Source organism: Buteo buteo, chromosome 16 (genome assembly GCF_964188355.1).
Source record: "Buteo buteo chromosome 16, bButBut1.hap1.1, whole genome shotgun sequence".
NCBI lineage: Eukaryota > Metazoa > Chordata > Aves > Accipitriformes > Accipitridae > Buteo > Buteo buteo.
Window position 1 is genome coordinate 9,896,723 of NC_134186.1, and position 61,242 is coordinate 9,957,964.

General features: G+C 38.9%; 1 protein-coding gene across 10 annotated transcripts; it reads left to right on the top strand.

Annotated features, from left to right (window-relative positions):
- The first annotated feature begins 4,870 nt into the window (after positions 1-4,870).
- On the top strand, positions 4,871-52,721 carry CPT1A (carnitine palmitoyltransferase 1A). Of its 10 annotated transcripts, none has more exons than XM_075047775.1 (22): positions 4,872-5,000; positions 8,967-9,153; positions 11,271-11,391; positions 18,100-18,191; positions 18,318-18,470; positions 19,570-19,709; positions 20,113-20,284; positions 23,575-23,676; positions 24,386-24,523; positions 25,377-25,454; positions 26,119-26,226; positions 27,259-27,346; positions 31,541-31,736; positions 32,865-33,053; positions 34,094-34,199; positions 36,031-36,147; positions 37,013-37,177; positions 38,455-38,589; positions 44,468-44,620; positions 45,725-45,829; positions 48,627-48,719; positions 50,233-52,721. In XM_075047775.1, exons 5-22 carry the CDS (start codon positions 18,330-18,332, stop codon positions 50,317-50,319), a joined length of 2,313 nt encoding a protein of 770 aa, XP_074903876.1. In that variant the 5' UTR covers positions 4,872-5,000; positions 8,967-9,153; positions 11,271-11,391; positions 18,100-18,191; positions 18,318-18,329; the 3' UTR covers positions 50,320-52,721. The 10 variants fall into 10 exon arrangements, with proteins under 10 accessions (XP_074903882.1, XP_074903876.1, XP_074903872.1 ...); XM_075047772.1 differs by lacking the exon at positions 11,271-11,391 and adding an exon at positions 8,320-8,467 and having other exon boundaries at positions 4,880-5,000; XM_075047773.1 differs by lacking the exons at positions 4,872-5,000; positions 11,271-11,391 and adding exons at positions 5,262-5,311; positions 8,320-8,467.
- Positions 52,722-61,242: the final 8,521 nt, after the last annotated feature.

Consider the following 61,242-nt stretch of genomic DNA (forward strand, 5'->3'; position numbering starts at 1 on the left):
TGCAATTCCTTAATCAATTAATTTAAAAACAAAATGCTTGTCCCACTCAAGAAAAATTAATACACTAAAAGTGAATAATCAGTTCTAAAAATGATATTGTTTAGGAGAAGAGGGGCATATTTTATTTTCCCAAAACATCTTTCTGCTGTTGCAATCACAGTTGCACACCATATGTTCTCTGCTAGGTCTGACTGCCACAGGATAGGCTGATAACTGTGTTGACAACTCAGTCAAGTGAGTTTAGTAGTGTCCATTTTATCTGGTTAAAAAAAGCAGGGCAAAACATGGCAACTCACTCTGTTCTGTTTAAATATCTGTTGAATTGCTACCATATCTTCATGAGAAAGTATTTAAGAATGGACAAAGATCAAACCAGATCAAAGTCTGAGACATTACTGTGCTGGCAAAGCTTGGTGTTACTCAGTATAACAACAGTGGCTGAGATGGTTGACTCATAGCAATAAGGGCTTGGGAGACAGGAGTGGTCTGGAACATGTAAGAAAAGGAGGATGTGGCAAGGCATGGGCTTATTCGCAGTATGTGAAAATACTTGGTGATTTTCACTGATCAGTAACGTACACTACACAGTTTTGCAACATTTCGTTCGTGTCAAAAAATCCTATACCCTTTTGGACACTGCATTTGGTAAGGACCTTCACTGTTCCTGCATCTTCTCACAGAATGGTAAATGTGACCATTACATGAGTCTGCGCACGTGTACGTGTGTACACTGTCAGGGCCCTGAGGATATCCTCCCTCTACTCCTCCTGGGCTTTTGGCTGCCAGACCTCTGGGCCTGCTTAGACACAGAGTGCAGGCGTCGGGCCTTGAAATGGGCTGTTGCGGGAAGCTGTGTTGTAAGGCCCCAGTGGGGCTCCCTGCTTTGCTTGGGAGTAGCTTTTAAGCTGAGGCTGTCATCCTCAGTGCCCTCCTGCAGCTGCCTTGCACCTGGCCATGCTCCCTGTTGATCTGGAACCTAATCCCGACTCAGTTTTCCAGCTTGACAACCTTGGACTTGACTCATCACTGAAGACCTGTCTAATGATCTGGCCGACCCTGTTTGCTGTCACAGGACCTGTCCTGCTCACCTTGCTCAGGTGCCATGGGAAGGTGCCCTCATCAGGGAGGGCCCTGCCCTGCCTGCTTTGCTCTCGCCCTCAGTTCCCTGGCATAGAAACATGCATACAATTACCTAGCTACAAAAAGTTACATTTTGGAGCTGTTCTTCAGTTCACATACTACCAATTTGTTTTGCCACTCAGGCCATCAGTGGTAAGTTGCTGTGGGACACTGACTTACCTGTGCCTACATCCTAACTATGAAGTGGAAACCTTCATTTTCAGGTATCATGGAGATAACATGAAGGAAGAGAACAAATGGACTTGGTCCTGTTTAAAATGAAACTGCAGTGGTGTTTTGACTAGCAAGCAAACTGGGAAAACATCTGCTCAAGCAACTGAGACTGCCCCCAATGAATTTGTGCTCTGAAGGTCTTGAATAATTCAATTCCAATAAGCAGAATAATTCTGTTTCAAGACAACAAAGAGAATCACTTGTCTGTATTAAAACTGTTTGAATTAAGCAACTTGAGAAACTGAATGAATTCAAATAAATATGCCAAAACAGAACAACACAAAATTATACTGGAGACAGCCAGGTTTCCAGACCAGATCCAGGTTTAAGGTACAGTGCTCTGCCATCATTAAAATCTGTTAAAAAATAGATGAAAGTAAAAATAATGAAACATAGGTGTACTCAATAAGAAAAGCTGCTACAAATGCCATGTTGCATGTACAGAAGCCAGGAAGTCTTGAAGGGTTGGGGTAAGATAACAAAATGTATTTAATTCAAGAGCTACATATCCATCGTGGTAAGCTGAAATTATTTCAGTCTGCTGAGGCACAGATAAATGTGATGTGTCATTGATTATTTTGATTTCTTTGGATTACAAGGATCAGAATCAATTACAAGGGAGGTCTTATAGCACATGTGGTCTGTGCTGATGATACTCATAATTTTTTAGAATTAAAAATATTTCAATTACATGGAAAAAATTGACTTACCTTTGCTGAGCAGTGAAAAGTTGCTACAGAAGCACAGGCCACACTGTAGGCCTGCAGATGACTACAGTTGCAGCCGTGAGAGGCAAAATCACCTTATGCCCTTAGCTGAAGAAACATGGTTAGCAGAGGGGATAGAGCACTTCAGCAGTGCATGTTACCACAATAAAAGACGCACAATGTTCTGATTAGGACCATCTTACAGAAGTATCTAACGTGGTCCTTGTGAGTTAATGGGTTAGTAGAGCCTGACCTAGGAGTCAGTGTCAGGACCACTGGGAACTACTCACAGGATTATCTGTAAGGTTTACATTTGCCAGCTAAACAGAGCCGAGTCAGGTTTGGCTAAGTCGCAATCCTTGCAGCCTTGTGTAATGCAATACATTTAATGTCTTTACTAAGGTTAGCTGCAGGGGGCTTAGAGTCACATTGAAGTAAGCACTGTATCTTGGTGCTCCCTAATTCATGACAGCTTGCACAATTATTTGGAGAATAAAATAATTAACACCAACATCTGTTCCCAGCTGACTGCTCCCTCCTGATTTCATGCATAGATGAAAATGTTGCCTGGGGACTAAGATGTGTACAAAACTCTTGCTACAATGAGCTAAAGCAGACTTGGTTTATTTTTTTTTTTTAATATTTCAAAGGTCAAAGGCACCTGGAAAATTAAAAAAAAAGACCTAACAAGACAAATTTAGGTTGCCTTTGTGCATAATGAAAAACATACATATGATTTTTTTCTTTTTTAGCTACTAATTACCTTCTTGTAACTGTCCAAATTACATTCCTATCTTCTGTGGCTAAAGATATATAGATATGAATGCTGGTGAATCTGGGGATGTAGCTGGGTTTGCAGTGTTTCATTCTTTTGTTTTCTTTCTCCCCCTGGTAATAGTAATAGATCTAAATCCCTCTTATTTTTCTCCTCCTCCCCTTGATTTCTTCTAGGCTTTATGTCTTCTTCTGAAAGAATAACATCTTCTTAAAATTTCATCATTAGGCACAGAACACTAGAAGCAAAAATTCTGTCCAGAAGTGGTTTTTATTTTCATTGACATTGCATTATCTTAAGGGTAAGGGAGAGGCTTAGTCTGTAGTATCCATGCTTCTGGATTTGGTTGTATGTTTGTGTGCTCTGGAGCCTTCAGCCACAACCTGGAAATTGCAGCTGGCAGGAGTGTGTGGCTGGGTGGGTCTGCCCACCAGGTAAAAATGTATGAATCCCAAATTGTACTAGTTCAAAGCAGACTTCATACTGACACCACTGCAGTCTGACAGGCCATGACCTCCTTTTGGGACCGAGCAGTCTTCCTGCTGTTATCATACTGAAATCAAACAGAGCATCAGGTATTCAAGCTCTGAGCTCTTGAAAGTGACCAACCCATTACAAATTTAAAAAGAACTTATTTCAAATTGAGTGCCATTCTGCCCTGAGACTGACATATAGGCTTTTGTTTGGATTAGGTTCATGATTTTGCATTTTTTAAAGAATTCATTTTCTTTTGCTGAGATGTCTTGAGTGTACTTATTTCCTTCAAATCCCAGTATTTGCTGGAGCAGAGTGGGCTGGCTGGTCCTTCCCAGGGAGGCCATCTTGGGTCCATGGCTGCACCCCAAACCTCCAGCTTAGGGCTCCCAAAAGGAAGGTGCCAGGACAGAGTTGTGTTTCTGGCCCTCACCTTCCCTTTGCAGCCTATTCAGAGGCACAACAGCACTGGGGATCTATGCTTTCACAGAGACCTAACGCTCAAGGCGCTCGTTCTCGGCAGAGCCTCTTTCCAAAATGGCAACTGTCTGGCTCCTTCTCCCACAAGGATGGTGCCAGCCCTGAAAACTGTTGCTGGTCTTCACGTTCCCTGTGCAGCCTATCCACAGGCACAACAGCACTGGGGACGTCTGCTTTCCCAGAGATGCAACATCTCATGGTGCTCGTCCTCGGCAGAGCCTGATTCCGAAAATGCAAACATCCGGCTCCTTCTCCCACAAGGAATGTGCCAGCCCTGAAAGCTCTTGCTGCTCTTCACGTTCCCCGTGCAGCCTATTCACAGGCACAACAGTACTGGGGATGTGTGCTTTCCCAGAGACCTAACATCACTCTCATTTTCTGCACAGCCTGCTTCTGAAATGGCAAACATCCAGCTAGTTCTCCCAAAAGGAAGGTGCTGTTGCTCCCTGAAAGCTGTTGCTGCTCTTCATCTTCCCTTGGAAACCCCTTCACAGCCCCACCAATGGTGCCGTCCTGCACTTGCTCTAACACCTAACCCTCAAGCTTGCCAGAGTCCAGGAACCTAAAGGACAGCCATTGCCTAGGGCTCCCACACAGAAAGGGCTAGGACAGAAAGCTCTTTGTAGATCTCAATTTTCCTTGGCAGTCCCTTCACAGCACCACCAAAGAGGTCACCCACGCGCCTTGCTTCCCCAGGGTGCACCTTTTCCCCCACACTTTTACACCCCTGGGGCCTCTCCTTGCAGCCCCTGGAGCTTCCTTCCCCGGAACGGCTGCGAGACCACGCGCATTGTGTTTCGCTGTGCCTCCGGCAGTCAGCCTACCGCAACCCCAGGCTCCCGCCCAGTTTCCCCATCATGTCCCGCAGGGCCTCCCTTTGGCCCGGCCCCGGCCCACACGCCAATCACACAGCCCAGCCCAGCCCAGCCCAGCCCAGCCCGCCCCGCCCCGCCCCCGCCTATCGGTGCCCACCTCCCTTCCCGCCTCCGCTCCGTCCACACGGAGGTGCCGCGCCCTGCACCTCCTCCCCTGCCCCGTCCCGGTCCCGCCCACCCTGCCGCCGGCAGCCAATGGGGGAGCGGGCGGTGAGCCCGGCTCTCGCAGGGTGTGTGCGGGAGTGGTTGTCCTCTTGCTCGCGCCGCCGCTCGCTCCAGCCCAGCCCAGCGCGGCCTGACCCGCTGGAGCGCCGGTAACCGCCATTCTCTCAGCAGGTGAGGGGACGCGGGGCGGTCGCCGGCAGCGGGCCCTGGGCAGAGGTGGGGCACAGGTCCTCGATCGCCGGCTTTCCCGGCGCGGCTCGGCTTAGCTCTGCTGCCTGCGGGCGGTGGGCTCCGGCGGTCCCAGGGGAAGGGGTGCGGGGCAGCAACGGGCCGTGTTCCCCTGTGCCCGGCGGATTCACTGCGGGCTGGCGCTCCACCCCTCCACCCCTCCCCCTTGCTCCCCAGCAGCGGCGCGTCCGCAGTGCGCCGCCGTCCGCGCCGGGGCTGAGGGAGGACGAGACCGGGGTCAGGCGGGCGGCTCGGTTGGTTTGTTTTTAGCCTAATTATTATTTTCATTAGGGCGAGCACGAAGTTCTGTGGTAAATGTGCGAGTGCGCCGCGTGCTGTTTCTTGAGCGGGGCTTATCCGTGCTGGAGGAAGGGGTGAAAACGCGGGGAGGGCTGTGGGAGCGGGGCTGCTCCTCGGCGGGTGCGGGAGTGCACTGGAAAGGCAAGGTGTCCTTGGCATCCTGCTCGGGTGTTCCCCTGGCGTGGGGCTTAGTGCGTTACTGCCGCAGATAAGGGAGCGGCGGGGGGAGCGGTGTTACGGAGTTACATGGGGAGATTCACGAAATCTACGCCGAGTGAACACAGACGACGTTGGTGACCCTCAGCCTTCCGCGTTAGAGGAGCTGCTTTGACCCGTTAGCAGGACAAGTTTCAGCTCTGTAGAAGTGTGCACGCGGCTTGGTATCAGTGGTGGGGTTTCAAGTGTGCGTAAACTAAATATCGAAGAAGTGTGTGTGAGAGACTCGTCTATATGCTCGTGTGATTGCAGGCTGTGAAACCTGTAAACCGCAGTCACTGCAAACTGCTTTTGAGATACACACAGACAGAAAATGTTGTATTTTGTTCATGGCATGGCAGGTTTACTGGATGAGAATGCCAATTAGACTTGTTGCCAAAGGTAGATTTAAGATTTTTGCAGCATCTTGGAACTCCATTTTCTTACTTCATTTTCACACAACTTTCATATTTTGCACTATCTTTTCTGGTTTAAACTGAAAAATCAACCTAAAATATGACTTCAGTTACAACCCAGTTCTAACAGATCTATACTAGTGTTGATGGAACTGTAACAGGAAGCACCTTTTCTTTCAAAGAGAAGAGTGCAAAGTAGGATCAAGACAAATATCTCATTCTTCCTTTTATCTGGCAATTTTTCAGCACTTAGAGGACAATCATATTTAAACTCTGCAGTCTAGAGGAGACTACTGTACAGAAAACTACCCTCTTCCTTATCACGTTTGTAGGAGTGTAGCACTGAGAAGATCTAATAATGCCTTCATTCTCCTCTCCTTAAATAATTGTGTTTTCCCAAGTGTCTGACCTCTTCAATTTCCAGATCTACAAGCTCTTTTATGTGTTTTCTGACCATTGTGAATGGATGTTATATAAAAAAAAGTATTGTAGTCTTCAGTGGTAATGAGCAGGTTCTTTTCCTGTTATAAGCATAGCAATATACTGATATAAGCTAATAATTACCAGTTTATAATAGCACAGGTGATATTGTAGGTAAGTATGATGTGGAAGTCCATTTGTTCAGGAAATGTAACTTTACATGATTACATAGGTATTGGGCTCTGTCATAGCTGTGACTTTGTTTGAAAGATGAGTTGATCTGAGGGCTCTTTAAAATTTTGGGGCATTACAGCCTTGATTCAAGAGCTTCTTCCAGGAAGAAAACACTATTTTTGGTTAAAGAAAACTAACATCAAGCAACTGAAGCTTTTTAGCACTGAGGACCAGAACAGAAGCTTTGAAGTTGCACAAGGGAAGCACACCCTTTTTTTCTCCAGGCTTTGAGATATACTTTTCTTTCTCCATCGCTTGCCGTCCTTCTCATGGGAAGCTGTTGTCTGCCGTTGGCAGTGCCTTCATGGCCCGCCTGGAAAAGCCTGGAGCGGTTGGGGGTGCCGGTGGCCCGGCGCCGGGCTGCCCCCCCCCCCCCCCCCCCGTTGGCCTGCGCGGCGCTGCGGCGGCGCGACCTTTCACCCACTTCTCGGGAGTGGTCACGTGAGCAGGCGCGGGGCGGGGCGCCTGGGGCGGGGCCGCGCCCCGCAGAGGCCCTCCGCCCCCCCGTCGAGCGGGAGCCGGCCCGCCAACTCCCTGGGTCCGGTGGTGGAAATCGGGGCGAGAGGACCCGGAGCAAATAAAACCAAACACAAGTTCTGGAGCGATCAGTGATTCCCCCCTCGGCTGGGGGGATGTTTCTGTTCGCAGGGGTAGTTGGAATGTTGAATCCTGAACATGACTGGTTTTGGAAAATCTTGGGTAAAAGGTGGCTTAAGTGAATGCTTGTATTTAAAAACGAAACAAAAAACCAAACTGCAAAACAAACACCCCCCCCAACCCCAAAACTGTATATTTTTTTTGATAGTCCAAAACCACTGTCTTTGTCCTGCAGCATGCTATATCATAGTCCTGAACTCCACATGTTCAGAAAAAGAAGATCTAAATGACTGAAAAGCACCCCTCTTTTTCCAATTCTGGATTAACTTTAATAGAATGGTCAATTTAAATATTTGTAAAATGTTTGGAGCTGGTTCTTCAGTCTTTGAGCCTTATACAGGCTGAAAGACCGAACTCGGGTTTTTCAGCCTTGTACAGTAAATGATCATTGAACTACTGTGAAAGCAATCCATTCAAATTTGCCTTTGGTCACCAATCATTGTTGTCCATCTTCCAGGATCTCCGAAGTCCTAAAATGTGACTTCTTACATATCTCGTAAAAGTCCCGCCACTCCAGAAATATTTGTTGTTATAGAGAAGATAATAATTCTTCTTTACTGCATGAGCACAGAAGCTCATTAGTGCAAAGGGAGAGAGAAGGGATAAAACTCATATAATCTAAATGCCAAGGTGTGTCCTTTATAGCAGTATTAAAAAGAAATACCCAGATCTAGAGCCTAGGTTTTGGGGTGGGGTGGGGGAGGTTTCTGCATGGTATAACTGTGCAGTGTTTTAGTTTTGTATGCATATCTCTCACTCTGCAAGTTTATTCTGAATTTCTAGAAGGTCAGGGGAGGTAGCTTGCTGGGATGTGTACAATATAACATGTATTGCAATAGAGACTAGAATAATCTAAAAGGTCTAGGAACAGTATAGTATATCCTACTCCGTATAGGGGACAAAAATGTAAATAATATGACAATTGTAAAAGTTTCTGTTTTGATTACAGTTGTGGAGCATGTCAGTGTTTTGGTTTTGGGTTGGGTTTGTGGTTTTTTTTGTTTTGGTTGAACTGTACAGTTTGGAACTATCTTTTACAGGAGCATGCTATTTGGGAAGAAGAGAGAGGCCATATGATCCAGAAACTGTAGGGATTAATATTCCTTAGTGTTAGCCTAGTAATTGGCATATTGTCTGCTATAGCCAGTCTCTTCTACTTCTTTGCCTGACTGTCTCCGGTTTGATCAGGTGAGAAGACAATTTACTATCTGTGGCTTTTCTCCTGGAAGTGCCAGTGAAAATGGTCTGTTCTGTGAGTGTCTCTCCAAGAAGTCTTGATGGTATCTGTGTTGACTGTAATGGGAGTTTAAAGCCTGCAGGCAAATGCTTGGATATCTTAAACTGAAAGCTGAAACTAACATTGGAGTCTAGCCCCTGAGATCACCTTGCTTATGGCATTAGCTAGTGATCACTAGTTTGAGCCCTCAGAAATGACTGGCTGGGTAGCAGATGAACTTTCTTTCACTCCACAATTCCTCACCATCTCAGACCTTTTAAATGAAGACAGATCGATCAGATAATACATTCATCCAGTGTAATGGAAAACAGTGTTTCTCCTGCTTGTGACTCTTCTCTCCATTTCCATCACTTTTTCTAAAATGGTTCCAGTCTGATTCAGTCCTTCTGAGTGGTTGAAAGCTGTGTGTGAATCAAAGCTCAAACTGTTTTTCTTGACTTCCTATTTCAGAGCTACAACTGACTGTTTGCCATTGCTGTAGTCTAATGTCTATTAGGAGATAGCAGCATTGGGATGAATCTGCCTCTCAGTGTGTCCTAACCTATTCAAGATCTCAGCTGCAGTAAGCTTGCGGGACAGAAGATTTCTGTGTGACAAATAGATCTCAAGTCCACTTTTAAGGAAAACAGCTGTTCAGGTATGTTTACGTTTCATTCATTGGTCTGTTATTATCTCTTCCCTTCCATATATGCCCATTGCTCCAGTTTACCACTTGGGAAGGGAATAAAGAAATTGGCCCAAGATTCCAAAGGAGATGCCTGCAGAAGCTAGCTAATATTCACCCACAGGTGATCTTGGAAAACTGCTGAGGGTGGGACACAACCTGATAGGTTTGTCAGTGGGACAGCAAGTTACTGCAAACTCCTTAGCTGTTCTGATTTCAAACTGTCTGCTGTGGGTAAGGTTTGCAGTAGGTCCCAGCATTGCTGTACCTTGGCAAATAGATGTATTCAGTTCTCCATCTTAGCTTGAACCACAGCATTTGTTCATTTTTTAGATGTGAGAAATCCTTTAAGATATTTGCAATTCCAAGGGGCCACAGCTGTCAGCTGTATGTGAGGTGGAAAGGATTGGAGCCAATCATTAGCAATAACCAAAGATGAGAACTTGAAATTTACATGTCAGATGATGGTGGTTGGAGAAGTCTCTTTCCAAGTCACTTTAGCCACTTCAGTCATGGCATAGTAATTTTACTTTGGAGACCCTATGAGAGAGATCTGCTGCATAAACAGCAGATTCAGCTTTTAGGAGGCTTAAACTGGTTTTAGCATATATCAGTCACAACTAAAGTGGCATGAGAGAACCTGTCAGTTTAACTTTGTTTTTGTCAGATCAAATGATAATTGATTGAATGCTATGTTAATTCAAGTTTTAAAGCAGAGTGATTCTTTGATTTCTGTTTTATTTCTATGCCATAGTCATTAGGTTCACCTGAGAATCCCTGTTGAGTGAATTTAATCCACATGACTATTGCACAGAAATTATTTGGCTTCACTCCTCAGATTTCTTTTAATGATATTGTGTCTATAGAATAAGATTGGTCATTGTAAGGTGGGTGAGTTATTGGTAAGACTTGAGAGCAGCAAGTATCAGTGTCTTTTTATATGCTGAAGCATGGTTAGATATTATTGAAGGCTAGTATGTAAGGAAGCTATTTAGAAATAGATATTCTCAAGTGAGTAACAGTATCTGATTAATCTTTATAGTAAGTTCAGAAGTCAGTGCCTTGTGGAATATCACACAAACTATGAATAAGCTCTCTACTCTTTCTTAGGCTTTGGTATCTTGTTACCTTTTTGCAGAAGCATAGTATACACTGCAAGAAAGTGGTGTTAGCTGATAGAATATCCAATAAACAGATACAAAAGAGACAAGACCATCTCTTTTGTCGTATGTTTAAATGTTTGATCTGTATATTTTATACTGTTTACTGAAGATTTTATAGGTCAAAACCTGAATTTCCTTTGAAAGACATAAACCCCTAGACAACTTTCATCTTTGGATTTCTGTTAAACTACTTTTTGTTTAGTTTTAGTTTTAACTTTGTTCAACTGTTCATCAAAGGAGCACCAGATGCACGTGAGTAAAAGCATTTTTGGCATCCTTCTGGCATTCTCTGGTTTGCTGCCTTACTTGATCGACCCTCTAGCATTAGGGCAGAATTTTCGTATTTATGTCAGATAGTGGCGGGGAGGTAGTCACTCACATAGGAGCAGATGGGACCTTGAGTTACTGAGTCAGCGCTGGATGCTGCTATACAGGATATACTTTAGTGTCTGAAACTACTGCATTTACAGCAAACTCCGTGAAAACACTTTACTGAAGTCACGTGGTTTTTATTATTGATAATACAGGCTTTCTTTACCTGATAGGAACAGTCAATGTTTCCTGTAGATAGGTATATACATGTAACACTAAATTCCAAGGGTTTATTTTTTATTAGAAGTTTGTACTGTTTCCCACTGTATCACTGCAGTATACATGACACTTAAGGTCAGCTCCAGAAATCTACCTGCTGCCTTAAGACTAGCAGACTCTTACTGGACAATATAGTGGTGTTTAAAATACCAACATACATTTAAAAACCTTTTATAATGACACACTGGTGCTTTTTAGTGAGGGCAAAGTTACTGGAATAATGTTGAAAAATTCAGATGAATCATTGTCTTAAAAGTTCATGCAAAATCTCTGTAAAAATTCTACTGCAAAATCCAGCTTCTTTTATCCTCCAAACTAATAGTACATTTTTGTCAGTTGCAGAAAACTCGCTCTTTTTGAATGTTTGACTGTTACTACCAATTTGACTTCCAAGGCTTGCTGTTCCTTTAAAGCAATTGAAGCACAGGATTTCCTGTTCAGGCCTTAGTGTTCTAAAGTAAGTTTATTCTTTGAAGCAGATCTATTATGAACTCCTGCATTAAATTTCTTAAAGCATCTCTGCTAGCTATACAGTTTACACTGTATAAAAAAAATAGGATTGATGCTTCAAGCCCTTAATCCTCTTAGTGGCTCTTCACTGGACTCCCTCCAGTAGTTTCATTTCTCCCTTTCCCTGGGGAGCCCAGAACTGGACATGGTATTCAAGATGGGGCCTCACCAATGCTGAGTGGAAGGGAAGAGTCACTTCCCTCAACCTGGTGGCAACACTCCTCCTCATGCACCCCAGGATTCTGTTAGCTGCCTTTGCTGCAAAGGCACCTTGCTGGCTTGTGTGCAAGTTGCTGCAAAGTTACTTTCCAGCCAGTTGGTCTCCAGCGTGTACTAGTGTATGGAGTTACTCCTCCCTAGGTGCAGGACTTTGCACCTCTCTGTTGAATGTGTTAAGGTTTCAGCCTGCCCACTTCTCCAGCCTGTTGAGGTCCATCTGGATGGCAGTGAAATCCCCTGGTCTATCAGCCACTACTCCCAGTTTCAGTCCCTGTACTTGTAAATCTATATGCAGTTTGGTTCCTTTTTTCCTCTGTGTTTTGCTGTCTTCAATCATTTAAATAGGGTTTGACAGCTACTACTTTTGCATGAAACATCTGGAAGGGTGTCAAACTGATAGACTTCAGAACCTCTGCAGAATTCAGACAGGTGAAGACATACTTGATGAATGTTACAAAGACAACTACACTTACAAAAAATTTTGGGAAGACTCTAGCCCTTTACATTTGTCTAAGAAGAGATCCTGCTGCTTGATACAAGTATTTGATACACTTTTTGGTGTTTGCATGAGTCTTTTCGAACAAAACCAAAAAGCTCAAGCAACCCTGATTATCTGTAGATTGCATCCATTTCTGAGATGGCTGTATAGATTAATGTTGCCATTAAGCTGTAGTTGGTGGCAAAGTGTGGAAGTAAACTAACATGGTAGCAAGTTATTTTAGGATGTTGGCACTAGCTTTGTTGTGCTTCACTACATATCATTTCATTGCAAGCACACTATCTAGGCAAAGTCAGCTACCATAGGGCAGTCTGAATTATGTTGTGTAGGTGGTACTAAAGGCTTGGACTGACAGGAGCATCAATAACAGAAATTGGAAAAGAAATTTGGAATAATGCATGAGGAGACTTGGATGGGCATCTTGGTGTTTGGAATTCTCTTGCTTTTAGTTTAGTATCTGGTATGAAATCAACAGATTTGAGCATAAACAATTATTGATTTGTGTAAAACAAAATGCATTCATAGTTTTGGCTTTCTAGGAGAGCAGAAAATGCAAATTTCTGTAGTAATAGCTTAAACAGGTGAGAGAAAATACTTAATCACTGTCTCAGCACAAACACAGCGCAGGTGTTCTGTGTTTTAATACTGGCTCTGATTTCCTCAAGTTTGTCCTCAGTGATCTATCCTAAAGTGTCAAAATACCTTAACAAATGAACATAGAAATGAAACTTCTTGGATGTCTGTTTTCTTCCAAGGGCTGTAGCAAGCTCATTTCCTGAAGGGAGATCTGATGTTTGGACAATAAAATACTGGATAAAACTTCTTCAATGTTTTCAATATTTAAACAAGTTTCAGAGTTGAAGTCTTTTAAGAGAACTTGTGGGAGCTCCAGAATTTTTTTCCTGTTTTGTGTGGCTGCTTGTAACATTCAAACAGTAACTCTTATTGCTTTGCATGTTGATAGAAATGGAATTCCTTCCTCCTGCCTTTTCTTTTTGAAATAAACTGTTTGGGGGACAAAGACATGGGGGCACTTGCTTGGTTTCCCAAGACCTTCTGAGTTCAAGGTGTCTAGTTTTAAATGGAAATCTTAATATAGTTCTATGTATGTTTCCTAATTAAAATTGGGTATAGTGTACTTTCAATTAATACCTCTCTCCACTTCCCATCTTGAAAACTTCCTTAAACAATGTAATTGTAAATGAATTAGTATCACTCTTTTCTCCTCACCAGTCTCTATTATTCCTATTTGAAACTTAAGTGCTAAGCTAAATTTTGAAGCTGTAAGTTTATTTTAAGAAAGTAGTGAAAAATTCTTCAAGGTCAGGCTTCTGGGTTTGATGTGGTTGGTTTTTTTTTTACTTTTAAGCTTGCTGGTAGGAACTTGGCAGGAGTCAGAAGACACTACCTGTGTGATAAGATGCATCTCATTGTTTTATTGGTAGTACCTTGCATCTGTGTGAAATTATAAGGGCTTCTAGGTGCTTCTGAATTCAGAACTGCCATCATACTTCAAGATGCAGCATATTTTAGCTTTTAGCACAGGGACAATGTAAATCTGCCCACCATCTGTGAACAGCCTGTGGTTTGGGTGCCGAAGATGTCTATGTGATAACAGTATGAAACCTGTGCGGGGTGGTATGTAGCAGTGTTCTTCGAGAAATTGTATGCAGCAGTCACTGCTTTTCTAAGAAAACTGTCAACCTTTGATCATCAAAGTAGAATAATTGGAGATAATTGTTTTGTGAGCTTAGTTTGGTTACTACACAGGTGTATGCCCTGTAACTAAAAGCTAATCTATAAATAAATGTCAAAAATCTGTGAGGAGAGCCTCAAACTAAATTGTTGAAGTAGCTTACAAGTGAGAGTCATAGAATTAAGTCTTTCAGCAAGGTTTTAGCTATTCTGGGTAATGTCTGGGAAGCAAGTAGCTAAGATGAGCTCTGAGGTAACAGGTGACATGGATATCCCCTTAAAGCAGAGGAGTTGCTTTTTTTGAGGTAGAGGTGGTGACTTTACTTTTTTTAGCACTATCATTTTATCCATATAAAGCTTCTGAAATCTACAGAAGCATTTCCAAATATAACTGCTTCAGGAATTAATACCTTGTTTTGTGCAATGTAGTGTAATACATTTAACTTTAGTATCATGGCTTAGTGCTTTTTAAGAGGCACATGGTAATTCTTTCACTGTCTTTTAGACACTGTGTTCTGTGTTAAGTGCTTCATATAGACATTACCAACCACAAGTGACTTCTTGCGTGCATGACTAAATGGAAGCATCCTGCACATGGGATCTCTTTTAGCTTCAGATTTTCCAGAGCTGAGGCTGTTATCTCCTTCTGTGGCTGTAGGAAGGTGTAAGCTGTCATACAGAGTTGACTGTTCAGCATCTGCAACCTGAAGTCATAAGTCTGTGAGTTGAACCTCCATCTTCGTAGTGTAAATATCCTGAAAATGCAAAAAGAATGGTCTGAGGAGGCTTTGTGCATAGTAGGCATAGCAGCATAGACCTGATGGTCTGAAAAACTATCAGAGCTGAGGTCTTCTGGTGTGTTTTCTTGATTTGAAAGTGACATCCAATCTAGCAGTACTTGTTTATAACAATGGAAAAAAAAAACCCTGTGGTTAAGTTTTGATTGGCTTAAGCAGAGATCTGAAAAGGGAAGAGGAGAAACATCTGCAGCTGCTGCAGCATGTTTGAATTGAAGTAAAACCAGAAAAGAGCAAGGAACAGGCAGCTTTCTCCTTTAAAAGGAAAAAAAAAAAAAAAAGAAACCAAGCTTTAAGGGGCAAGTATGTTTTTTAAGATACATTAATATTATGAAAGAACATTGAAAGGAATGAAAATAGCCATTTCAGATTACTTTTAGAAATTATTATGCTTTTTTTTCCCCTTTAACTAAGACCTGGCGAAACCGCTAAGAAAGTCAAAAGCTTTTGTTTATGGCTCTCTGTTGGGAATGAGTTTAATTAGTATATGCTGTACAGAAATATTTTGCTGACCAAAATGCCTGAAGTTAGAAGAAGTTACTGTTTCAGTGTTAGCTGGCCGATTGATGTGGGTGCTGCCTTACTCACATTGGCAAGTCAAGTTTATAAGTCTAACTCGTGCTCCTCTGGCCTGTGCCCTTTTACCTACTTTGCTAGCAAGCACGTGACAGCAGAGGAATGCAAAGGAGAGGAAGTGTACAGCAGCTTATGATTAAATTTTGCTTTAAGGAGGAAAATAAGTGTTCAAAGAAAGGAACTTCAGGAAGTCTTTAGTGTTCAGCTATCATAATTCAGAACAGTCTTAAAGGCTTACATTTTTCTTAACTAAAAGAAAAGGATATGAAAAGAAACAAGCCATTTGATTGTTTCACATCTTAGGGTCAAGTAATACAGTCCAAGAACTAGACTTGTCTTTGTTTTCAGGGCTTGTTTACTTGATTCAGGGTTAATTCTTGCTGAAATAATATTTCTTTGTTTGGCAATAAGGAATATTTTCCTTATTGAAGCTTATTTAATTTTATGATCATGCTAAGTTTTAATTCATTAAAATAGCAGGTTGACTGTTTATGATTAATGCTATTTATAATCTTTTTCTGCCTTGGACAGTAGAAATGCATATGCCTAAAAAGGGAAGGGTTCCCGAAATTCTTCCTCTTCAGAAACAGAGAGGAGGATAGTTACAAATTCCCAGGCTGAGAAGTCACGGGGGAGTTGAGGGGTAATAGAAACTAGTTGATCTGGTACTTAAGGCACTGACATTCCAGAATACAAAGTTCCATGAGTGAACTGGAGAACCTGTTGGCCCTTCTTGAGACAAATCCAGGTGCCTGATTCTCCGTATGGGGGTATGGTTGATTTTGTTGTGGGTTTTTTTCCATCCTAGTCTTAGTAGTACTGCTAAACATATGATGAATTCTTAGAGTACTTTCCCCTTTTGCAAACCATGTTAAGTCCAGGGTATACCATGTATTACTGCTGCCTGTCTTCTTTTATTGCTGTCTTGCAGTGTTGGTCTCAATGTTGAACTGGTGATGCACAATTTAAATGAATGAATGGACAGATGACTTTGGCTTCCTGATACTTGTCTGCAGCAAGGCCCCTATGAATAAGCAGTTGTTAGTGATATAGTCATTAAGTACTACAAATTGCAGTTGTTACTAGGGCATACAGGGCTTGTCTTAAAGGTTTTGAAACTGGTGTTCAAAGCTGATTTGGTTTCTTTGTTGTCCTAATCAGACACAGTACATGCATAGATCAAATTGCATGCCATCTGTGATATTGTGAGCTTCAGCTACCCTTCTGGAAGCGCAGAAGCCTGGTTCACCCAGGACTCAGCCTCTAGAACTTGAGCAGTGGCTGATGGATTTTGAAGATCTGTGAATTACCATCAGCCACTGTAGCAATAGTTGTATTGCAGAGGTTGATCATTGCAGGCTAGTCTGGGGATAGGCCCTTTAAGTATTTCAAACAGCCACTACCTACTGGTCAGCAACCTTACTAAATGCTTCGCAACAGCACTTATCTTGTTCATCTCTGCCTAATGCTCCTTCTCCTCCTATACTGTGTATTTATTTCCTAAGCCTACTATTACTGCAGCATTCCCAATACTTACATTCCCTAGTTGTCTGCTCATATACCTTTGCACTCCTTCTCTGTGCTCCAGATGACTTTGACATAATAGAATATTTACAGACTAGAGGAGGAGCACTAGAGTCATAATAAAATGCTTTTGAAGTGCCCAGCTAAACTGCAGTGGTTAGTTAACCCTCAAAAGCTGTTCAACAGGGCATAAATGTCTACCAGAATTTAATTATAAAGTCTAAGCTTCAGGTTTGCAAAAGAAATGTAAATTTCAGCCTTTTGGGTTCAAAAGTCATGAAGTAGTTGTACTTTCTTTTGGTTTTGCTTAAATAGAAATGCCAGTGCCACTTGCCCTTGAATCCTGACCTACAGGTGGGGTTATGGATTCTTCTGCCTTTTTGCCATGCTTCTAAGAGGATGTTGTTTTTAGGATTATGCACAGAAGTTTTGGTAAGCTAATAAAAGAATGTGGACAAAAGACTTTGGAATCACGATGGTCTCCTCAGGAATATGTAGTTTGCACCATTTCAGTGTTATACCTAGAGCCTGTCTGCAAAAATCTATGTTCTTATTGTAAGTGCTTGAACAACATTAGTGTGAATTAATGATGAGTAGGGGTAATTTCCAGGATATTTATGTAGAAATGCTGGTTACAGAAGGAAAGAAGCTATGAAGATGAGCTGATAAATAAGAGCATACAGTTCAATTTGAATTGGCTTTATCCTCAGACAGAGTTGAGACATAAATATGTAGACAGAATCACAGTTGTATTTCTGTTTTAACCTCCAGTGGTTTTTATTTGAGCCTGTTATGCCTGCCCATTATTATGGTCTTTTGTCAATATTAGCACCGTTGTTGATATTTGTTTGGGTAGTTAAACTGAGCTGCAGTTCAATTAAATTTCCTCTCAATTTCAGATTTGTTTATGTGAAGGTAATTTTTCTGACAGTTGTGATTTGGTTTCCTCAACTCTGCATAGTTTTGATTTTGCCGTTATTTGTCAGCCAGACCTCAGAGCTGCAGGGGCTATAGTGTCTTATTGCTGTGACTAATCAGCTTGAAATTGAGATATGAAAAAAACTTCAGAGGAAGATATGGCCAGAAGCAGCTTTGATTTGCTAGTTGAGGTGAAGGCTTTAAATACCTTTTGTTTTAAAATGATGAAAAAAAAAATTTCTGAATCTCCTTTATCATTACAGCGTTAGATGCTATGTACCCACAATGTGCTTTTTCTAAATATTATGGCTGTAATATTCTGCTCTGCTCTGAATTTTTATATATTGCATGTATTCACGATATTCACCTTGCTGCAATCCTGCCAAAAGGCCTAAGTTACATGAGAGTGTTTTGCTTCCATTTTCAGCTGTTGTGGTTAGAAGAGGTACCTTAATTAACATACTGGACGCTCAGACTGAAGTGCAAGCATAGCCTGTAAAGAAGAGGCAACTACTGTATGTAAGTTTGGCATACTTTGAAATATTTCCCAAAATTACTGTGTAGAAGATATCTTACTAGAAATGGACTAGCTCCTAGTTCCTTTGAACAAAAAGGAAATAATTTTTTAACTTTGCTTTTTGACAGAACTCTCTGAAAATGGCAGAAGCTCATCAAGCAGTAGCTTTTCAATTTACAGTAACTCCAGATGGGATTGACCTGCGAATGAGCCATGAGGCACTCAAACAAATTTACCTATCTGGTGTTCATTCATGGAAGAAAAAGTTCATCAGATTCAAGGTATTTTAAATGTGTCATGTCCACCAAGCTTGAGGGTTATTTAATGTTTTATAGATTTATTGAAGTTTTGTTTAGGCAAAACTTAATTTTTTTGCCTTTGTGCAAATAAAGCTCCTTATTGTGAAAGGCTTGTATGGATTTTAGTTAAGACAAGGGATACTGAGGAAGGTAGCACTGGGTGATGCTGTGAAGACTGGAAGGTACATCTTCTTGATTTATTCTATGGAAGCAAGATGAAACAGATGTAGAAATTAACAATAGCTTTAATTTACTTCATTCTCTTCATAATACATCATGTAATTATGTAATTTTTTAGCACATCAGAAATATAACTAGTTGTACCTCTAAGTAATATGACACTAAAAATTACAAGACTACACTCTTGATTTTACGTATTCTTTGCCAGAATTAAGTTTTCAAATTAAGGACAATGTTTGCTGTTTTCAAAAAGTTACCTGAATACCTATCTTGTACAAGTTATGCTAAGTAGTAATGTTTCTGATGAGGTATTTGTTTATAGATTGTTGTGAATTTATTGTTCATTGGATCATAAATGGTATCTATTTTATTAGTACCAAACTAGATAAGCTACAGGCTATCTTCAACATCTCTTTTAAAAACATTTTTTTAACAGTAGTCTTAATAAAATCTTCTCATAAAGCTATGAGGACAGTTTAAATGATATAAAAAAACCCTTGATTCTGGTTTCCAGTGTCTTGTTCTGTGAAATATTTTTGCCATGTATTCTTTTAGAGAGGCCTAACTCAGTGTAAGTGGAAATTCCTGAAGTGTCATTTGTTCCAAAGTTGTTTTCTCCTTCCAGTATTTTTGTAAGACTTGCAGCAGCATCAGTGTTGTCTACAAAAGAACTTAAAAGTTCCTTTAATTCTTGATATCATTGTGACAATTTTCTGTAGCAGTCAAATTTAAACTAAATCCATTCCCTACTCCTGAGTTGAGCATACATAAGAAAATGTTGGATAATCTTAACTACTTTTTAAAAACTAAATGACTTAAATGTGTTGTTTTTCATTGCTTTTCATGGTATGAAGTCAGCCACTTTAGTATGAAAAAATTATGTGAAGGCTTTTCTTTCCAGAATGGAATTATCACTGGCGTTTATCCTGCTAGCCCATCTAGCTGGCTTATTGTAGTTGTGGGTGTGATGTCGACAATGTATGCCAAAATTGATCCTTCTTTAGGAATAATAGCTAAAATCAACCGAACACTTGATACAACGTAAGTAGACTGAAAAGTTACTGTTCCTCTAAAGGAAATCAGTTTTATTTGTAGCTACTCTTCAAGCTAATCCTGTTAAAGTATATCAGTTTTTGAACAGTGTTTTTGTGACAGAGTAAGCCCCATAAGCAGATGTATGAGGGTATGAAATAGGTAAGTTGCTATACCAGTATTACTACATTGTTGTCTGAGTATTTGGGAAGCACATTTGGCAACTTCTGTGGCCTTTGATCTTGCTGCATGAAAGGCTTTTTGGAAAGGAGTTTATGAAAAAGAGCTGAAGAGGCATGAAGCTTGTGTAATGCTTGCCTATAGTACCATTAGACTTAGGTTTGCAATATTAGGTTCTGTTTAGAACTTAAACTGACATTAACTTACACATGCTGGCTTTTGTTTTAAATAGTGGCTATATGTCAAACCAAACACAGAACATCGTGAGTGGAATACTTTTTGGCACAGGGCTTTGGGTTGCCCTTATCATCACAATGCGCTACTCTCTAAAAATGCTGCTTTCCTATCATGGTTGGATGTTCGCTGAACATGGCAAACTTTCTGCAGGCACCAAGTTTTGGATGGTAAGGATATATTGTCTTTCTGTTTCATCTTATCTTCTATCTGATCTGTATTCAAAGCCCTAAAAGAGAAAATTTTGCAGGTTTTTCCTTGCTCGTCTTTTCTGTGTCATGGGACAGGAGGCTGTTAGGTAGATATTTCTACTAATTACTGTCATCCTTCTGACGCTATAATTAAACTATTCAGGATGGCCTTGTAGAAGGAACAGTAAATGCTTCAAGAATAAGTTCTAAATTTGCCAACGCCTTGGCACTGTGTAACTCAAATATCTACTTTTTCTTGATGTGCAAGTACAGCTTAAAGAACTTGGGCTGCAACACCAAAGAATCTTGTACTCCCCAGAAAGTGCTACTCTAATTCTTTTGGTGAAATGTTAAGACTTCTAGTCATCCATTCTAAAATTAATCTTAAGCTTGAAGAAAATAATATTGAATGTCCTTTCCATTTGATTTATTGGAATGCCTCCAAAATGAGTTGGAGAAAAAGTATAAGGTAGGTAGCTTGTTATGCAGTTTTTACATAAGGGTAAGATGAGAGTGATCTGGTTCCTGTTGATCATTGTGGTGCTTTGGAAAAGGATCCTTAAAGGATGTGGTAGGTATAAAGTGAGTAAATCTACGTATAGGTGCTCTAAGAGATGAAGTGAGGTTTTGTTACTTGGACTGGGTTGTTTCAACTCACTTTTGCCAGTATTGTATAAATAACTTAAGTGCCCTACTATGATAAAATTAGACTCTGCAGCCTCAAAAATTAACTGATGTGTGTTAGACTAACAACATGTCATGATTTATTATGAAATATGTTCAAGAACAGGTATCCAGAATGGTACACTAAAATAGAATTTAATGTTCATCTGTTACAAATGAAATTTCTAATTGATAGTTTCTCCTGGAAGCGGTATCAGGAGCCTCATGACTCGAATTTGTACAGTACAGGCTCTGAACGGTAAGGTTTTCTGTCAATTGCTTGAAGCTGTAGCTGTCTGGGTTTTCAGCATGTCCTACCAAATAGATATTTTAAGACTGTTAATATTGCCTCATCAACCATAAACAGTATGAACTGTAATGCTACTTACCATGCTTTGTTGTGTATTGTATTTATAAAATTTTGTCTGTTATATATGTTGCATATGTATTTTGTTGTGTATTATATTTTGTTGTGTATTATATGTTTTAAAATACATTCTGACTATAGAGGTGTATGCCCAACAGTCTCATCTATACTTAATATGAAGCTCTATTTTAATACCTTATTCCTTCTTTAGGTAGTCCCAACAAAAGAGAAGACTGGTTTCCCTAGTAAAACAGTACTGACTACCTTAGCTTTCTAGATTTTTTTTAAATCTTTTAATATTGTGTAATTTTCTGGAGGGGTTTTCCTGTTGGGGTTGTTTTGGTGGGTTTTTTCCCCTTAGCTGTTTTTCATGCTGATTAGCAGCATGAAAAATGCTATTGTGAATATACTATCTTCTGTTCAAATAGTCGTGCCTATCAAAAACCTGAGCTCTGATTTCAGTCACAGTACAGTGATTTTCAGGCTGGTTGAAAGGTGGCACTTTTAATGAACATACTTCATCTTCTAAAGTCAAATTTCCTGTACCAAGATTAGGGGGAAAATCCAAGTAGTAGTTGCAGGTTTAAAAAATAAGTTAAAAATTAATAATAATCTGTGAACAGATGCAACACATGCTAGAATGAAATTATTTGCTGTGTCTACATATGAAATCAGATATAATTAAGTATGCATGTCTGTCAGATCACTTTAATGGTCTTAAACTGTTAAATTCTCTACTACAAGTTTACTGAAGAGATAAATACTGTTAAATGTGTTTGCTGTTTTTGTCAGTTGAGCAGGTACTCTCTGAAGATAATTTCAACCTTTCCTGGCTAAAGAGTTCTGGAATAAAATTGTTTCCAAGTATGGAATCAGATTTTCTTATGAAAAGCTGAGCTTTTTTTTCTCATCAGGCTTCAAATTTTTCTTGTCATGAAGCACAACTAGATTTCATTGGGCTGATCACTGTGGTGCATCCATGTACATCTGACAGCTCTCTGATACAGATCCATTTGCAGGGAGGTCTTTGTTGCTAGTAATTCTCTGCAATTCTTAATAGTTTTGTGCTGCCTGAAACAACCTCCTCTAGATGTGCTAACCAAGGAAATTGAGAGGGTGGAAAAACTACATTTTAACAAATAGTTTTGTCAGTTGGGGGAGGGATAGAAGGGAGAAGTTCTGGGAATTTAGTAGGGAAATGACATCTTCTGTTTTCTTCTGTCTTTAGTCTATTGGCCTATGTACAATATATGGTATAGTACATTGGACCAAGATTGGACTTTGACAATAAAGGTTCCGCTGGATTGTCGGTGTAATACTTGACCTTACTTTCATGCTGAAATAGGGTGATAATGTCAAAATTCTTTCATGTGTAGCCTAGAAATTGCATGGTCTAGACTTTCAGCCTAGTGCATGTCACAGCTGAGAAGTAGTTGTAGACAGAAATGCTGCTTCTGTCTTCAGTCTCTCACAGAAAACGGGAGATGCTGTGATATCTGAAGCTAAGATCGGAATTGTCATCTCTGGCTCTTTTGTTTTGTTGTTTTTTTGTAACACAAGCACTGAGTATAACACTGACATGCTTGCACAATTTGGTGTGTTCAAATCACGCAGTAGGCTAAGACAGACTCATGCTTGAAGAAACTCCCTGTAACATTAATACTATTATTGATGTTGAGCTATAACTTTGGAACATATTAAACCATGATTCCAAAGCGTAATTATTATTTTTAAAGGTGGCTATAGTTATCTAGGATCCTTAGCAGAGTGATGGGCTTGATAGTGATTCCTGTTTTGAAGCACAATATAAATATTTTTGTAGTATCTACTGTATAGTAAGAGATCAACTGGTAGACTTGCTTTTTAAATCTTTACAGAGGTAAACTTTTGAAGAAAAGAAATGCTAAGTAACTTTGTCTTTATTTTCTGTTGAGATCAAGGTGTACCTTTCATAAACTACAATATTGCCTAATGACTGGAAGATTGTCTGGGAAGTCAGGAATGACTATGAACGTCTTTCTCTTCCACTGACATGTTGTTTAACCTTTAGGAAATTAGTTTATATCAGTGCCTTTTCGATTTGTGGAACAGTGGTAAATAGGATATTTTGCTAAATTTAGTACAGTATAATTTACCAGTAAAAAGAACTATGAGTTACATTACACTGTATTACTCTGCCATTTTTCTTTTGTTGAACCTAATAATTTGAGGTGTGTATTTTGTTTTTGTTTTTCTTCAGGCACTTGTAAAACTCTTCTCAGGACGTAAACCCATGTTATACAGTTTCCAGACATCTTTACCACGTTTGCCAGTTCCAGCTGTTAAAGACACAGTCAATAGGGTGTGTACATTCATTAATTCATTTTCTTCAGTGACACTAAATCCATATTTAGGTGCCCTTGTGGGTTTTTTGCCATGTCCTATAAAAGTATTGCGTGGTGGTATTAATATGGCGTAATGGATTAAAACCTCTGCATAGAAATTAAAATAAAGGCAATGGCAAACCACTGAAACTGGTGACAATTTGAAGCTGGCATAATTCATATTGGATGATATAATGTCTATTGATGTAAGACTATGCAACAAAGTGTGATTTCCAGGGCTTTTGAAACATACCGGGTTTTTTATCTTTCACAGCTTGAACATATAAATGTGTGTTTTATGACACAAAGCCTTATAGCAAAGTGTGCAAGTAGGACAGTATGTCACAGAAACTGAAAGCTTGGTTTTTAGAGATGAAAAAAATCTCTCTGCCTGATACTGAAGAAACAGTATGTCTTCCCCTTTTGAGTGGAAAATGTGTCTTTAGAAAAGTAACCTCTTCCACTTCTGATTTGCTGACAAATGTCTGGAAAAAGATCTCATTTTTGTAGTTTGCAGGCAGATGTTTAGAAGAGTGTATACTCTTATTTTAACAACATAATATTTGCAACCTTATGAATTGAGTTTGGATAATCTTTGTTTACTGTTCAAATGCTTTGTGTAGGAATGGCAAGAAGCTACGTATTATTAGTTACAATACTGATGCTGATTCTTTTCCTGTATTCTAGTATCTGGAATCAGTCCGGCCACTTATGGATGATGAAGAGTTCAGAAGAATGGAGGGTCTTGCCAAAGATTTTGCATTTAATTTGGGACCAAGGCTTCAATGGTATTTGAAACTAAAATCCTGGTGGGCCACAAACTATGTGAGTAGATAAATAGGAGGCTCAATTATGCAAATGACATAATTTAATTTGTTCCCTGTTGCCTTTTTTTGGCTTAACTTTCATTCTTTCTTAAATGTAAAAGGCAGCAATTGCAACTGCCTAATATTTTTGTAAAGTGCATTGGAGACCTCCTGATTTGCACAGAAATAATTTGTGTGATTTGGTAAACAGTGTGGTGAATGGAACTTGAAAGAATGAATCCTTATTTTATGTTTGTTATTCTGGAGCAGGTGATTTAGCTTTTGCTGTTGTGATTGCTTTTGAGGTCTGTTTATCTACTTCTTAAACTTGATAACTGAATAATGGGCCTGGCTACCCAGATAGTTTAGAAGAGTGATTTAGGGCAATTTTTTTATAGAGAGCAGCTAAAGCATATGGAAGAGAAATAAAGAATTGTAACAATAGGTTTGGGGTTTTTTATCAAAAGGAAAACCCAAACCCCAACATCATAGTGAGAACTGTAATATAATTCCTTCCTGATACATTATCTAACATCTAGCTGTACCCGGTAGCCTAAGCTGTCCTGGCAAAGGCTGCAAAATGTTTAGGAGATCTGATACATCTTAAATATCATCTGAAGATCATGACTTCTTCAGAAGCTTATCAGAGAGCTACATTTGAATTTAATTTCATTCTCTTGCCCCTTTTTTGCTGTTTTCCCTAAAGTTTAATGCAAATTAGGTATTCTATGTTTGTCTTTTTTAAGTAGGGAGGCAAGCTAGCAGTTTCCTTCCTGCTTCTCTATGGAATGTTGTGTTGTGGAATCCTTAACATAGAAGACAAACTGTGGAAATTATGAGATTTTACTGCTTTATTTTTCTTCCTGCTATAGGTTAGTGATTGGTGGGAAGAATATATCTACCTTAGAGGACGTGGACCGATTATGGTTAATAGTAACTATTTTGCAATGGTAGGTAAATACTATAAACACATGTGTCAAAGCAGCACTGTGAAATTTCTGCAAGGTATCTTATTTCATGATAACTTTCTGTTTAGAAATCCACTGAGTATGTGACCTTTGTTTTTCTTTCTTCTAGTATGACCTGTAGCCAATGTCTTCAAGTTCAGTGCTATCTTAATAATAAACTTAGCACATCTGCCACTTGGGCAAACTTATGTAGTAATGTTTTATACAGTTTTGTGCTTACTGCAGCAAGTAATCTTTCAAAAGCTCCATGTAAAACTTCATGGGTAACACAGTTCAACAAGGCGTGTGCTCATATTCATAAACGTCTGTATGCGAATTAAAATTGTAAAAGACCCTACAATTAAAAGCAAAAAGAGGGAATATGGTAGCCTTGGATGCAAGTTTTAAGTGGCACTGTCTTTTCTACTAGGATGATTAACAGCTAACATGTATGTTTTAGGACTGATGATGTTTAAGGAGATTGTGACTTAAAGAAATTTAAGTTTCAAGTCATCAACTCACTGCACTGGTGCACTTACTATGTTTTAAAGCCATTTCTATATTGACCAGAAGAAGCTTTAAGAATGTGGATGAGAAGTACTATCAGTATTGTTTTTTTAAATGTAGTCTGGTAATCATTAACTTATGATTCTTATGTACTTTACAGGACTTCCTTTATTTATCTCCCACAACCCTGCAGGCAGCTAGAGCTGGTAATGTTATCCATGCCATCCTGCTCTATCGGAAAAAATTGGACAGACAAGAAATCAAGCCAGTATGTATATCAGTTTAAATGGCTTTTGATCTTTTTTCAGCACAGTTGGTAAGAAGTTGATCAGTTTTCAGAATGGGAGAGGAGAAGAATGTCTTATTGTCAGAACTACATGTAAGATGTAACTAAACTTTTGGTCCCAAACATCTTGGCTATCACCTGAATTGCACATGGGCAGAAATTACCAACTATGAAAAATATAGGATTCTGTCATGCCAACTAATAGCAGTATTTGAAATTGACATATGTGTTTGTCCAAAAGACAAATAGAGGTTTGTACTTGCACATGTTAAGTATTCCATATAACAGATGTTATTCATATGTGCTAGGCATGTAATGGTACTTTTGAGCCACTGAAGTCTGAAAAGTCTGTGGTATCATGTAGTGTGAGCACAAGGGGTGGTTGGGACAAAGGACTGAACCTTGAGGTCAAGAGCGGGCCAGTGGCAGCCTAAGTATAGATGATGATAAAATCCTGTGTTGCATTAATTTCTAGGTAGCAAAGATAGGTGAGGTAAATCCCATTCTGAATTTCTGTTCTGTCCAGTGGCTGTGTGTTGTAGCAAACAAATCTTGTGGAAACAATTAAGCAGTTTTGCTGAAGGTCATGGCAGGGATGTGATTAGTTGTATGTAACCACAAATCTAAGAAATGTGAAGTTTTGTTCCTGCACAGCCAGAAGTAGCTTTAAAAGAAGAAATTAAGGGGTAATGCATGCTGCATGCATAAGTTCTGCATCTGGACCAGTCGTTGAGAGAGCTTTTTGGACTTCAGATGCTAGCTAGCTTCAGTCATCCCTCCTGAAGGGTGAGCTTTTGGTAGGAGTGAAAAAAATACAGCTACTGGAATGTCCGTGGAGTCTTCCACATGTAGTTCAGGGAAAGACAATGAATGGGGTGGGGGTGTCACTGAGTTGATGTATTATAAATCTTAGTGTTCTACTGCCTGTCTTTAACCAGATCCTGTTTTTTCTTTCCTTTTTAATTTGCTAATTGTGTATGCAAAAATACATTTTAATGTACATTCACGGCACAGATTCTTCTGATGGGATCTACTGTTCCACTCTGCTCAGCTCAGTGGGAACGAATGTTTAATACCTCACGTATCCCAGGAGAGGAATCAGGTAAGCAGGGCCAGCAAAGGAGAAGAAACATCTAAATGGAATTTAGGTTTTGGGGTATTTTCTGCTAAAATCCTGTTTTTCCAGGTAAGGATCTGACAGACACAAGGACACATCAATACTGTGTTCCAATACTTAGGAAGTAACGAATTGCTATAGAGTGCATAGATGTTTCTCCTTTAAGAGTGATTTTGAAACTTCTGCAGTGTTTTTTGTCTCTTCCTTTACTTAAATTTAAAACTAACTTCAAGAAACTGTTGTCTGCCCTGTGTTTTTAGTTTATAAATAACCTTTACTTTTCTGCTCTTTCAGTATCCTTTGATGTCCATGTTTTTATCTTTGTAGAAGTTGTGTTCTCTTATCTGAACCATTTTAAACTCTTTTGCTTGCTTGACTTTCCCTTTTTCCTTTCAGCTTATGATTCACAAGACCCCAATGTATTCTTCTCAATATGAACACATGTTCAACGCTAATTGTTTACCTGATTTAGAGGCAGGTACAGTCTTAGTCCTGTCAAGGTTTTCAATGCCACTGTTACCTTGACCTTTTGTATGCACTGTAAGACATCAGCTAAGTGAAATCACCTGTAATAAGGACTGTGTCCAAAACTTTCTCTGTAACACATTAAGAAAGTGTATACTCTGGGTTTTGTTAGTTCCTGCCCTGCCCAAACTCCCAGCAATGGTCTGGTTATCCTAAGCTATGAGTAACTAAGTCCTCACATTTTAATGTTGAGGAGCATACCTGTTGACTTACAGCAGGGCCATTTTTCACCTCAGTGTGTTCCTGCAACTTCTGCTTATTGTGGGAGACTAAGGATATGTTTACATGGTCACAAGCAATCATGTTAGCTCACTCAAAAAAAAAAAATAAAAAAAAAAAAAAAAAAAAAATTGTATCCGTAAGTGACAGTTCATATACAGTTTCTCACGGTCGGTGTACATATGCATGCATGCATTAACACTGTCTATAAACATAAAAGCATGTCACATTAGTCAATGGCAAACCTTCGATAAATTGTTTATTGTTGTATCTCAACATAAAAGTATCATATTTTTTTGATGGTCAATACATCATCAAAGATCTTGAGGCTGATTCTTTTCCATATGGTTTTATTTTTCTAAAGGTAACATATCCCTAAAGGTTCATCATGGGTTTTTCCCCAAGGTAGCCTCCAAAGATCTCCATCATCTTATCCTAAATTTTCCAGGCTAAAGCTGGTTTTTATGATCTTAATATTTAAGTGGCTTTTTTTTTTTCCCCTGAGTTTCATCACTGTAAAAGGAGGCAGGTTGCATCTAGAATACTGACGTTGTCAACAGGTGGAAGAAAACATTGTTACTAATTTTCTTATTCTTTGAGAAACAAACTAATAATTTCACAGCAGATTTAAGTGGAGATTTCTGTTATTGTGCTTTCTACAAAAGCTTGAGCTATATCTATGTTTCTCTGATATGGTTATATGCTGAAGAGCTTCTCGGAACTGAGTTCACATGTTTATCCAACACTGCATCATTGTGGCAGCATCAGAATGAAATGCAGCATTTGGCAGATCTATCCTGACAGTCATGATTAGTGCAGAGGACAATCACTAGGAGCTTGGAATGCAAGCAGCTATTAGTTAGTCACCTCTGTTGGGAATGTACGTATGGGCTGTGACTTGAAGATAGGATCTATTTTTTAACTTTCTTTGAGATCTGTAACTCACTCTTATGTTTCAAGCTGCCTTTGAGCATATTAGTCCCACTCAGCTACAGAATAAAAAACATAAAAGAGTTTCTAAAGAGACACAGGGATGTGCCCACTCTTTCCTGCTGGAGGTCTGACATTTGCTGCACTGTATGAAGTTGGATAAGGGGAAAGAAATGGCATTGGCTAGTGGATAAAGCAGTAGGTACATGTGTCAGATAAGGATTTTACTCTCAGTTCTGCTGCTGGCCTTTGGTAGATTATTGAGGATTATTTCCCAGCTATGCCTCAGCTTCCTTTATCTGCAAAATGGAGAAAAACATACCCCTGATGTGATTACTCCCTGATCGTGAAGTAGTAGCTTAATTAAACTAGCAAGTTTTAAAAGCTCTGTTGGACTACTAGTGTATTAGCCATTGTTATTTAGAATACTTCAAGTACTGAAAGGGCTACCATTGCCCCTTCCCTGTCCTCAATAAAATAAAAGGTATGAACTGTTTGCATTTAGCTTTGGATTTGGTGTCCTCTTGGTCTGAAATGAGTCTTGCACAGAAGTGTAAAAGTGACCCATTCTAACTGTAACACCTGTTTGAAATACGTCCTGTATATTTTAATGATTCTCCTCAGTTTCTCCTGCTTAAAGTCTTTCAAGTAAAAGTACAGTCAGCATCATAAAATTACCTTATTTTCCTTCAAAGCACTTCACGTTTCCTCTTCTACTTTTTCAGTTTTTCATTGGTTTTATTTTCCTAAAAGAAAAACAACTTTTGTCATTCTGTATGTGGAGGATAAGTGAGTTATAAAGACAATTTTTCCAGATTCTCATTAGTAGCTTGATTTCTTGCCCCCTGATTTCAATTATATTTTAAGTATTTTATGTATGTTACAGTTCATAAAGGAGCAGCATATTTAAAAAAGAAAAAAAATTCTGTGGCATGTCTCATGTTAGTTGGTGGTAAAATCTTAACATTGTATCCTGTCACTTGAGCAATTGTTTAATTTTCATGTCTTTTAACAAAACACACTATGGAGTGAATCCCTTCTTTTAAGCGGGGAAGAGCCTTTATGTCTTTCCATTCCCCCCCCCCTTTTTTTTTTTTTCCTTAATAGGAAACCCATGCAGCATGTTACATGTATCTTCAGATGTACATAAATGACTACTTGGACTGGCAAGAAAAAGGAAGGGATTTTTTTTGTATTACAACAAATCTGTATTCCAGGTGCATAAATCTGTATTTAGGCCCATAAGTAAGGTGTCTGAAAGGTAATTGCCAGGGCTCAACAGCTCTTGTGAAGTCAGTTGTTGACTGTACTGGTGGCTAATGATCTCACTTTTGCTTTTTGTACTCGAGGTTGTCTTTTTTTTGTATGGGCACCTTATGTACATAAGACAGATAGTCAAGGTGTCCTGACTCAGGTTGGGATTATAGAAAAAGTTACCTCACTAGCTGATTGCTTTGCCTCTTCTTTTCCCCCTCTGTGGTGTTTCTCCTCAATTCACAATCCTTGTATTAATGTACTTGACAGCTGGATGGATGCATCTGCCAATCCTAGCACTTTTATCACAGGCATCCTATCTTTGGCAGAAATGCAAATTGGATAGCCAAAGGCATGATTAGCATAAAACTTCTGATTGGTAGATGGAGCATACCTACCAAAACTTTATGAATAGCTGAGAGCACCCAAAGTATAGAACTCTTTCTTGGTACAATGTTTCTTAGAATCATGGCTTTTAGGCTTAGCCCTCATTTTTGACATCACCTTTCTTCACCATCTCAATAATAGGTCTTTTCAGATTCACAGAAATATAACAGTTCTTTGGGGTAGTGAAGGAATTCAATTAACAGTTTCCATCAATTGAGGGCTTTTCCTGGCTGCTGTAGAAACCTTCATCTGTGGTTTGATGCAATGCCTTCATGACTAAGTTCAGCCATATAAATAATAAAGTGAGGAAAAAATCGTGGCCTAGGTTTCTGCCTCACTGACTTCCATAACACTACACTTTCTGGCCATAGATGGAGTATTCACTCTGCATCTGCCAAGATAAATGTGAACAAAAGCTTATGGTACTAAATTTTGGCTCTCTTGAGACTCTCCACAGATTGTACTGTGAGTTTTGTAGCACTTGTACTTTTAAATCATCTGCATTCCTTTGCTCAGACTCACCTAGCATGTTCTTTTGCTGACCGCTTAATCAGACTACACTACTAGTGCTCACTTTTCAGATACAGAAATACAGATTTAGTTGCTTAATATTGGCTTTCACTGTGGAAACTGGAGATGCTATATATGCAAATGATTATCAAATCTGAGTATTTGACTGTTTCATGCAGGAATCTTTGTGCTGAAATAACATGGGGAGTGGTTTATTCCACACTATTTATTACTTTGTTAAAATAAATAAACTGTGGCTAACCGGTAGTGCATGCAGTAGGTATTTGACATTATTTAGTGCATTAGTGTTTTGAGACTTCAGCTTTGTTTTCATGTAACTGATTGCAATTCTAGATACTCTCCAGCACGTGAAAGACAGCAAACACATTGTTGTGTATCATAAGGGACGTTACTTCAAAGTGTGGCTGTACCATGATGGTAGACTATTGAAACCCCGAGAAATTGAACAGCAGATGCAAAGAATTCTTGATGATGATTCAGAACCTCAGGCTGGCGAAGAGAAACTAGCAGCTCTTACTGCAGGAGATAGGTATGGTGGTTATTAATTTTTAAATTCATTTTAGTATTTAGAAATTATTGCATAACATACTAATAGAATACTGGCTTTGGAATTTTAAAATAGTCTGCAGTCAGTTATTATACTTCAGTCACTGATTTTGTATATTGCTAACATGTAACAGCTCTTCAGTCATTTATAGCCACATGGAGTTAAAAGTAATTTTGCAGTGGCAACCCTGTATACAGATTAGCTATAGTTAGCTGGAGAAGTTTGGTTTAATCATAGTTATCATAAGAGTGGTAATAGAAAGCTTTACAGATTTAATTACACATATTGAACTACTTGAATTTTATATTTACTGTGGGGCTCACTGGCATTTTAAAGAATATCTTAAAAATTAAGATTGTGAATTCAGTAACTTACTCTGTATTCATGACTTGCACCTACAAAATAAAGCAGTATGTACTCAGTTGGTTCTAAATGCAAGATCACTGAATTCAATTAAATTGTGACAAACTTAGTTCAATCTGTCTAGTAGTTTCTGGACAAGGGAGAGAAAGAGCTGTGGATTTTAATATACTTTCTTACTAGGAGTCTTTCCTTTTTCTCACTTTCTGCTTTAAAACAAACTGAAATATTTTTAAATTGGGAAAACCACATAAATTTATAAATAAACATGCAGCCATACAGAAATTACGTTGTTCAGGACTTCTTTAACTTCAGATCTGTTTCAGGTACTTACCATGGAACTTCTTATTGACAATTGTCCAGACTCTTAGATTTAGGTGTTACAACAATGGATATTAGTATCTGTTGATTGTTTTCATTATTACTACTGTTTTCTTCCATATATTAGATATTTTCTTTTGTTCAGGTATAAATGTAGATGATCTATGCTATACATATTGCATGCCACAGAAGTGTTGAATTTCTGAGGATTAAGCTTCACACGTGTGATGACATGTTGAATTGGTTCCTAGGACGGACTACATTATACATGTATTTTCAGAATTTTTCACTGCTGATATAGTTTAAATGCAATGCAAGTAGTTGCTTCAGATTTGATAGAAGTAGGAGGAATGTCTCATAGTAATCTTAAGGGTGATAAAACATTGACAAATTCACGTAATCTGGCTATAAACCAAATTCTTTTTGCAGAGTACCATGGGCTAAAGCTCGACAGGCTTATTTTAGCCGTGGAAAGAACAAACAGTCCTTAGATGCTGTTGAAAAAGCAGCATTTTTTGTGACATTGGATGACATCGAACAAGGGTACAGGAAAGAAGATCCAGTGAGGTCACTGGATGCATATGCAAAATCCTTAATACATGGCAGATGTTATGACAGGTACAGTATTGACTCTGTGGGAAATGCCTTCTCTTTTTTAGAATTTCACTATTCACCTGGCTAATACATATGAATTAGTGACTTATAAGCTGATAAATTTCATAGAATCATGGAATGGTTTGGGTTGGAATGAACCTTCAAAGGTCATCTAGTCTACCCCCCTTGCCATGGGCAGATACATCTTTCACTAGATCAGGTTGCTCGAAGCCCTGCCCAATGTTATTTTGAACACTTCCAATGATGGGGCATCCACAACTTCTCTGGGAAACCTGTTCAGTGTCTTACCACCCTCATCGTAAAAAAATTTTCTCCTTTATGACGAATCTAAATCTACCCTCTTTCAGTTTATAACCGTTGCCCCTTGTCCTGTCACTATGGGCTGTGCTAAAAAGTCTTTGTCAGTTTTTCTTATAAGCCCTCTTTACATATTGAAAAGCCACAAGAAGGTGTCCCAGAGCCTTCTCTTCTCTGGATGGAACAATGCCAACACTCAGCCTCTCTTCATGGGAGAGGTGTTCCAGCCCTATGACCATTTTCATGGCCCTCTCCTGGACCTGCTCTAACAGGTCCATGTCCGTCTCGTACTGGGAACCCCAGAGATGGGTGCAGTACTCCAGGTGGGGTCTCATGAGAGTGGAGTAGAGGGTGAGAATTGTCTCCCCTCGACCTGCCAGCCATGCTGCTGCTTATGCAGCCCAGGATGTGATTGGATTTCTGGGCTGCAAGCACACGTTGCCAGCTCATGTCAAACTTTTCATCCACCAGTACCTCAAGTCCTTCTCTGCAGGGCTGCTGAATCTATTCATCCCCCAGTCTGTTGATACTGGGTATTGCCCTGATACAGGTGCAGGACCTTGCGCTTGGCCTCGTCAAACTTCATGAGGTTCAAATTTATGTCTATTTATTTAAATAAAGTATTATTTAAAAAAAAAATCCAAGAACTACTGCATTTGAATGTGAATTTTCGAGAGATGAAGTTACAGTACAAAAATGGTTTTGAAAGGTATAAAACCATAAGGAAATCTTAATTTCTGTTGTAGGTGGTTTGATAAAACATTCACTCTTATAGTATTCAAAAATGGCAGAATGGGTCTGAATGCAGAGCACTCTTGGGCAGATGCTCCTATTGTTGGACACCTGTGGGAGGTAGGTGTTTAGTACAAAAAGTTAATGCAGCAGATAATGTGATATGGTCGGTGCAACAGTCCTGAAGATCAGCAATTACTTTTAATTCCTTGCATTCACGTTGTTGATGAGTGACTATGGGCCTATGTCTACAGCACCTGTAGAACTTAAAAGGAAAAAACCTTGCTTAAAAGAAAAGCTTGCTGTCCTTTAACTTAAAGGTCTTTTATTGCATTTTAATGAGCATAGATGTCTTCACAGAAAAGTGATACAGCTCCCCATCTAACTTGTTTATAATATTTTAAATCAATAGATTGTTGCCTTTTTGATAGGGCATTGTATTTTGCATATGTACATGCTCCTGAAGCACCTACTCTTTCTTGTGCTATAAAAATGCCAGACTTACTTTCAAAATTTAAAGAAATGGTACAGAGTTTAACTTTTCCTCTAAGGCACTGTTTGATGAGCTGCAGATTGATATGCTGTTTGAATTTTGTCTTGTATTTATTTGCAGTGAATGGAGTAAATGCCCTTTTTGTTAGGTCTGTTCATCATGAGCTTAGTTTATTACTTGAAATCCTATTTTATTTTTTTTATTTTTCTTTTTGAAGCTTAAACCCATAAACAGTTACATGACTCAATCAGTCAAAACTATTTAATAAACATTAGTCAATTCTGATTTTCATTATGTATGCAAATGGGTCTCAGGTCTGACTGGTGCCCCAATTAATTTCCTAATTTTATTATATGAATGTTCCCATGTGTGTAAGAACAAAAAATCCTCATTGTATTCCCTAACCAGGGAAGAAAGAAGGCCAAACTGATTTGAGATTGACTTGACAGTGCAGTTTAGCTCAATGGAAAAGAGTTACTTTGTTTTCTTTTAATGAATGATGTTATATGCTTTAGCTCATATTTCTGTACTTACTATTAGTTGGTTCATTTTCTACTAAGAATTAAGATGACTAAAATAAACTAAGTAGGATTTCATTTCCTAAAAAGTTATTTGTTGTTAGCTTTTTCATAGATTGTCTATTTTTAGAGTAGAATGGATTAAGCTTTATTTCGTAGTAGGCATGTTCTGACCACTAAGTGAGAAAATTAAATTAAAAGAAGAGATTTAAAATATATGTGCCAAACATGGAATAGATTTTTGTCAAGCTTTTTCTTTCCATATTGACCAGATTCAAATCCATTGATAATTGTCTAGTGGGTTTTGGTTTGGTTTGGGGTTTTTTTGGTTAGTGTTTGTTTGTTTACATTGAGGACGTTGTTTGAAATCTTGTAAAACAGACCCTTTTTTGTCTGTTGTTCAGGTTGTATTGTTCATCTTGGAAACATTCTACTTCCCTACCCAAGAGCTCTAGTGCACATATAAAATAAGCTGCAATTTTGAGTGGGATGCAAATCTTAAAAATGATTAAAATCTTGTAGGGATATGCACTTACTCTGAAAAAAACTGTTTCTTGATGAACAAGTTTTGACAGAATACTCTAGAATCTAAATTTAACAAAGGTTGTGAAATCCAAGACTAAGACTGACTTTTTTTTTTTACTACTAGTAAGTTTGAGGTGGGTTTTTAATTGAAACATTTTGATGGATTCAGTAGCATCTAGCACAGTGTACCAGTGTAACTGAACAGGTGTTTGTGCATATCTGGTATTCTTCCCACTCAGAACACAGATAAAAATGCCTTAAAATAAGAGGTAAAACAGAGACCTTCACTTGCAGCTGTTTTGAGTATTTGGAAATGGATTGTATATTGTATTTCACCATGTGCTGAAAATGGGTTATATTGATTTCACAATGAAATCCTAATGTTGCAATTCTGAAGAAGTATTGTTCTTTGCAGAATGTAATGGCAACTGAGTATCTTGAACTGGGCTATTCAGAAGATGGGCATTGCAAAGGAGATACCAATCAAAATATTCCTATTCCTACCAAACTACAGTGGGAAATTCCAGAAGAAGTAAGTACAGAATAGCTAGTGGTTTGATGAAGAAGCTCCTCTTTTCCTGAGTAATGAAATAATTCAAGTAATTACTGATAAACCCTGTAAGTCAGCTTTAAATTCCTTTTGAGTCCTGTAAGATGTGTATTTCATGTGTGGACACTACTCAGTTTGCTTAAAAAGATATCAGAGGTTTTTAACATCTCTCTTTAAAAATTCTGGCCAGGAAATGCCAACTTTTTACTAGAAACTTTCTTGGTTGGCAACATGTCAAAAATAAGTGGCCACCTATTTTAAATAGTAACTGTATTAAAATGAGGTTTAAGTTGCTGAGATTTCATTACTATTGTCACAACAATGTAATAGTTTCTTGAGATTAGCTATCTTTTTTCTGTCCAAAATTCTGTGTACATGTCTAATAAGGTTTGATTCTTTTTTTTTTGCCTGAGTTCAAGACAAACTGCCACCACCTGTTTGGATTTTAATTTTGAATAAAAAGGTAATGACTGGTGATATGTTTAATTAAGCATGTATGGTAGATTGGAAGCCACACAACTATTGCCATTCTGTCTCTGTGGGTCATTCTTTTATGTTCTAGTGATCTGAACAGTCTTAATGCTGATGTTTTTTAAAGTGTAATTTTTGGACTTCAGATGTGTATTGACTTAAAACTGACTTATTAGCTGTTTGAATTTTAACTTTGCCAGAAAGATAGCTTCTCCCCTTTCTCTAAAGTTAGATTATTTAGATAATGGTGTTCCTGGCATGCATAAAAGCAGCATTTCTTACTTATCAATTAAAAATGCTTACACTTTTTCAGCAGTTCTCTCAAATGCATGTATATGCATGTATGTGCATTTATTTATTTATTCATTTATTTTAGTGTCAAGAAGTGATTGAGAGGTCTCTGAGCACTGCCGTAGCTCTGGCAGATGATGTGGACTTCAATTCATTTTTCTTTGATGCTTTTGGGAAGGGACTAATAAAGAAAGCAAAAACCAGCCCTGATGCCTTCGTGCAACTTGCCCTGCAGCTTGCTCACTATCGGGTAAGAACAGACTTTCTGACTCACAGAATCTCATTAAATAGGGTGTAGCATGTTTGTGATTAAAACATGTGACTGTGTGAAGTACTTTAGAGTAATCTTGCACTGCTTATGTAAGGTTATTAAAGACATTCAATGGACACTGGTACAAACCCTAAACAGATTACTAGCTCGAAATTAATAGTCCAAAGGTTGGCACATTGACACTCGTGCAGATTTTTCTCTTCTGCTTAGTTGGTCTATCCCTAGGCGTTTTGGACTTGAAAGAAGTGGATATAAAACTTCTAGTAGCTGTATTTATAATCTAAACAATGTTGTTATCTAAGCAATATTAAACTTATCTTTTAGTTTGGAGTCACCCTTAATTCAGTAGTCATGAACACTCCCTAACAGAATTAACAGAAATGCCTGCCTATGTTTTCTTCTTCACCTTTTTTATGACGTGCTTTCAGAAAACACCAGTGTAGCAACATGCATGTTTTTCATTTTGCTTTCTAGTTGTTACTGTTGAGGTACTGTTCTACTTTTTTTTTTTTCTTCTTTTAAAGTAATACCAAATGGTTTTGCAAAGCATCCAGATTTCCTGGCTACTATCACCACTTACAGTCTTTCTTACCTTTGGTTAGGGTAGTTACACGGCAAATAGTTTGATTACCCATCCTCTTAATCTAAAACTGAACAGTCTGTCACTATCTCTTCTGATGTATATTTTAGACAGGTCTAGTTCCTAACGTGTTAGATAAACTTCTATCATTTGGCAACTTCTAATCTGTAGATTGTGCACATCTACAGGAAATATGGAAGCCACACTTCCTGGATTTTGCAGACACTTGTCAGTTCTCACATTCTTGAAATTCCCCATACTGGCATGCATCTCCATGCTATTAAACTTTTAACTGAAAATACTTTTAAGGATGTTACAGTTTGCTTGATTACTTACTACATCTGTGTTAATTAGGAAGGCACTGAACTTTCAAATAGTTTTTTGATAGCCTTTAAATCAACTTCTGTTATAAACTGAAGACGACTGAATATAAAACACAGAGGGTAGTCCTTCCTAGTTTGGTTGTTCTATTAGCTTTTATCAAATCCTACTGCTAATCTTCTTTTTTTCCTTTATTATCTTTAGGTAAGACTGCTAATGGTGGGCTACTAAAAAATTAATGTTGAGTTTAATTTCTGGAGTGATTCATATCCTGTGTGCTTACCTTGAACTGTTGATTAAGAAAGAGGGCCTAAGTCTGGCTAAAACTTTAAGTTCTTATTTTTCCCTTTTCAAGGACATGGGAAAGTTTTCTTTAACATATGAAGCTTCTATGACACGCTTGTTCAGAGAAGGCAGGACTGAAACTGTTCGTTCGTGTACTGTTGAATCATGCAATTTTGTTCGAACCATGGAAGACCTAACTGAAAGTGTAAGTTCATGATGTTGTTGCCTTATACAATCCATAAAGCACATGAGTTATCACTAGATATCCATATAAGTTCCCAAATAGTTTTTAAACACTTAGAGTGATGCCTTTGTTTTTTAGGAAGGAAGTGCAGCATAAGGTAATAGTCCACATTTTCTATCAATATGGCAGATATTCAAAGCTGTACTGAAAGAGAATGGCAGTAACATAGCCAAATATGCCATTTCTTACAGTTCCTGAACTCCAGAAAACTGAGATGACTTGTGAAATTTTTGTGACTTGTAACTCAAACATAGGTTTGTAAAACAAGTAATCTCATATCAATTAGGCTTTCCTTTCTGATAGGGAAGCAAGTATTATTCACAGGAAATAAGTAGTTCCTCTTACATGTTGATTTCAGTGGGCTTTTTAATCTTTCTTGTGATGTTCTGATTAGCAAACAAAGCAAACATGGTCTAGGGGAAAACTTCTTGGTTTGGAAAACTTGGACAATACTGGTTAAAATGTTTGCTATCAAAATGGAAGGGTGGAGGACGGTCATCTTGAGGGCTGTCTGTTCTTTAATCCACTGCTAGTCACAGTTTTCACAGATACAGTTGATGAAATAGAATCATAGAATCATTTAAGTTGGAAAAGACCTTCAAGATCATTGAGTCCAACCATCAACCATGCCCACTAAACCATGTCCTGAAGTGCCTTGTCTAAGTGCTTTTTTAATATCTCCAGGGATGGTGACTCAACCCCTTCCCTGGGCAGCCTATTCCAATGTGTGACAACCCTTTCAGTAAAGAAATTTTTCCTAATATGTAAACCTCCCCTGCTGCAACTTGAGGCCATTTCCTCTCGTCCTATCACCAGCCACCTGACAGAAGAGACCAGCACCCACCTCACTACAACCTCCTTTCAGGTAGTTGTAGAGAGCGATAAGGTCTCCCCTCAGTCTCCTTTTCCTCCAGACTAAACAACCCCAGTTCCCTCAGCCATTCCTCCTAAGACTTGTGCTCCAGGCCCCTCACCAACTTGGTTGCCCTTCTCTGGACATGCTTCAGCACCTCAATGTCTTTCCTGTAGTGAGGGGCCCCAAACTGAACATAGTACTCAAGATGCAGCCTAACCAGTGCTGAGTACAGGGGAACAATCACATCCCTGCTGCTGCTGGCGACACTATTTCTGATACAGGCCAGGATACCATTGGTCATCTTGGCCACCTGGGCACACTGCTGGCTCATAGTCAGCCGGCTGTCAGCCAGCACCCCCAGGTCTTTTTCTGCCAGGCAGCTTTCCAGCCACTCTTCCCCAAGCCTGTAGCGCTGCATGGGGTTGCTCTGACCGAAGTGCAGGACCCAGCACTTGGCCTTGTTGAACCTCATACAATTGGCCTCGGCCTATCAATCCAGCCTGTCCAGATCCCTCTGTAGAGCCTTCCTACCCTCCACCAGATCAACCCTCCCTCCCAACTTGGTGTCATCTGCAAACTTACTGAGGGTGCACTCGATCCCCTCATCCAGATCGCTGTTAACGATATTAAACAGAACTGGTCCCAATACTGAGCCCTGGGGAACACCACTGTGACCCACTGCCAACTGGATTTAACTCCATTCACCACACCCTTTGGGCTCATCCATCCAGCCGGTTTTTTACCCAGGGCAGAGTACACTTACCTAAGCCATGAGCTCCCAGCTTCTCAAGGAGTATGCGGTGAGAAACAGTGTCAAAGGCCTTACTGAAGTCCAGGTAGACAATAAATCATTATATTTGCAGGTTTTGCTAAGCTGAAGGGGATTTTCAGTTCTTCAGTGTCAATAAAAATTTGACCAGAAAAAGAGGATTTTGTTAAATAGGAATGTACTCAAGGTATTGCATCCAGGCCTGAGTAACAGCTGCATGGGTAGAAATTCTAATGAAAAAGACCTAGGATTGTAATAATCAGTAACTGAATACTAACATAACACATTAGGTGCTATGCCATTGGGAAAAATGGAGCCCTCAGTTAGTCTTGCCCTTTATTTGTAGTAGTCTTTTGTCTCTGCACTTTTTTTCTAGTACAGCATTAGCTGGGGTGGTGTGTCCAGTTTTGGACACTACACTTGATGTATGGATGGATTGGAGACAGTCTAAAGGAGAGCAAGAAAGATGGTTAGAAACCTCTGAAGATGATCTGTGAGAAGAGTTTGAACTTAATTATTCTTGCCTAGTCTAAAGAAGAGAGAACACTGTGGAAGAGGTGGGGAGCCAGGTTGTGCTCAAGATGATAAAAAGGCTTATGCAGAGATGATAGGAACAATCTGTTCTCTGTCCCATTAAGTAATGGACTTAAATTTCAGAAAGAAACACATTAGGGAAACATTTTCTGCTGGTAAGGATAATGAGTAAGGAGGGAAATAGTGAGAAGCCTGAAACATTACCTGGGGAGGTTGTGTGTTCACTTTGAAAAATCTTTAAAAGTAAGTTACATAATGGTCCTTCAGGACAGAGTTTTAGTTGATCATATCTTAGGGCAGAGAAGTCTAAGCAGATGAGCAGATTAGCTTTCTTTAGAAAGAAAGAACCCCATGATTCTATGAATAAATGTTGCCGCAAGAAAAGAGTTGCGCAGAGAAAGAGAAACTTTCTTCTCCCTCCTCTTTCTGGAAGTTCTATGTAGATAAAATCCCCCTGGATTTATCAATATGCTGTGCTGGGAGCTGTAATCAGACCAGTGCAAGTCTGGAAATCCAGCCATGTCAACATGTCATACATAACTGTATGGCACAGCTGCTGTACAACTACCCTGTGTATAGAAAGTAATTTTGACATAATCCTAATGTCAGAATTAATTGCTATTACATCTCTGCAGTTAACATCTGCATTTTTGTTAAAGGCATAAGGTAGCCCTATACATGGCAAGATCATATATATAGCAGACTTCGTTCTGCTCACTTCTTTATTTTTCCAATGGTTACTACAAACGTGTTTCTTTTTCAGACTTGTTGATTCATTACTGCCCTTCACCTGGAATGATCAGCCACAGAGCACAGGAACCCTGCCTTCATAATGCAATTTTTAGTTTTTATGTGTTATGAAGATTATATTATATGCATTTGTATATTATTTTAAAAAGAGTTGTCTGCCTTTACTGCTTGCTTCTACTTTTCTCTGGGTTTTTCCTTAGAGTTTTTCCTGAGCAATTGTATCCTCCATGGACTATCCACAAAGCTTTACTCCTGAATGCCAATGGTAGGCATGCCTAGTATGACTACAAGTGATTTATTAGTTTATCATGCTGGCAGCCAATAGGCTGCTCACTGTGTCCCAAAATAAGTGGTGTAAAATGCAGCGATGCTGGAGATAAGAAGTGACAGTTTGCCATATACTTGGTGTGTTGCATTCCACATTATAAAATCCTAATAGAATGGGTGTCTAAGTGTTTTAAACAGACACTTTCTTTCAGCCCTTGCAACATTCATGCAGTGTTCGTAGAATCATAGACTATCTCTAATTGGAAGGGACCCATAAGGATCATTGAGTCCCACTCCCTGCTCCTCCCGGGAATACCTAAAACTAAACCATATGACTAAGAGTGTTGTCCAGATGTTCCTTGAACTCAGACAGGCTTGGTGCTGTGACCACTTCCCCGGGGAGCCTGTTCCAGTGACCGACCACCATCTCAGTGAAGAACCTTTTCCTAATGTCCAATCTGAACTTCCCCTGATGCAGCTTCATTCCATTTCCTCATGTCCTATCGCTGGTCACCAGAGAGAAGAGATCTGCACCTCCCTGTCCGTTTGAGGAAGTTGTAGACTGCGGTGAGGTCACCCCTCAGCCTTCTCCAAGCTGAAAAAACCTAGTGACCTCAGCTGCTCTTCATAAGTCTTGCCCTCGAGACCTTTCACCATCTTGGTTGCCCTCCTGTGGACACACTCTGATAGTTTGATGACTTTATATTGAGGTGCCCAAAACTGCACACAGTACTCGAGGTGGGGCCACACCAGTGCAGTGCAGACTGGGACAGTCACCACTCTCAAACAGCTAGCTATGCTGTGCTTGATGCACCCCAGGACACGGTTGGCCCTTTTGGCTGCCAGGGCACACTGACTCATATTCAACTTGCCATTGACCCAAACTCCCAGATCTCTGCTCTCCAGCCTCTTGTTCGCCAGTTTGTACGTACAACCAGGACTACCCTGTCCCAGGTGCAGAATCCGGAACTTACTCTTGTTAAATTTTGTACGGTTGGCGATTGCCCAGCTCTCTAGTCTATCCAGAGCTCTCCGTAAGGCCTCTCTACCCTTGAGGGAGTCCACAGCTCCTCCTAATTTAGTATCATTGGCAAACTTACTTGATGTACATTCAAGTCCTGTGTCCAGATTCATTATAAAAGCATTGAAGAGCACTGGCCCTAAAATTGAGCCCTGAGGAGCCCCACTGGTGACTGGCCACCAGCCTGATGTAACCCCATTTATTATAACTCTCTGAGCCTGACCCATGAGCCAATTGTTCACCCAATGTATTATGGACTTGTCTAGCTGTATGCTGGACATTTTGTCTAGAAGGATGCTGTGAGAGACAGTTATCAAAATCTTTGCTAAAATCCAAACCATCCCACATCTACTGGCTTCCCTTGGCCAGCTAGGTGGGTGACCGTGTCGTAAAAGGAAATTAAGTTAAGTTACTTAAACAGGACTTTCCCTTCGCAAACCTGTGTTAGCTGTGAGCAATAGCTCCATTGTCTCTCAGTTGTTTTTCAATAACTCCCAGAATGACAGTCTCCATAATTTTACCAGGCACTGAATTGAGACTGACAGCCTGTAATTACCAGGGTCTTGCTTCTTACCCTTCTTGAAAACTGGGACAACATTTGCCAGCTTCCAGTTGACGGGCACCTCTCCGTATTCCCAAGACCATTGAAAAATAATGGAGAGACGTCCCACGATAACATCGGCCAGCTCTTTTGGTACGCTGGGTTGAATCCCACTGGGCCTCATACACTTATGTGCCTCCAGTGGGAGCAGCAAGTTTTGAACAAGTTCAGAGTTGGCTGGGAGTTTATCATCCTCCCCAGTCACAGTCTTGCAACACAGGGCTCTGGGGGTGCCAGGGCCCATCATTGGTGGTAAAGACAGAGGTGAAGAAGGCACTAAACGTCTCTGCTTTGTCTATGTCCCTATTTGTGAGGAGCCCTTTTTGTTGTCCTTCACAGTACTAGCCAGCTTGAAGTCTAATAAAGCTTTGGCCACACGAATTTTCTCCCTGCAGTGGCAAAGAGCATCCCTGTAGTCCTCCCATGTCACCTGTCCTTGCTTCCAAGGTCCATATACTTTCCTTTTCAACCTAAGTTCTAGAAGAAGGTCCCTGCTCAGCCAAGCAGGCCTTCTACCCCTCTTGCTTGATTTCTGATGCTTTGGAATTGCCTGCTCCTGAGCTCTTAAGAGAAGGCTTTTTAAAAAAGACCAGCATTCAGGGACTCCTATACCTTCAGTGTTGTCAGTTTGCCTTCTAAAGTGGATGTTGCAGTTCCAGCTTGCCTTAAGTCATGCTGAGGTTTGCTCTTCTGTAACTTTTTAAGACTAGGATCTCCAGAAGCTAAATGTACAATAATGTAATAAACTTGACTTGTAATCATGTTTGATTCTGGTTTAGATCACACTTAAAATACAAGTTTGTTTTCACTATGCATTGTTTACAGCAGGTAATGGTTGACACTTGCTGATACCTGAAATTGAATGCATGAGGTTGAAAAGTCAGAGGATACTAGTATTTAGTGTTAGTTGCACGCATCATCTTATACTTTTATCATGCAGTGCTCTAGGCTTGAGAGCCATTGCTGTAACTTAGTTTCTGCACCTCCATCCTCAACCCAGTTCACTTAACTGATTTTTCTTCATCTTTTTTTTGTTGTTAGAATGAAAATAAGCTTAAGTTCTTCCGGCTTGCTGCTGCCAAACATCAGCATTTGTATCGTCTTGCCATGACTGGTGCTGGCATTGACCGCCATCTGTTCTGCCTTTATGTCGTGTCCAAGTACCTTGCTGTAGATTCTCCTTTCCTTAAGGAAGTAAGTGACTTTTGATAACTATTAATTACAGTAAATAATCCTTTGTTTAGTTAGTGTTTCGTGGTATCTGCTTACATACTTGTAGAACTCTGGTTTTCCTAAGAAAAAAGGTAAGAGTTTAGCTAGCATTGCTTAACATCTGCTGGTAGATTTACAAGTTAGTTTCATTTTGCTTTATGTATACACTTATTAATAGATCTGTAGTAATGCTTTCTGTGAGGTTTGTAGTGTAATACATGCTATCAAGGATTGCGAGAAAGGTATAGTCAGTGTTACAAAAAAAAATACTGGTTGCTTCTGGGTTTTACATATTTTCAGGGCAGCACAACAGAGGCTGTGTGTTTTCTCTCAAGAGTTTTCTTTTGGAACTGTGACAAAATCACTGTATTTTAAGTTACTTTGAGTTAAAGGAGCTGTATATTGTGGGGTTTGTTGTTTGGTTTTTTTTTAATGCACAACATTAATGTTACTGTTTATTACCGTGATACATACTTCATTATTTAAACTAGATTTTAAGGTTGGGTTTTATAAAAGTAATTAGATTAGTCTTTTTCATGTTTTCTGATTAATAAAAAATGTGTTCCAGCTTGCCTCCAAATTAAACCACTCACATTTGTCTGTTTGCCCTCCTAAATGTGAGTAGTGGCTAAGTCAAGAATAGAACAACTTTCTACAGCTTCCACAGACTTTTGAGATACATGTGTATTGCTAGAGATTTTTACAAGCTTTTAACTTGATGTAGTATTTTACCAGGATTTGAATATTGCTATTAATGATCTTGTTGTTAACAAGACCTGTTGTACAGAATTTACCAGGCTATAGACCAGATTAATCTGTTTTGAAATAGCATTTCTATTGAAAGAACTTTTTTTCTCTTTAATATATGAGATCATGATGTCAGTTTCTCAATGGTTTGCATATCAGGTCAAGTTTAGCTGTTTCTTTTAACCTTCTTAATTGTTCATTCCATTGAAATGGGAACTGGAGTTATCATTAATATTGCTTTATTGAGGCTTTCTAACTTACTTGACTAGTTTTTGAGAAAGTTGCATGTTCTTAAATAGTGTGTTATACTTGTTTGCATCTCTTTCATATCTAATAAAGGTTTTGTCAGAGCCTTGGAGGCTCTCAACAAGTCAGACACCACAGCAGCACATTGATCTAAAGAAGAACCCTGAGATGTTATCCTGTGGTGGAGGATTTGGACCGGTATGTTTGCTAAATACAAGTACCCCTTTAAAAATAGATTTATTCTGAATATACCAGTCTAAAAATTTCAGATCTGTAATACCTTAATGTTGCACATCAAAGGTGCAACACATGCTTTTAAATGCATGTGTTTAATGTTTTCCCATGATGTGGATTGCTCTGAAAAATCTGCATCACCTTTTTCTCATCTCCCACTACAAGAATAGATTATTCTTAAGGAAATACATAGTTGTCAAATGAGGTACAGGGTTCCATGGCAGAGAGATCTGATAAAGTGGGGGATTTTATCACATTACTTACGGTAATGGTCCTGCACATGGTCAGGGCAATCCCAAGCACAGATACAGGTTGGGCGATGAGTGGATTAAGAGCAGCCCTGCAGAGAAGGACTTCGGGGTGCTGGTTAATGAGAAGCTCAACATGACCTGGCAATGTGCATTAGCAGCCCAGAAAGCCAGCTGTATCCTGGGCTGCATCAAAAGCAGCGTGGCCAGCAGGTCGAGGGAGGTGATTCTCCCCCTCTACTCTGCTCTCGTGAGACCCCACCTGCAGTACTGTGTTCAGCTCTGGGGCCCGCAACATGAGGGACATGGACCTGTTGGAGTGGGTCCAGAGGAGGGCCACAAAAATGACCAGAGGGCTGGAACACCTCTCGCTTGAAGATAGGCCAAGAGAGTTGGGGTTGTTCAGCCTGGAGAAAAGAAGGCTCTGGGGAGACCTTATAGCAGCCTTCAAGTACCTAAAACGGGCCTGCAAGAAAGTTGGGGAGGGACTTTTTACAAGGGCATGTAGTGATAGGACAAGGGGTAATGGCTTTGAACTGAAAGAGGGTAGATTTGCATTAGATATAAGGAAGAAATTCTTCACTGTCAGGATAGTGAGGCACTGGAACAGATTGCCCAGAGAGGTTGTGGATGCCCCATCCCTGGAAGAGTTCAAGGCCAGGTTGGATGGGGCTTTGAGCAACCTGGTTTAGTGGAAGGTGTCCCTGCCCATGGCAGGGGGGTTTGGAACGAGATGATCTTTAAGGTCCCTTCCAACCCAAACCATTCTATGATTCTATGCCCAGAGCTACTGTACATCAGGCAATTATTACCATGACAAATGCTTTATTACTTAAACTAGATTTTAAAGTTGGGTTTTATAGAAGTAATTTTATTGCTCTTGTTCATGTTTTCTTATTAATAAAAAATGTGTTCCAGCTTGCCTCTGAATTAAGCTACTCACATTTGTCTGCTTGCCCTTCTAAATGTGAGTAGTGGCTAAGTCAAGAATAAAACAACTTTCTACAGCTTCTGCAGACTTTTGAGATGTGTATTGTTAGAGATTTTATAAGCTTTTAACTTGATGTAGTATTTTACTGGAACTTGAACATGGCCATTGATGATGATATAGTTCTTAACAAGATCTGTTAAGCAGAGTTTATGGGGCTATAGACTAGATTAACCTGTTTTCAAAAAGCATTTCTATTAAAAGAACAATGAGAGGGATCACAGGACTGCTCTTTGCCACACAGAAATTGGGACGACAAATACAGTGTATTTTGGCTTGTTTGTTAAGCTGGAAGGGTTTTTTTTGTGTGGTTCTTTTTTAATTTATTTATTCATGTTTCTGATACAGCTTTCAGTAGTTCTTGAAGTTGGAATGAGTTTATATTGCAGTATCAAGGAAACCTAGCTATTGCAATGCTGCTCATTAATGAGAAACTGGCTTGCTCCAGCAGATTATAAAGTCAGTATTTAGAATCCCCAAAAAGGTGTGGTCTGGCAATAAAATAGCTTTTTGGCTGCAGGAATTTTTAACACTTTTTTCCTTTTGTTTTTGCTAATGCTACATTAACTGCTCCCTTTTATTATTTCTTCATTCCTTTAATTTCCTTCCTTCAGTTGTTTGCCTTTCCAAATAACCCTGCTTAACATTTCCCTTCATCATTTCTTGTATCCTTGCAAAAACTGCTTTGGTTTGCTGAAGGAGCTGAGAGATTCAGTACATCAGGCTTTCCGTGCGTGTTGTGTGTGTTGGTTTTTGGGTTGGTTTTTTTCAGTATTCTGTAGAATATAGCCCTGTAGCACTAATGGTTGGAAGACTATCGGGCTGCTTGGCAGAAGTGGCAGCAAAGAGCTTGAAGGTTGTGATCCTTTGAGTTAAGAAAGAGAGGAAGGAGGGTGGAAGCAGGATAGTCATGGTTTACTAGGCATACTTTAAATATTACATCAGACTGAAACTTGGGACAGTTAATGCTGCTAATGTTGAAATCGGACCAGAGTTCTGTTCATGGTATGCGTGTTCAGAAACATATCTTTGCTGTAGAGTTGGATGACTTTGCCTTTGGGCAAGTTTTCATACTATGAGGCTTGTATACTCTGTATTTATATACTGCATTTGTTTATATCTGCAGAGTGATCCCATGAAACAGGATGTTTAGGTATACAGCTGAACTATTTTATTCCTTTCTCCTTAAGCATGGAAGCTGTATAGCTGCTTAGGACCAGACCTCGATAGAAGGTCTTTGAAAAAGTATTCTATTTCAAAATACTAAAACTGAGAAATATTGCAGACATGTATTCAGAAAATGTTAATTCCGTGCAATTCAGATGAGACTAGAACCATTTCCTTAAGTGGAATAAATCTTCAGAAATGGTGCATTAAATGTAGAAGCTTAATTTTTGCTTGAGGAGAAATTGCAACTGATTTTTAAAACTGCACAGTAAGAATTGTGTAATTATGTATAAGATAATTTAGGAATGGAAGAAAAAAAAAGTTTAGAACTTGTTTTTTCTCTTCTTTCTTCCCCTAGGTGGCTGATGATGGTTATGGTGTTTCTTATATTATCTTGGATGAAAATTCCATCCATTTCCATGTCTCCAGCAAAATATCTTGTTCTGAGACGGTAAGAGTCAGTCCTTTCCTATGGTTTAATAAATCTGTTCTGATATCTGCTTATAAAACTGTTCTACTTATTGTCCAAAAAAATTTAGTAGGACTTGCAACATACAGTTATAACGTGTTTTTTCTTTCTCAACACATGCTGTTTTGTTGGGGTGGTTTTTTGTCTCCACTTCTATAAATTTAATAGCTTTATGAACCAAGGAAACCATATTCTATTTCATTTAGCTTTCAAGCATAAAGAAAGCACAGTCATCTTTACACATGTGTAGTTCCCTGGAACTTGTGTAAAATGTCTCATATCTGTCCCATAAACAGGAAGATGGGTGTCTCCTGTTTTTTGTTATTATAGTTTTGCTTTGATTTGTCTCTGGCTGCAGTTGTAAAGGCAGAGCAAAATGTATGCTTCCTATTCTTTAAATCTTCTTGGTTTAAATAATACTGAAAAAAGCTGGCCCATAAGTTGTAGTCTGTGCTTGAGAAACGTAATTAATAAAAAAATTTATGAGAATAAGACCCCTTATTAGAATGCAGTAGATGTCATCCATTCACTGTCCTGCTGTTGCGGAGGCCTGCTTTGAGTGAGCTTCAATTCATCCTTCCCTTTAGATTTTTATGACTGTAATAAACCTGCTGAGTTTGTTCAAGATTACATACCTGACCTAGTTTTCCTCTTTTGACCTTAACTTGTCCGAGAGATCTTGGTGCCTTTGGTTAATCATTAAAGATTAGGAAATACAGCTTTTTTTTTTTTTTCATAGTTCAAATTGTTCTTCAGATGTCTATTAGCTTGTACTTTAAATTTCTCTGTATTTTTTACTTACTAGTCAAGTCAAAGGTCCATACAGAAAAGGCAGCATTTCATGTGCATGGCCTTGATATTAGTAGGGTCTTTGTAGTAGGTCCTGTAATGTAGCTAATAATTTATATTTGTAATCTTAATTTTTTCCTTGTACCATTCATCTGACACTTAGAATAAACAGAACAAGTTCATAGTTTGTTTACACTTAGATAATTGTGATTTTCATTTTCAACACTTTATGTAATTTTTAATGGCAAATGATTCAGGATTCTGATAGGAACTCAAATACAAAATGTCTTTCTGCTCTTTCAGTACTTCTAGGTCATTAGTCATACATTTTCTGAACATTCTTTTGTTTTCTGAAAATTAGCTTTTGCAAAATCTTGTATAAAAAAACAATACCAAACCCCAGATATTTTAAAGTAACAGAAAGCTATAGATGCATCTGATTTCAAAAAGAGATGATCTTAGTTCTATCTGTAGGAAAGTAAATGCACAATGAAGAACTCATTAGTCAGTAATATCATAAACCTGGATTAATTTGTATAGCATTAAAATTCTTGTGGTTTAAATTCGCCATTTTATGGTAAAATACATGCCCTAATTCTCTAAGCTCCAAAATTACAAAATGTTAAAAGGTTCCATCTTTTGCCTAAAACATAACTGTTGATTGACAGTACAAGTCTTTGGTTTTGTTTTTTGTTTGTTTTTAAAGGATTCTCATCGTTTTGGAAAAAACATCCAAAAAGCAATGGTTGACATCATGGGTTTATTTAACCTTAGTAAAAACTGTACCAAGTGATTGCCTTATTGGTGCCAACCAATCTCCTGTTGTTGGGATGAGAACTCTTCTGCACAGTGAATGAGAGCAAGGTTTCTCAAACAGCTGATGAAGAAACTGAGTCAACATCTTCTTGATCACCTATGAAAACCTTATCAGTGTATTGAAAGTTTCTTTTTTTTTTTTCTTTTTTTTTCAGTAGTTTGGAAGAGCTTATTTCCACAAAGGATGACTTTTGAAATCTTGTACATTTCTAGGGATGAAGTATATTATCACTGCATGAAGTCATGTATATTCTTAACTCCTGCAGTTTTCTCTTAATTTGTATACACTTGCTCTATTTTTACTTAAAATTAGTCTACTTGTATTCCAGAATCAAAGGGATAAAACACACCGTCTTAAACTCAAATACTAAGTTCGATTTGCTATGTATTAATAGCAGAATGTTCTTCAGTGTATCTGTTGCTTTATGTCAATGAATGACAGAACTTGTGACTGTTTACTTTCATTGTTTTGGGGGGCAAGGTTTAAGGTAATTTCTGTAAAACATACAAAAAAAAAATCCCTGATATTACCCACTGTAACATATAAAGTTGTAGAAATATTTTGGGTTTTGGAAAAAAAAAAACAACCATTGGGTAGTGCTACATTGGGTAGTAAAATGTGTCACCTAATTGGCAGGTGTCACATTTTTCTTATTGCTCACAAGCATATTTGCCACATCATTGATTTTAATTCCATATAAATAATTGAACCTGCGTGCTTGTTCATGTGAGTGCCTTAGAAGAAGAAAGATCCTAAACCCAGGAAAAAAAGCTTATGCTGGAAGTTGGTTTTACATTGTCTTAGTGATGAAGGAGGTGAAGTAGTAGTAATGCAGATCTAGTTTTCAAATTATAAGATGGGTTGATGTGGCATAAGTAGACGGGAATATGTTGCCATATGGTGCAGTTAGGCTTAAAGCTGTAATGAAATGCTCCCATCTTAAATAGCAAAGATCAGTCCCTATGAAATGCAGGAATAACGTGTTTCAGAGCTACAGTTACTCATGTGTTTATTTTGGTGAATGGTATTGGCAGTTGTTTGAGATAAGAGTTTCTGGGTCCCAGGGAATGTCAATTTAGTTAAATGCAACCTGTTGGATAGTCTGTGAAGCAATGCTGCCTGTAGAGGCTGATAATTGCAGTTTGCCTGCTTTCAGCCTGGAAGGACCACTACCGCATTGGCAACCATCTGCATGAGAAGGGCAAACTATTAAAGCTGTGGAAAATAGCTCCAGAATGGGAAAATCCTGGCCTTCTCAGACCCCTCCTGGGAGATGCTCTTGGTCAAGCACAGTTTCTGAAGGATACAAGGAGGAAGGAGGGGAAAGCTATTTCACTCAAAAAGAAGCATAATGTTTCCAAGTCCAGAAATAAAATGGCTACTACATAATGGAGTACCTTTGTGTGAGATGCTTCTCTTCCCCAGGCTTTATAGGTGTGGTTACTTTTTACATCCTGCAGTGCAGTAAAGTGTACCTGTTAGCGTAACAATTTTATGTTGGGTTTTTGTTTTTTTTAATGTAAGGTACATGGTATTTAGTAGTACAGTGAATGCTGCTCCAGAGCTATGCTGATTTTAAAAGGCCTTTCGGGTTGATATAAAACTTCTTATTAGACTTTGAATGTTTTCTGGCCAGTATTTCTAACTTTCCATGCCTCTTCATGTTTTTTTTTTTACTCTAATGTAACTATTGAAACACCTGTGTGTGTATGTATGTTTGAGGTGGGAAGCCTCATCCCAGATGCATCCTTAAACAAATGCATGCTCACATAAATGTAGGAACCCTCACAGGAATCGGCCAGCTACACTCATCATTTGATTAGGGTACAGTGTGTGGGAAAGGACACTTTGAAATAAGCCTTACCACAGCTGGCAGGCCTGGCATTTATCAAACTACTCCAACAATTTTGTAGTGATCTATTCTTTTGGAGCTGCAGACATAATGCACAGGTTTTTTGTTGTTTTGTTAGGTTTTTTTTAATTGACCAGTGACCAGTCTGTGCTTAAATTAACATTAGGGCATATGAGCTTGTAGGATTTTCTTTAAAAAAAGAGAGAAAAAAAAGTTTAGATTTGACTCTCAGGTTTTAAATGTTTCAAGTCTAATTGTAGTTAGTGCAGTTATCAATGCAATTTTACATTCTTAGAGAGTAAGTATAATTGGCACAGAAAGCTGGTTTTTATTGTAAATGTTTTAAGCATTTTGTCATGTTAAAAGTGTCTTTTTTTAATTTGGGATAGGTCATAATTCCTAAACAGATAAGATTTTATTTCATTTTCTTTAAAATGTCAACAGCATGTAAATAAAATATGCTTTTTGGATGTAAATCTTAGAAATCCACAGTGAATGTAGGTTATTAATAAATAACTAATTTAAATCTCGATGTTCAATATTGTGTACATACAGTAGAACTGCTTGCTTTTTTGCTCAAAAGCCATAGGAATGTAACTGATATTACCTAGATTTGAATGAGCCTTCTAGTACAGTGTACTTTATTATAAAGTAATATGTTCATATTCCAGAAAAACTATAAATTTGTTACTAAAACCTTGAATCACTTATTCTCAATTAGTGAGATATTAGTGATTTAAGAGCTCAAGTTAGGGTTGAGTAGGTGGGTTGGATGATAATAAATTGACTTGTTTATTAAATAGCATGGAATTGGTGGAATACCTCAAATGTGCATTTTCCAAATTTCTTATTTCAGCTATTTTGTGCCAGAGATTAGGAGAGCATTAAATGTGCATTTAGAGGCTACCATTTTACAGGATTAATACCATTCCAAACTAAATATTCTTTTAAGGGTGGGGGTTTTTGAGAGACTGAGGAAATGTGTGCCTGACCTTGAAAATCATGGTTCTAATTCAGCCTTTGTACCAATTGTTTTTCTCATATAAAATATATTAATTTAAGCTAAGGGGGTTTTTTTAATCTTGTTCAATTACTCTGCATCTATGGTTGGTTTACATCCAGCACTTTGTCCCTATTTTCTACCCTCTTCTGGAACTTAAAAAAATAAAATAAAATTTCACAATTACCACTACTTAGTACCATGTTTAATACCTTTTGTATCTTCTTCCGAGCTCCCTTGCTGCTGTTTCTGGACTTGTGAAATCATTGCTGTTAAATCAAGTTAGGAATGATAGCAGCAGACTATTCAGTTTATTTTAGCAGTGATTTATATATGTCTTGCTAGTTAATAGGGAATGTGTTCATGAACAATTTTTCTTTTTCAGGTTCAGTAGTGTGCTGGTTTTGGCTGGGATAGTTAATTTTCTTCACAGTAGCTTGTATGGGACTATATTTTGGATTTGTGCTGAAAACAGTGTTGATAACACAGGGATATTCTCATTACTGCTGAGCAGTGCTTACACAGAGTCTTGGCTTTTTGAGCGAGCAGGCTGGGGGGCACAAGAATTTGGGAAGGGACATAGCTGGGACAGCTGACCCCAACTGACCCAAGGGATATTCCAAACCATATGACATCATGCTCAGCTTATAAAGCTGGTGTGAAGAAGGAGGAAGTGGGGATGTTCAGAGTGATGGTGTTTGTCTTCCCAAGTCATTGTTAGGTGTGATGGATCCCTGCTTTCCTGGAGATGGCTGAACACCTGCCTGCCCACGGAAAGTGGTGAATGAATTCCTTGTTTTGCTTTGCTTGTGTGAGCGGCTCGCTTTACTTACTAAACTGTCTTTATCTCAACCCACAAGTTTTCTCACTTTTACCCTTCTGATTCTACTCCCCCATCCCACTGGGGCAGAGTAGACGAGCAGCTGTGTAGGGCTGTGTTGCCAGCTGGGGTTAAACCACAAGTAGAAAGAAGAAACAGCCTAGGTCTTACTTTAGATGAGCTTTTTTCATGAGATCCAAATAACTGCTGGAATGTTTCTGTGAAACTCTGTCTGCAAGCTAGTGGATACCAGTGGTTTGATCTTTACAGTGAATAATCCATAGAATATGAATGGTAAGGCAGTGGAGAACTAGTTCAGGCACAGAAATTTAACATTTTAACAATGTTATTTGCTTTATCTGAAGATTCCCAGCACCTGAAGACTCCTTTGAAATTGCATTAAAACTGGGGACTTCTTTGAGACAGTTGAAGATATTTTTTTACCCTGTAAAGGTTCATGTTCTGTTTTTTTAATTGCTGTTTAATTAAAAAAAAAAAAAACCAACTACCACCAAACAACAACAAATCTCCCCCCCCCTCCCCCCGCCAAACCCCACCAAAGAGTTTTGTGTGATAGACTACTTTCACAGTTAACTCACTGCTTTTCTGGATGTTGCAGCCTTTGCTACATGAAAGAACAGAGTGATTTCAATTTCATGCTTCATCTCTTAGATACTGTTATTTCCTGGTTTATTTCAAACATCTCCACCAGGGCTCTGGATACTGAAGTTGTAAATTGGTATGTTCAATCTGAACAGACATTCTATATGGAAACTCTAGGCACAGAAAATACTGATGTATTGGTTTGGGGTATTTTCCTTCTTCCCTTAGCCTGTGTTTAAGGATGGCAAGCGTAAGATGCATCTTATGCTCAGAAAATGTTGCTGTAGTTGTACATGATGCATGGGATTAATCAGCTCTGGCTGAGACTAATGAACTCCTGTTGGGAAGTACTAGAATAAAAAACCTAGCTGTTAGATGAAACCTTTGAGAGGAGAGGAGAAAGTGTGAGGTTTCTTTGTTTTGTTTTGTTCTGTTTTTCCCTAACCTTAATGGCTGCAGACCTGGGGCCAACAGGGTGGAAGTTTGTAACCATAAGCATAAGGAAAAAAATTTTTTTTTTTTTATTATTAATTGTATGGCACCTTATAAATGAAAGGTAGCTTGAAATTGCTATGGGTGGTTTTAGTTGCTGTGTTGTTTTTTTTAACACACAAAATTCCCTGAAAATGAAGACATTAATATCCAAAATTAAAAGTTCAGGTTCAATTTCTGCTTTCAAGGAAACCATCTTTTATCTTAAATGGCCATAGATAGTGGCCTGGCAAGTTTGGAGTGTTTTCTAAACTCCATGCCATAAAGATTTCAGAGGTGACAATTCCAGGATTTACATGGTGAGCTGTAGAAAGGGCTCTTAAGAGCAGAAGCTGGAAGCCAGCTATTTCACAGAATCACAGAATGGTTGAGGTTGGAAGGGACCTCTGGAGGTCATCCTGACCAGATCTGGTCATGTCCAGATGGCTTTTTGAGCATCTCTGAGGGTGGAGACTCCACAGCCTCTCTGGGCAACCTGTACCAGGGCTCAGTCACCCTCACAGTGAGATGGAGTTTCCTGATGTTCCGAGGGAACCTCTGGTGTTTCAGTTTGTGCCCACTGCCTCTGGTCCTTTCACTGGGCACCAATGGAAAAAAGTCTGGCTCCATCTTCTTTGCACCCTCCCTTCCATTTTGTATTTCTGGGCTGAACAGTCCCAGCTCTCTCAGCCTTTCGTCATAGGAGAGATGCTCCAGTCCCTTATTCATCTTCATGGCCTGTTGCTGGGCCCTCACTAGTGTGTCCATCTCTCTCTCATACTGGGGAGCGTGGAACTGGACTCAGCACTCCAGCTGTGGCCTTACCAGTGCTGAGTAGCACTCTATTCTACACGCGTTATCACAAGTAACCTCTCACTCAGAACCAGGGTCCTGGTTAATCTTTTACTCCCTGTAATGTGAGATAATTTCCAAGGGAAATTATACTTTAAATACAAAACAAATAAAAAAATCCCCCCCCCAAACACCCAAGCTAATTCGCAGGCCCTGGGTGTGCTCGTGCCTGCCTGTGAGACTTGCCCGTCCTGGCGGGGAGCGGCTCTCTGGCGCGTGCCCTGCCGCCATTAACGGTCTGGGGACTGAGGGGCGGGCGGCTGCTGCGGGGGAAGGTGAATTGCCTGAGGGAAGGGGCAGGGACAGGCACTCTGCTGAGGGCCCGGGGTGGAGGTGCGGCCTCCCCCTTTCCTCTCTGCCCTGGAAACCAGCGTGGTGAAGTGGGGCGGGTTGGGAGGGCAGCCGGAGCTCCCGGGCAGGGCTGGTCTCCTAGCCCGCTACGCCCCAGAGCTGGCAGCGGCCCATGCATATGGGTCAGAGACACTTGAGCCTTCAGAGGGTTGGTATATCCCGGTGCCATCAGGGGGACATGGGTAGCTTGACCCTCCCCATATTGCCGTGGTCTAAATCCAGAAATATTAGTGATGACAGTGCAGGTGGATCTTGGCCTGTGTCTTTTTAATGGTGGCCTTGTGATACTCTGGGCAGAGGTGCTTTGGCTTGCATTGTCAGTAACTGGCAGTAGAGACATGGAGAGTACAGACAAGGTTTGGTCTTAACATGCTACTTACTGACACAAAACAGTGTAATTATAGCTAAGTACTACATCAAATTTGATTGATTTTTTTTTTTTTTACTACTAAAGCCAAGTAGCAAAATTCTGATTCAATTCTGAATGCTGTTAATGTGTTTAAAAGTTAGAAAGAATGTGTTCTTGTGGTAAAAGCAGCTTGTTTGTGTTGGCATGGTGGCCTGTATTTTCTGAGAGCTAGATTCAGAACCCCAACAACCTCTTCCAGCATTATGTTTTTAAGTTTCACAGTTACATGTTAATTGGATTAATCTTCAGTATTCTATATACATGTTGTTTGGTTAAGACTATTTCATTCACTTCTAGATAGAAAAACTATTCAGAAGAATACTGAAATAGAAAATTTAATTATCTTCAATGAAAAAAATAAATATGAAACAGTTGACAGTCTGTCCATGACTATGGAGAATCAGATATTGCTTGATATAAGATCAGTAATAGACAGTGGACTTGTAACTGAAATATTTACTCAAAATAATCCTGTTAGTTCTGAAAACTTTGATCTGGAAACTGCAGTAATTAATAATCCCATTGAAGAAGGATTGCTATCTAGCCAAGACAATCATTTATGCACTGTAAATGTGGGAGAGACATTGTTGGATCACTTCAAGTATCCACTTACCATTGAAAATCAAAATACAATAGTAAAAGTTGAAGTACATCCACATGGAAACAACAGCTGTGATGACAAAGATCTTGAAAAATACAAGGAATTAAATCTTCCAGAAGAAGCTGAACGTATGCATTCACCTTATCTGCCTTCAAATGGTGTCCACTTTCTTTCTTCTGTAGCAATGCAGCATAAAAATTGCAGTGTTCCAACTTCAAGCATTTTCTCTCCAGAAGGAACAGTCAATCAAAATGTCAGAATGATGCCAGTAAGATTAAGTGAAATAGGAATTTTTATATATTCATGCTTGTTTGTGACTTAAATGTGGAGAACTGCCACATGAAAACTTACATGGGATCCACATAATATTTACAGTTATGTCATAAATTTTATACTAGAACAAACTTAGTAGTAAATACAGAAAAAAATTTCTGGTTTATGTTACCAGAAACAGCATGCAGTGTGAACATATGGTTCTGACTGCTGTTCTTTTTTGTCCATGTTATGAACCATATTTTTAAATGGCTGGATAGTTATTTTGCTTATTAAAAAAAACTTACCATGTCACAAATATGCCCGCTTTGCTTTTATATATTACCATCTGTAGTAGCAACTATTAATTATACAAAGTACAAACTTTTGTTCTTTAATTCCACAGGTGACACACTTGTCATCTTAAAATTTATAGTCCAAATGAGTTAAAAAGTAATTTATTTGCAGCAGTAAACTGTAGCCTGTATTTTTAAATCTCCATGTGGAAGGTATTTTTGTAAGAGAGAGGGGTTTCCCATTGCTTACCATGTTTGGCAGTTTTTCTGTATAGTTTGAAGTTACATTTTCTATGTTGGATCAATTACTATCTAGAAAGGTATGCAGCATAAAACTTCTTGTGATGCTCACAGGATCAAATCCATCTGCTTAATGCAGGCTATTCCTATGTAGAATACTTACATGTCCTTGCATCTTTGTTTATGGCTGTAAAATATCATCTGAAGAAATCTCCAAATCTTAAGTTTGCACTGTGGCTGCTTCTAGAGGGGCACTGAGGTTTCCTTTGAGAAGATATCTTGAAATAATTAAGCATACCAGTTGACATTTTTTTCCCATGTAAGTATTTTGACAAACAGTGCTGTTTTCACATTCAAAAATCAAAAGCATTAAAAAAAACCCCAAAATCACAAAAATCACTTGGTTGAAAAAGAGGTCTGGTTTTCCCTTGCAGTATTGCACCAAGGTGCCAGGCTGAAGCCAGGTGGCAGCTGCAGGGCTGTCTGTGCAGGAAACCTCCTATCACAGAAATCATTGCTGACACTACCCAGCCCAGTGTGTTTCCCAGTGGTGTCCTGAGATGCTTGAGGTCTACTGTGACATTTGCCTTACATGTTTTGGTTTTCTTTCTGATTTCAGGTTACAGTTATAGTTTTAAGTGTCTCTGGCTTGGAAGGTTGTTTGTTTACACACATGCTCAATATTATCAGTAGTTCTTTAATAACCAAGACCGTCAATCTTTTGAACCATTAATAAGATTCAAAAGACTGGTGGAAGCTTCTAGAAAATACAGGTGTGATTAACGCTTAACAGTTGCTTTCTTCAAATTCAAGTTGAAGATAATGAAAATTTGTTCATCTCTCTACAAGGGGCTAAAAATGACATTTAAAAAATATCTTTCTGACCAGCTGTCTTCCTAGTATCATTACAGTTTATCACACTAAATCTGCATGTTTTCTTAATTTGCCTTGTTTCTTAAAGGTATTAGAACAAAATTCTAATCAGGTTATAAATAATTTTATTGAAATAAAGAAAGCTGATTCATTTCTACACTGCTTGCTTACCCTCCTGAACTGCTGTCTATATTAAAAGGAAGTGCAGCACACACAGATAGAGAGCAAATTGTCTACTTCAAAAAAAATCTCAATTCTAATTTGAAACTAGAAAATAGTTGGTTTCTGTCTTTGTTCCATTTTCTATTCATTTGGTTTGGTTTTGAAAATACAAATGTAGGCATTAAGTATGATGCTATTATAGTTGTAAATGCATTAGATCTGAATCATAACTATATGTTGAGCAGAAGAAGCAGAGATAATATTCAAGGTATATAACAGTATCTGGTAATCCTGAATAGGCCGCAGCATTTATGTGCTTGATTATGTCATGAAAATGTAAATAACTTCCAATTTCCAAGGCCTCTCTAAGTCATTTTTTTTGTTTATTCATTTGGCTTTTTAAAAATTAATCATTTAATGCATGAAATATAAATAAAACATTCTTTTCTTCAGGTATTCAGATCATTTATACCTCCAGTTGCAGGTGAGAATAAATGTATTTGTATGACCAATTTAAAGGAATCCAAAACAGTACTATGCAGTTACAAAACTTGACCAATTGCTTAAGTGGTAAGTGCCCTAAGTGATTGAGGGGGATTTTTTTTTAATTTTTATTTTTCTCCTCTTATAAGTTTAGGGGAGGATTTAAATGGCTAAATAAATTAATTTCTGGATTTTGGCAAAGTGCAATATGACCCTTTTGGGATAATGTTAATATAACTAAGAATGTTTGAGAGGACAATGGACCACTGTTCATTCATGTATGATCATGTTTCTTCAACCACGTACTTCAGTCTTACTTTTGATTTTCCCTTCCTCTCATACCACCTCCTCGTTCCTTCAGGGGACTGTGAAGAAGATATTCCTTCTTGCAGCACAATTTTCTTATTTTCTTTGTTTCTTTGAGTTGAACAATGTTTTTATTTCCCTTTCAAGTTTGCCCACCAGTTATGAAAGTTAGATGGTTTGCACTGATGCTGCTGATGACAGTAACCTTGTGAGCAGTTGTTTGACGTGTTCTGCCCATAACCTGTTCACAATCCTGCTCAGGGTTAAACTGACTGCTAGATTTGATCTTACAAGGTAGTTTATCCTGAAGCTAAATGAATTTGTGCCAAATGGGCACAATAAACCTTTTAAAATCAAAAAGACACAGAGTGAAGTCTGTTTTTCCCAGCAAGGCTGTTACGAAAGAATATTAAATATTTCTTTCACAAGAATGTCGTGCTGTAGTGACATCAAAATCTCTTTCACTGATGCTGTAAAGGAGTTCTTGGTATAAAACACTGATCTTTTTGTAAACAAAACATGCTTTATTTTATGTACTAGAATCTTCCAGTGATATCTGTGGCTTACCTCAGACTAGTGCTTCTGTCTATGATGAAATAGTAAGTATGCATGCAAGATTTTATTATTATTGGAAGAATCTGTCCAAGTGTTGAATATCTAAAATGGGGTTTATTCTAAGTGCCAGAAGGTAAAAGGTTCTTTCAAACACTGTGCTATCTGATCTGTTCACAAAAGAGAGGGAAAGAAAAATGTTGCTGCATAGATTTCTACACTGCTACATTGTGGAGGAAGGGAGAACAGCATCTGGGTTTTTCTCCTGTTTCCGTTCCTGTTGGCTCAAGTCTAGTTGGCTCCTGTCTGCCACTTGCACATTCTGGTTCCCGTTCAGGCCAGTTAGGGAGCGGGCTTCTCCTAAGGCTGCCTGAACACAAACTGCCTGGTGGGGCTCTGTCAAATACCCTTGGGGAGCTGATTAGTATTTGAGCCTTTATCACATGTGCAGTGTATATAAAGGAACAGAGCTGGGGATGAAAATCTGGCTTTAACATTAGCATTCACTGCCTATGGAGAGATGTTCTTTGCAACTTAATTATTCTCTTAAAATGCTTGAATTTTTCAAATATAATTTACTAGATCTGTGCAAGACAAACTATAGAAATGCAGATATTTAATGAAAGGGAGATTTCTGAAATTTACTGGAATTTTGTAGCCAGGTTTTTCAAGATTGTCCATTCAGTTTTTTAAAGTGTGTACTGAGAGGGGCAAGGCCTCATCTGGAAGTGTGACTTTTGTGAAGATGACACTGTAATAAGGTAATGGATCAGCAA

What these genes read in the sequence shown, in the direction of transcription:
- CPT1A (XM_075047775.1), top strand. Translation starts at nt 18,330, where the DNA reads ATGGCAGAAGCTCATCAAGCAGTAGCTTTTCAATTTACAGTAACTCCA. An exon ending in TTAAAGACACAGTCAATAGG is followed by an intron (nt 23,677 to 24,385) that starts GTGTGTACATTC and finishes CCTGTATTCTAG; the next exon opens with TATCTGGAATCAGTCCGGCC. An exon ending in TGGAAGACCTAACTGAAAGT is followed by an intron (nt 38,590 to 44,467) that starts GTAAGTTCATGA and finishes TTTTGTTGTTAG; the next exon opens with AATGAAAATAAGCTTAAGTT.